A 72,089-nucleotide genomic window follows, 5' to 3' on the forward strand; every position below is an offset into this window, starting at 1 on the left:
TTGTGCTACAGTTGAGACAATTGGTTATGTAAAATACTGATCCCTTTTTCATTGCTGGCTACTCTTCTTGATTTCCCTTTAAACAAGTTTTTTTTTTGTTTTTGTTTAAAGCCACTATGTCTCAATGTCCTTGTGTTTGCTAATTTCCACTTAATGGGGCACTAGTGAGACTATACCTGGAGTACTATGTGCAGTTTTGGTCTCCATATTGCAAAAAAGACATATCAGCATTAGACGAAGTCCACAGAAGAGTGACTAGGCTGATTCTACTAAGTATGTGTTAAGAGGGATAAATGAAAGAGTTTAAGGAAATCGAGGTTAAGCAGTAGCATGATTTAAGTATTCAAAATAATGAAGACAAAGAGCAGGCTTTGACAAGAATGAAATTGACAATTGAGTATGTGTAATATTGGGTTCTCACCAGGAGCAAGGTTTTGGGAGAAGTGTGATTACTACATAAGTAAAACCCATCTTATTTTTTTACCTGATAGGGTATATGCAACAGACTAGAGAAAGCAGAACTTCTTTTTTTTAGGATTTTGCTTTCAGTTTATATTCTTTGTGTTTTTAATTTTCTTTTTTTTTGTCTATTATTGGATTTTTTTTTTTTAATTTATTTCTTTTTTTACTTTTGCCTTGTATTTTCTTCTTTTGATTATTTTTTTGTAAGATTTGTATTTTTGTATTTTGGTATTCCTTATTTAATTAATTAGAATAAATAATTAGAATTCATTGTTAATTTGGTCAAGGTTTTGATGTTTTCCCTCCCCTTTGGGTAGTGCCTTTTTTATGCCCTAAACCTAAATTACATCAGCTGAAGGTCCGCAATGTTGCTCAACAAGCCCAAAGCAAGCAGAGGTTGTATATTTAAAAAATGTGTTAGCTGGGCTCATCCACACAGAAAACCCAACACACAGCACTGAATATACTTTTATGGGCAGTAAATATCAAATAATAAAACAATTCTAAAAAATAAAGGTAGACCTAAAAACTTAAAAATTATTCTTCTACCACTTACTGTAGCTCACCATTACCGCTGACCAAGCTACTAAAAATAATATGATTGACTGACAGTTAACTAAATATTTAGCAAACAGAACACTATAGAAAAAAACAAGTTGTACTGTGGCTGATGTGTGTTACTGCTGGGGTAAAACATCCATAAGTAAAAGCAAATGTTAAACTACTGAACTCACCGTTAGAAGTTCTTGGTGGGTATAGGTGATGAATTTCCTCAAGACCCTCTCCTTCCCTTCATTCTGTTTTATTTTATACTAGCCAACCCGTGGCGTACCATACGCCGCATAATCAGGCCAGTTTTTTAAATGATTTTTAAGCACAGGGAGAAAATTAACATTTAAAAAAATCGGTAATGTAATGAATCAACAAGAAATGCAACATTATAACAATGCACGGAACGAACCAACACACAATCGTCCATGACTGAATACTGGCGGGCCAGTCTTGCTGATGTGAGCGAAGGTAATGTAGACGCGCGCCTTCTGTTCTGACAGATGCGTCGACGATGTATTGCAGGAAGAGTTTGCCACTGGAATGCAAGACACTAAATGAAGATCTCATGGCAAGCCTGAAAGCATAAAATTGGAGCTGTGTGACTCGCGTTCTTTTCACGGTTCACTTTTACTCAACATGGGTTAATTGTATGTGCTAGCCTGGATCTCCGAAAGGGAATAGCAGTGGAAAAACCATGGGGTCACAGTTCATATTGAAGAGAGATACGCTTGCAAGCATCTCCCCTTGGATATATGCAAATGTCGCGTTGTGCAGGAGGTTCCCCGTCTTCACCTACAAAGCAGCAACATCAGTTTAACAGGACGGGGCGTTATACCTTCTCATATCCAGACCTGGATTTTCCATGAACACCATTCGTACAGCAGTAACAGAGTAACCGTGAGTGATAATGTTGTCTAGTTGAAGCAACAAAAAGACACTGCAAGCGCTATTACATTCCTTTTGCAAACGTTGACTGGTAGCCTCAGCAGAATCGAAGATATATAGCTGACCGTATTGTGGTGATATGGCAGGATTGTTATATAAAGGAGAGACCTGGTGATAAATTTGACCGTGGATTCTGAAAGCATACGGTCCTTGTCCAGATGGTTGAGCGATGTGTGCGCCCATTGACGCGAAAGCTAAAGCAGAGTTGTATTCCCTGATATGATCACAGTAATTTCGGGACAGCGGGTTCTTGCCAGTCAAGAGGTCTTCAAATAAAAGAGGGGGCTTGGATAGTGGTGGCAAAGACACCTTGCCGGCATGAAAACACTTAGTGTAATGTCCGGATTTGTTGACCTCTGCTGGCCAATGAAGACCATTGCAAGAAGCACATAGTGCGGTAGGTAGGTAGGCCAATGTTATGTTCTTGGACGTGAAAGGCGGTATCTTCTTGAAAAGCTGCAGAAAAGTGAATGCGATGTTTGTGCATGAACGATTTGGTGCTGTGTTGACACTGAAGGGAATTGAAATGAGTTGTGTAGAAGCATTGCTGGCAATGTTCACATTGCATAATTCGTTCAGTGGAGTGTGTTTTTAAATGCATGTTGAGAAATCTCTGCACTCGGAATGATTTTGAACAAATTGTGCATTCAAAGATCTTTTTGGAATGCGTTCGTTCAGTGGAGTGGGTGTGTAAATGTGCTTTGAGATATTTCTGGCGTGTGAAGGTTTTGGAGCAGTGTTGACACTGAAAAGTATTCATCAGGGAATGTGTTTTGAAATGGTTAGTAAGGTATCTGCGTGCGTGAAAGTGCTTGTCACACATTTTGCATACAAATCTTTGCGTTGAATGGATTCACATATGGTTGTGGAGATCCATCTCACCTGTGAAGTCCTCATTACAAAATGTGCAATTGAAGGTGAGAATGGAATGAGTTCGTAAGTGTTTTTTGAGAGCGCGAGTTGTCTCGAAGCATTGTTGGCAATGTTCACATTGCAGCATTCGGTTAGTGTTGTGTTTTTTCAAATGTGTGTTCAGATATCTTTGCACTTTGCATTGAAAGTCCTGTGTGGAATGTGTGTGTTCAGTGGAGGGTGTCTTTAAATGTTTTTCAAGAAGAGGAGAGTGGGCAGGTGACGTCACATTAGTGTGGCGAGCAAGTGGGTGTGCACATACCGACAGAGTCAAAAGAAGTCACCAGAAGGTAATCACATGGGTACTTGAGAGGCATGAGAACCTCGTAATGCATGATCCAAAGGACCGCTAAAGAGCAGGGATATGAAGAGATGCTGGGCCAGATTGTAAACTCGAGGAGAGGCATGAGGACGTTCTTGAAAGTAAATGCTGATAGTAGCTGGAAGGATTTGAGACATTGCCACAATATCTGCCTCGCCACCATAGACTCCAGACGTATTTATGTAATCAGTGTATTGTTGAGCAGACTGTATAACAATGCCTCTGAGACTAACAACAACGGACACCACGTCACCGAAGTTATCCCAATGTTGGCAAACAAAGGTAACAGCCATGTTACGAAGTTTGAGAGCAACAGTTTTGTCAATGACATTTCTCCAAAAAAAACCGACAGACAGAAACAAACAGTTACCTGAAGCAGGAATTTCTATAACATTGAAAGAAGTGTTGTTTCCATGAAATACATTTGAAGCGGTAGCCATGGAGGGCAAAAGAATAGGCAACGTGGCTCACAGCTGGGTTTGGACCGCAGCACAGACCAAAGTGAGTGAGTATGTGTTTGATGAGCTGTTTGATTTGGCAGGCAGTGGTCTGAGGTGCGTTCCTGAACACGTGGGAGGAGGGGTAGAGCTTCTGGGCGGGGCTTCGTTGTTCCTTTCGCATGGTTTTTCATGGTGGACGCGGTCGGGTGTCGAAACCGAAAAGAATAATGAAAAGTCAACGTGGCTTAATCGTACATGTGAACTGTTAGCACAGACAAAAGGGGCTAACTGGGTGGTCGGTGAGGCAGTGTGAATGCCTAGAGAGCGAGGGTAGAAGCGGGCCAGTGAAAAACGAGTGTTAGTGGGCAGGGAAACGTCTTCCATATTTCTGCAGGAGCATCTAAGAAGACACATGTTTGTCGCGGATGCGAATTGCTGTATGTAGTGTGTAAAACAGTTTGCTATGGTGCACGCGGTCATGCGTCGTAACCGAAAACTCGGTTTTTAAAGACTGCTTACTTCATTGTGTTAACCTCAGTTGTAAAGGATTGTTTTAAAGATCCCATGGGATACCCCTCGCAAACTGTTTTACACGCTGCATATGGCGATTTACCTCCGCGAGAAACATGCCTCTATGAACAGTCAACGTGGAAGTGCATGTGGCCTCTACGACAGACGAATATAAATGACGGCGTTTCTTCTGTGTCATCGCATCCGAGTTGGTGGGCGTGGCTCTGCGAGTTATCGTCGTATCCAATGTTCTTGGAGTTCGTGGGCGTGGCTTCTTCCTGCTTGCGCTATAGGTGTCTCACTTGTCGCCGGCTTAGTGAATCCACGCCCCTTCCGGCGTGCTTTCCATGGTTGTCTTGCCTTAGTGAATTATATATATAGATTTTTCTAAATAATTTTTATTTAGCTTTTTTTGTATTATGTAAATATTAATTATTTAAAACATATGTATTAAAAGTAAATACATATATTAAAATGTATTCATTAAGAATTTATGCTAGGGGTAAACTTGTCGGATGGTCAGGCCAGACTTAACACTGATTGTGGGAACTAGTACAATTATGTTATTTGAAAATGGAAACTTGTTAAAAGTAAATTTTGCAGGAATGTTAGAAATCTTTTCTTTACACAAAGAAGTATATATACATGGAATAATTAACAAGTAGTGCAAAAGCAGGACCTCAGAGACCTTTACCTCTTGTCTGAGTTATTTTGGAAAAATACAAGAACAAGATTAAATGAGCTTTCTTGGATTATATAGCTTGTTTTCATTAAGGTTGTTCTAATGTTTCAGCTTTCTAAAAAAAATAGTGTTCTTTATTTTTATGAGCAACGCTTTCTACACTATTAGATATCATACAGCTGAACATAAAATCAGCATCTGTACATGCTCTTTCAAACACCTTGTTCCCAAACACGCTATAGATCTTGAGCATTTACTGTCTGATTTGAAATATGCCATTTTACAGGTTGTTAGCAAAGAAACACACCACCACACAGCCCCTTAATAATACATTGTATTTATAAAGGTAAGTTTAATGTCACTGTGCTCTGTGCAAGAAATTGTTTTATGGATTCATTCACATGTGCAGGCCAAGTTTGGCACACAGGGGCTAGTCAGCATTTGGAAACTGCTAGCATTTGGAGAATGAGGGGGACAATTGCGAGGGTAGGCATTGTGCTATTCCTGTATTTTGGAGATGGGGTTGAGTTCTTTCCTTTCCTTGTTTGGAGTCCGGAAAACTACTAACTTAACAAAGTTAAAAAGCTGTCTAGTTTTAAAATCATTAGGAACAGAAACATGGTATCTTTTATTTACTTTGATACAACACTTTCATTATGGATTATTTAGTAATAGGCTAATAATAATGATATGTCAGCAAGGCTTACTCAAATTGGTTTTAATTAGATTTTTTTTTGACATTTTGGTTGTAGGGTTGGATTGAACAATCCTGTCCATCCATCCATTATCCAACCCACTATTCTAACTACAGATTCACGGGGGTCTGTTGGAGCCAATCCCAGCCAACACAGGGCACAAGGCAGGAAACAAACCCCAGGCAGGGTGCCAGCCCACCGCAGAGCACGCACACACATGCATACACCCGGGGAAAGTTAGAATCACCAATGCACCTAACCTGCATGTCTTTGGACTGTGGGAGGAAACTGGAGCACCCGGGGGAAACCCACGCAGACATGGGGAGAACATGCAAACTTCATGCAGGGAGAACCCAGGAAGTGAACCCATGTCTCCTTACTGCGAGGCAGTAGCACTACCCCCTGCGCCACCATGCCGCCCAGAACAATCCTGTGTGAAAGACAATTTAACTGCTTGCAAGCTACTAAGGGTCAAATGCTGTTTTATTATAATGGCATGTTATTCATACAGGCATCTGTCATAAGACAGGTTGCAGTAAACTTTATTTAGAAGGCATCCGTTAGACACAGGAAAGATGACTTTTCCTTCTTTAGGGCCCCTTTTGCAATGTACACAAAATAGAAACGGTTAGCAGATACACGCAATGTAAGATGAAATGCTTAGATAAACATATTGTACTTCTTGATAAGTAAAGGGAAGGGGGAAGGAGGAAAATTATTAAAAGACGAATGACACAGAGGAATGTTGCTGTTCTGCCTTGCAACGTGGAAGCCACATACTCATCTGTGACTAAATAAAGACTGATTGATTGAACTATTCCTGTCTTCCTCAGGAGTTACTTCCACACCTGTTAAGCAATTCATTTGCACCACTGCATCACTGACCTTTCATTGAGAAAAACTGAGAAACCAACTGTTGTCCTCTCTTCTCTAATTCAAGATTTTCTTGCTTTTCCTTTCTAGAACCCAAAATTCAACATTTTGACACATCTAACATTTGCTAAGAAGTCTTTGGATTTTACCTCTCTATGATTCAAGTGCGTTTGGAATGTGCTGAACCATTCTGGCTAAAAGAGAGGAAGGAAATACAATATAGACACTGCCTAGATTGCTACCTTCAGCCCAAAAAGAAAAAAGTAAATTGTAAGTAAATTATTATTTTAAATGTAACTTCAATAGCTGGATAATAAAAATTATGATCTAGTATTTTCTAGGGCCCCTTATCAGCCGCGCGCATCCCCCTATTATGTTAACCCTGGCTGTAGGTGAGTGTGTGTGTGTTCAGACTTGTACTTCTCAAAAGCAATTGTTTCACAAAAAGTAAAAAAAAAAAACCATAAAATAAAATCACAGAAATTATGATTCAACACAGTTACAAATTACAGTCTTCTATTTTCAACAGTGAATCAGGATAACTGACTTTTTAATATGCTACCTTCCTTCCTGTCCCTCATTCTCTCTCAGTAGTAACTTAAGACAAAAATGCAGGCCATCAAGGCTATCTGTGTGACCTTCTAGGCATTTTGTGCAGGTAGAATAATGGCCAACGTGATGTGAGTCACACGCCAGCTCATTTAGCCATGCCCACACACCTATGATTTTGTGACATTGCAGCCCTTTAAGATCCCTCAGGAAAATGGAACATTACCAGCGATACAAAACAATATTATGGACACAGTAAAAGAAATTGCAAACTGTATAAAGTACTGCATTAATGTTCTCTATTGGCAGTAGAAATTAACACTTTGGTGGTCACTCATCAATCTATAAGTTACAGAAAAACACATATAAAACTGACTTTAATATTTCATATAATTAATTCACATGTCATGCAATTATATAATATATAAACATATTTTAAGATGACAAAATGCAACAGGAAGTAGTAATAATAACAATAATATTGTAAGCAAAAAACTTATATATAAATATTGTAATACAAAAACAGAGTACAAAATAATATGCCATATTGGTACAAACTACATAGAATATTCAAAATAAAGTTACATCAGAAATGCTCCCAGACGTATGTTACAACATATACAGTGTGTGGCTCTTTCAGCCACATTTGAATGTTATAACTGATCGACCTTATGATCATAGCTAAGGAAATAGTTGTAAAGAACATAAACTTCTGTACAAATATCAATAGATATTCACAGAATGTCTCATAGCTTTTACATAAGAAGATCTCAAGGGTCTCACCGATTTATATGGGGTAAGCAGCAAAAACAATTCTGGGATGTTTTCATTTAGCTTTGAAAGTAAGTGCGGGAGTTTCATATATGATTTAATGTTTGACAGGAACAACTGTGAAAAGAGTTAATGTCTCATTGGAGGATCACCTTTAGACTCTCATAGAAACACACATTCATTTAGCTGATGTGTGCAGGTCAAAAGCTGAGTGGATTGTTGACCTCTTGCTGCACATAAGAAATGTTAACAAAGCTTCTTAAGTCTCCTTAAAGAGCACTGACTTCAATACACATTATACACATGAGTATAATTCCACTGACTTAGTGTTTTCCCAACAATTACACAAATATCAGCTTCAGTGCTTAAAGAATAAGATTAAAAGTCACTTGACATTTTAGTTCAGTAGCCACAAATTACACACATGACACACTGATAAATTGTGAAAGCTAAAAAGAGTCAGGCCACATTTATCCTCCACTTTTCAAAGATATTACAAAAAATATGTAATTATAGCTTCCTTCCTGTTTTTTCATTGTAACAGTTATGGGGGAGCAAGAGGTCTGGATCCTGCATGTCATTGTACTTTGGTTGGAAAATGCCCAGAAGGAACCATGAGAGCATAGGGACAACATGCAAACTCAACACTGGACAGACAATTAACAGTCAAATAAAATATGGTAAAAAAGACAAATAAAATGTTACGCTATATTGTTGTATAAGCATAGTGTCTCTTGGTATACTGTATATACTCGATAATGCATTAGTAAGACTGCAACTGGTGGACTGACTGCAGTTCTGGTCAGCATACTACAAAAAAGAAATCACAGCACTTGAAGTAGAGCAGAACAACCCAAGTGTCTCCAAGCATGTCCTGTTTTGACAGGTTCAGGGAATTAAATCTCTTTAGACCTTAACTGAGAAGTCTGCATGGGGATCTCGTTCGGTCTTCACATTTCTCAGAAGTCATCAATATAGTTGACTCTAACAAAACACTTGTGGCAAATACATTTAAGACTGAAGCCAGGAGGCACTTCTCCACACATAGAATGGTGGGAATCTGGAACAAACTACAAAGATATGTAATTTAAACATAAACTGGAAAACTTTTAAAGGTATCTGGATGAGAAACTCAGGAAACTGCAATTAGCTAACCAAATGAGCTGGCCGAAATTCTTACTGTATGTTATTTCAGAGTTAAACTAAGATCTTAGTACTTTGAACAGGTAATCCAATAAATCTTCTTAATCCAATTGACTTTATGTAATTTGTGAAAGATAGGGATCTTCGTGAGCTATCACTGAACTCAAATAACGCAAGGAGGCCAAAATAACAAATAAAAGACGTATTTATAATAAATTAAGCAGGAGGAGGATAAGCATAAGGAGTAGAGAGTGTATGACAATAAATAGAAATCAAGTAACTAGCCCCCCAAAGACCTTATTAAAAAGTATTTGTGTCCTCATATGCTCCTGAATTCTGTTGTTTCTTCATTTTGTTTTGTTTTGATAGTCATTCTTTAGTGAATGTTTTGTAATTTCAGTGTTTGCTTATTATTATTATGATGATTGCATCAACCATTGCAATTTTGAAAGTACATTTGCCATTGGTGCCTGTAACGATCTTGCCTGGCATTAAACATCAAGACTTGGGCTTTAATCCAAAACTAGACCTACAAGCCCCAAATGCATCTTGAAAACAAGGAAGGGGCCCTGCAGCTAAAATCAAGAAGCAGGCTTTGCAGCCCACACAGGCCAAGACAGGGGTCAAAACTTCTGTTTCTCAAAACAACCCAGAAGGCAAAGAGGAAACCGCGAAAAAAACTCTGGTCCAAGCAACAAAAACAATTGTCTTTAATATTTGGCAATAAGCAAACCTGTCAAACTAAAACAGTCCACAATGCAGCAAATGAATGACAAAATCAGAGCAATAAATCCAGAACCAGAAAGCCAATGAAGAAAGAGCACTTATAGAAAAAGAACAATAGTAGTAGAAACACTAATGCTACACAGCACTAGTGCTGATCATTACTATGACTTATAAAGGTGTGGGGGTGGTCCAACAACTGCAACGTCCAGTGGTCCACTACATCAATGAAGAATGTCGCTCTCTATATACAGTATAAAAAGTACAAGGAACAGAGATATAATAGTAATAATAATGTAATACCATTTGACTCAGTCCATCATAATTAATAAACAAAACAATATTCTCAAAATAGGAACCACAAACATAAATAACAACATTCATAAAATAATAGAAGTTTATGATTCAGGCAAAAAACATTATTTCTGCTTTAAGTACATTTTTGTATCAGCTATACTTGATATTTTGAAAGGTCTTGGACATCAACGATTCTCCCTGCATGGTTATTTTTGTAGGTTGGTATCTCTGGACATATGTTAATAATTTTTATCAATAATTTTATTTTACTACAATACCATTTTGTTGTCCCATTGTCAGGCTGTGATTTGTTGAGGGTGTGATTCTCAAAGTCATGTGGTGTGATCTCGCTGACATCTTACAAGTCAGTGTTGTGTGTTCCTTTACATCCCATATTGGGGAATGACAAAACAGTGCATTTAAGATTTCTGAGTGATTTATAATTTAAGAAATACAGCAAGCATTATTTGACTTACATGTTATCCTAATGTTTTGGTATTGGTGTCTAATTTCCCTAATCTTTTGGTTTTTTTCACTATTTTTAAAGTACATAACATAAAATACCAAAAAGGTGAAGTTAAATAAAAATAAAAAAAGAAACACCTGAACCAGGGATGAGATCCTGGGTAAACGATTACAGCTGTAATGCCACATGTCGCAGAAGTGTAGTGGAGGCTCTGCAAAGGAGGTAAGATGGGGGACGGGTCTGGGTGAGATGCCTCTCTTCCTTGTTCCCCACCCAGTGTACAAATGAGCCAACTGAAAATAACTGACCTCACTTCTACTGTACTTTGGAAGTTCTATCGCTTCTGTTCTTGAACATATAAAAGAACAGAGCCGGGACCTGTATCTGTTGGAGCCACATTAGCCTGCAGAAGCCTCTGCAGGAAGCCTAGCACTGAATTGTGCAGTTCAAACTATTTTTGTTTTCTTATCCTCAAAATTTCCTAACTTCATTGCTATTAGACATGGTTCACTGGGAGACCAGAACACTTTCACATTGTATTGTCTCATCTTTTCCCACAGGGTGTTATGGCTGCATCCATGTTGTGAGCCCTTTGCTATGCAGGTTGCAATCATGTTATAATTGGGCAGTGGCTCTTTATGAAAGAGATGTGACAATGAAAGCATCTAATCTTCTGCATAATTCAAAAAATTATTTTTCTTTTTGATCACGATGCATTTTGGTGTTATTTACTCTGCTTACCTCTCCACTGCACAATTTCTTTTCGATGCAGTGGCAATTCTTATTCAATCAGCTTATTATTTGCCAGTGACTCACCTCCTGACTCTAAACTCAGCAGCTTTCATACAAAGGGGGACTCTACTCTGCCTTTCATAAACTTAGGTGGCTCTTGACACACTAGCAAGAGTTTTTTGGTGTCATTGCATATTTAAACCAGGAACTTTCACAGCACTGCATTGATCCATTATCACTCCCTATTGGCTATAAATGTATAGCTGTTTTACTATTTTACCATGACCAGTGCCACTGTTTATTTGGTCAATTGTTGCTCCCATTTTCCAATTAAACTTTTCACCCAGACCCAAACTAAGAAATTATAATTGGTTTAATAATTAAGGTTTTCAAACAGTTTTATTTTATTTGCACGCAACTCTTAACTGATATAAATACAAACTTTACAAATAATGAATACACATAAAGACACATTTCTTTAAAAAGATGAAAAAAATAGAGCCCAGCAATATCTGCCTGTTAATTAATTGCTGAACTTTGGCTAATAGTCATAAATATAAAGGTAATAATTGTCAATTAAGCAACACCTTTAAAAATCATGATGAGAAAGAACTCTGAAGATGTGAGTGTGAAGTAATAACAGAACAATGTACAGTAAATCCTGAGGGTATTGTTTCATCAAGCCTAAGTGCATCTGAAATAAGAAAAGAAGAAGAACAAGAAGATTCATGTGGTTATTTATTTCTTTTTTGTTATTAAATGCACAACAACATATTTCTTTTGAACAACTTACTGTTTGTCACATATTGCTTCCCAGTTATTCAAACAGACAGTGCCAGGAAAATAATATGTGAGCATATTACTAGATGGTCAATTCAGGCAAGCTCACAATTTATGAAAAGAGGAAAGGAGGGGGTGTCTGAACTTAGGTGGAAACCTCACAGCATGAGATCGGGAACCTTGCTTCCCAGGGGGGCTGCTGTTGCTGGAAGGGAGAAGAGGGAGGAGGAATTCCAGGAAATGAAGACAGACAAGGATGGCGTTTCACTGGAATAAATAGTCAAAGATAAATATATTCTCAGTTCTTACTCCTCAATCAGGCATAAAGAGATCCTAATTCACTATATATTTGGAATTTCTTGTTTTTGTTAACATTCCAGACTTGCAAACATGTAAATTATGCCTCTAAATAATTAAATGAAAGTGACATTCTTGGCTTATGTTACAACAGTCTTCAGTATTGCAATGATCTGGAAAATTGCAGCAATCTGTTTTTGACAGAAGGATGATCATGGAGCATGACTAAAGTGTACATCTATTTTAGAAATGTGACATATGTCAACTGATTGCACATAGAATTCTTTGTAGTGAATGACATATACCTTATTGCTGTCAAAGGACATTTTAAAACATTTAAATGACAGTATGACAACTAAGAGGGTACAAGGTAAGTTAAAACTATTTCCTTCCTTAAAATAATATCACTGTTAAATTACTTATGGTTCAACATTTAGGTGGTATTGTTGATCTTTCATTAAATTGCACCTCTAACTCGAAAATCCATTTTTCAAGTTCAAGTCAGTCAGACTGATAAGCTTCCTTGGCTTGTAATGGGACACAAGTCGCACCTTTCTTCCTGTCCCTTTCCTGAATGCAGACCTCTGAGCAAACAATCCATGGAGGTCAACTAAGGTTCTTAAACTACATACACACTGCTACATTTTCGTTTAAAAGCTGCATTTATAAATGATTGGTGCTAATTTTATTTGGAAAAAGAGCTTCATTTACTTCAAGATATTGTGTTCGTTTAGACCTTTATGATACTTTTCAGTATTTTTTAAAAATGATTCATTAAGGTTCTGGGAGGGCGGCATGGTGGCGCAGTGGGTAGCACTGCTGCTTCGCATTTAGGAGACCCGGGTTCACTTCCTGGGTCCTCCCTGTGTGGAGTTTGCATGTTCTTCCCGTGTCTGCGTGGCTTTCCTCCTGGTGCTCCTGTTTTCTCCCACGGTCCAAAGACATGCAGGTTAGGTGCATTGCTGATTCTAAATTGTCCCTAGTGTGTGGGTGTGTGTGTGCGCCCTGCGGTGGGCTGGCGCCCTGCCCGGGGTTTGTTTCCCACCTTGCGCCCTGCATTGGCTGGGATTGGCTCCAAGAGACCCTCATGACCCTGTAGTTAGGATATAGCGGGTTGGATAATGGATGGATGGACGGTTCTGGGAGTATGGTTGTTTTACCATAAAATTACTGCATGATTACAAAGGATAAGGCAATGGCCACTAGGGAGTGGCTGGCCTTGTTAGATATTGAGCCTTGTAAGTGACACCAGCTTGGATTGTATAATAAGAGAGCAATCATTATATGTGCCAAGCACATAAATTCTAGAACAGTATCTGTAAGTTTGTAATACCGGCCTCACATGTATGGAATCATAATGATGGTTATATTCTTTCATAATAAACTCAAGGACATGTTGCATAAATCATGTCATATGTGATGCTGTGGAGTAACTTTTTAGGGCACTGATATTTAAAAGACACCGGGGAATGATTTAGGTGCAGCATAACTACAGCAACATATCTTCCTTTTCCGTTTCTAGAACTGATAACACATAGCTAAAGCCCTAGTCCAGCGTCTGACTCTGCTCCTTCTGGCCCTCCATTATAAGAAGCTAAAGAAAAGAAGAAGAGAAGAGAATCTGAATGTCATCTAACCCAACTCTTTTTCCTGAACACTACACCCATTTCATTTTGATTGTTTAATGTTTATATTTAGGTGCTGCAACTCTCTCTTTTTGTTTCATTTCTTCACATGGAAAATGTTTTACGGTTTATTTCCCTATTGGTTTAGGTTTTCTCCACCTAAACCTGATTACACTTTACTGCAGAAATCATTGCTGCTTTTGGTGAATGACAGTGGGGACACAGCAAGGAATGCTCACATTGTAGAGAACATCCCACTGCTGTTTGCACCATTGAATCCTCTGAATATTTCCTGTGAATTGACAAAGATGTTCTCTATGGTGGATTCTAAAGTTCCCTGTTAGCAGTCAAAATTAGAATGTTAAAATAGTAACAAGCTATAGGAAATGACTTATTAAGTATAACATATTCTCATTTGGTAACTTTAATTTATACCAGTGTATGGCTTTTGTGTCATAATAAACTAATTACAATAACATGATTTGCAGATTTCTGCTCACACACTGCTTCTATGATTAAAACAGCAGAAACATGCAGTTTCGTTCTGGTTGTAAATTACTGCTACCTCAGAGCGAGCAAAGATCAATAATAATCAAACACCTACAATGTCATGTTTCCAAAGCAGCAATTAATTTCTTAATTACTCTAGTTTTATTAAGTTCTGTTTCTATGATTAATAATAGCTCCATTAACAGATAAAAAGAAAATAATACTCTATTTTAGACAATCAAGACGTTTTTTATGGGTTTAGCTCCCAACGGCAATGCCAAGATAAATAGAAACACCAATAGCAGGCATTAATTAGTTAAAAGAGCAGCATCTTGGGATCACTTGTCAAACAATGGAAATATAATAGCCATTAAGGAGTTGATGAAAAGAAAACTCCAGATAAGAAAGAATCATTAACCAATTTAGTGATGGACCACAAGGGCAAGAAGAAAAAGACTTATCAATTTAGAAGGAACAGGATTACTAAAACAGCTTCATTCATAATGACTTTTTCCCTTTTCTCCTTTTTTTAATTTTCTTTGAAAAATGGGCCAGAAAATCCCAACGAGACTATAGATTTTGTTACTGATATATTTAGGTAAGAAATGATTACATCCTTACACTTTTGTGACATTTTTCAGTTAACAAACAAGTAACATTCATTTATTTGACAAAACTCTGGCCACAGATTCTGCATTTAGGCCTCAGTAACACTTTATTTCCATGGCAGTTTAACACAGGTAATCTGTAGCACTCCAATAAAATGAATAATATTTTATGGTCCCATTCACACCACCACAGAGGAACACTGTACAGTTGTACAAGATATAACAAGCTGCATATTTTCTGAGCAAATGTGCACCAAAACATACCATTATGCAGATGGGAAGCCCACTCTCTGCCATGCAATAACAGCTAGATTTTCCTCTTTCCTGTTCCCAGTGCCATAGAGGGTTTATTCATCCAATATTGTGCCTGTCTTTGATGCATCCATTGGACTGTAATAACTATTACTGCCATCATGATTGGCAAAGTAGGCATCATACTAGCAGAACATATTCATGTCCTACTGCTCAAACAAATGTCTGCACTTGACAGGAAATGCCTCCAGTGATTTTTTTTCACTAGATAACTTTCTTTAAACACACAGTACTGGAAGGCACGTGCAGAATTAGTACATGAAATTGTGTAAGACCAGCTGCATTAAAAATACACATTAACACACAAAAACAACATGGAAAACACACCTGCACCTTAGGCCTAAGTAGTGTTCATATGCTCAGTCACTGTTACCTCTACATTAAATGTAACAGTTAGGCTACCACTTCTAATAAGTAGTGAAATATTATGGGGAAAGGATAAATACATTAATCAGAAATACAGTTCCGCCACTGCAATGATAATATTAATTAATTATATGTTAGTAAAGATATGAATAGGAAATTTCTACATTACCTCTACTGTATTTTATGCTGTACATGATCGCTATCATTATTTTATGCTAGATAATAATTAAAACAGCGACCCACTACAAGCCTGAATAGCCTAATTTTTCTTATCATCTCATGTTGATTCTCTCTAACTACAGGTGATGTCTTTTTTCCCATATAAAGTGTTTCATCTCTTGTCTGACATTGGTAGTGTCCATGCAGCAAGTCCATATTCACAGCAAAGTAATGAATAAACAGCAGCCTTGTGAATTTCGTCCTTCACCAGACATTAAATCACCACGCACTGTCGAAACTTTGACCATTTTTATGAGACAGGTGACATTATTTTTCATGTTCATTATTTTTCAAAGATACCTGTCAGGATGCGGTGCATTTCAGTATTGTCAGCCATTTCTCCATAATACCAATGTGCTCATTACTTCTAGCATAGCACTTGTAGATTGGAGCTGTGTGTAAAAATGACTGCAAAAAGTTATTGAAGTTGCTTGAAAGTTTTTCTCTCTTTGACTTTTTAAACAGTAACTTTTCTTTCCTTGCATTTTTCGGATTTGGGTCCAGCAAATATTCAGTCGACTTCTTGCTTAAACTGGGAAACTTCAGCTCCCACTCTGACCACAAGTAGCTGTTCAAAGTGGCCGATAAACACATTATTGCCATTAGTGAGCAATTGTCTTTGAAGCTTTGCTTTTTGTTTTCACTGTCAGACAGATTACTCAGCTTTGTCTAGATGCTTAGCCCCTGCTACTGCATTAAAGAAAAAGTAGAACAAAAGAAATGAACTGTAGAGATGAAGCTACATTATTGCTTACGATAACAGTATGAGTTATTTCATCTTGACATTTACCTACATTTCGCTCTGTACTAGACCAAGATAAATACCTGTTTTTATCAAAACTATAAAAGAGTTTTCAATGGGTCGGTGTAAGGAGGGTTACTTGTTACTAGCCTGCCCTCCAGCTAGGATGTTTTCACTCCCCTTATCCCTTCATCCACAAATGTTGCAATTTAATTCATATAACTCAATGATGGCTTCCTCATGTTGGTTAACCAACTCTTTATGTGCAAAACTCTGATTTTCTCTGACCCAGGGCAAGGTCACTGTCAGCTACAGTATTAACTGATTTTTTGTACTATTGGGCACAAAGCTTTTTTTAGGTTGTTTGCAAGTACCCATTTTACTATGTCCTCTTTGTGTTTACTTCTGCAGTAAATAGATGACAGCGGTAAGTTAATTGAGCATTTTACCGAACAGCTCTTTATGTTCCAGTCAGCCTTTTCAATCTTGCACTTAAATTGTAACTAATGCATCTGATTTTCTGACCTGCTGTTATGTATTTTACACGTTGATGTTTCATAGGCTCTTCCCAACGCTTATTTCCCAGGGATTTATCATGTAGCTGAATAACATTGTTTCATACTTTGTCATATTACTATTTTGCATTGCATTTTGTTTCTTTTTTCTGAGTCTGTTATTGATCCATCCATTTTCTCACCTGTTTATAGAATTCAAGTTTGTGGGGAGATGATGCCCATCACAGCAGCATTGGCTACTGAGGCAGAAACAAAACCTGTGAAGGCCACACGGCACAGTTTACATAACATGTGTGTCTTTAGGATGTGAGAGGAAATTCGACGTACTAAAACAATGTGCAAATGACACATACAGTATGAGATGTCCAGGCTTGAATCTGAGCTTCCTGTGTTTATTTTATAGTAATCTATGCAATATTATGCTATAGGCATATGTGTGTATGTGTGTTTGAAACGGAAATTATGTATGACCATGCGAAATGGAAATTACGTATGACCAGAAAACATATTATAATACAGGAACTAATCACTTCATTTGTGGATGACATTTTTATATCATCTTTACATATTGTTATTATTTGTGTGAGAGTTATTTTACTGATATTGAAAAGTAGTAAACTCAAACATGCTGATCTATCCCATAGAAGTCCGCCCAATGTCGCCCTCTCCTAGGCCTCCTCTCTGGACTCCAGCACTGAGCCGTCCGCCACCAGGCGCGTTCTGACAGAGAAGTTTCATTTATTCGTCCACGTGACTATCGCGGAAACTGCCACATTATAAGTTTTTTTTAATTGCCAGTACTTGATAGTAGAAGAGATGAGGAAAACAGCTTTGCGTCTTTCTACTTTTTAACTGCGCTGTAAACAATGTGAAGACGACACCGCCTTCAGCAGCGAGGGGTCATGAGAACAAAGTGGACGTTCAGAGGTACAGAATGTCAGGCTGCTCCGCGGGTCGAGAGCTTCACAGTTTCGGGCAGCGTCCTTTCTTCTTGCACTGTTTGTGACACTTCGAGTGCCCCGTCGGTTCCTGGGAGAGTGGAAATCTTTGCAAATGAGTGTAATCTGCGCCATCGAAGCAAAACTCTGTTTGTAAATTGCGCTGCACGACTACTTACTGCCCTTCAGGTGTGTTCAGGTCACTAAAACCCCACAACATTCAAGGTTGCTTTTGTGATTAATTCTTTTAAGAAGATGGAGGGTTTTGTGATGATGTGGGTTCGTTCCATGCTCCCAACCGTCTTCATGGGAGCCTCTGAACCCTACACCGTTGGTAATGTTACCGATGAGCTTAGCAGTGAGGCACAACAAAGCAAGGGGATGGTGAAAAAGTGTCAAGTGCTTTTATTTAATAACAACCACAAAAACAAGGTGTTCAAAATAAGTGCAGTGCATTCAAAAGTCATTAAATAAATAACCCATTAAAATGAGTGTTATTGTGGAGGTTAAAACTAAATAGAAAAATCTTCTAAAAACAACGAGGTTAAAATAATGCAGGAAGCAATCCTTTAAAACAACAAAGCCCGGATTCTTCTTTCCTGCGGCAACTCCCCTACTCCTCTCATCTGGGCTTCTCATCCCTGGATCCAGCAGGCTCTACGAACAGCGACTTGGGATTCCCCCCCAACCAAGGCTCTCATGCTGGGGACACTACGTCCCAAGTCCCGACTCCCGCTGCCTTCCGCCTTCTGGTCACTCCCGTCCTTCATAAAAACAAACTCTGTGGGAGCAACCACAACTACTACGCCCCAGGTGTCGGCCAAACACCCAGGCTGCCTGCACAGCTGCATGCGAGCCTTCACTCGCTCACTCTCCCGCACCGGCTTTCTCTCTCTCCCCACTGCTTCCTGCTTTTTCCTCCTGCAACCTCCCATCCGTTCTTTTTTCCTTTCTTTTCCTTCCCTTCTATCCGACTCGCGCTTCTATTTATCAAGACGGCATGGCAGCTTTGCCAAATCAGCGGCCCCAGGAACAATCACAGATGTGGACAGCTTCTCACCTGTGCACTTAGGTGAGAAACGCCCACACCACCAATCGCCCCGAGAACTGCTTCAGCCACACTACCACGCCCCCTCGCTAAGCTACGAGCGCGTTGATTATTTATTTAAAAATGGACCTTTTGTCGTGCGCTGTGGTACCCGCTATACCACAGGTTCACATCTAAGAAGATGTACTGACCTCTTCATGTTAAGTTTTGGACTTGGGAATTTTTGGACCTTCTGCCCGTTAAGCACGGAAGGGCAGCATCCACATTTCTCGGAATAATTTTTCTCTCAAATCACAGGTGTGTAGTACAAGGCTGTCAGCCAGAAATTTGCAGGATCGCATTGAAAATGTAATTTCTTTACCACAGCGGTCATGTAGTGCCCTTCACAAGGGATCTGCTACCGAGAGATGATTCAAATACATTTAAGCTGCTGTTAGTGCTACTTACCAGTTGTGTTATAGCGCCTTTAAAACGTACTTTACCCGAAAGCACTCCAGTACTGCTCAAGGTATCTTTACTTCTTACATGTTAATGTTTTACTGTTTAATAATTTATATACATTTTATTTTTATCCCTTGCATTCATTGAGCGAGGCCATTGGGTAATAAGCTAGTATATATATATATAAGTTTAAGTATAAAATAAAGTTTAACAGTATAATTTAATAGTATGCTTAATATTATTTTAATACTTAATAGTATGATTCTATTAGTTCCAGGCAAACAAAAATACTGTACCTCTAGCATAAAGCACACTGATTCTGGGGTCATATATTGCAAAGGAGTCAACTCCAAAGAATTACCCAGGGCAGGTGCTGTAGGTGCTGTGTTTGTTTTTTAAACAATGTCATTGTAAGGGGATTTTGTGGGCTTAAAGAATGACACATGAGCAAGAAGAACACTAGATTTTCAAAGAAGTCCTACAGATGGTAGTGTGGAATCACAAGGGCCACTTGTGGATAGAGCTTTGAGGCAGAGGAAGTTTATGATGCTCTCCACAGCCACTCAGGTGTAATCACCTAAATATTGTGGGTGGCAGAGGTTCTTGGCCCTCTGACTAAAGGGAAAATGAAGCCAGGGAAAAAATCACCTCCCAGGCACTTACCGGTGCAGATATGTTTATATTCTGTCCCTATCATGGAGCTGTCAGCTGGGTAATCTAACCTGTCGAAAATAAGGCTCAGGGTTTCAGAGAGACATGGAGCCACTAGAGAACATTCCACCATACTTTACCCTTTTTGGGTTTGGTCAGAAGTTACTAAAAGATGAAGGTCAGAGATTTATTGTGTCTGTAATCAGGAGGAAGAGGATGAGATCTGGAGAAAACAAGAGAAAGAAATAACAAGTTAGAAGGTAAGAAGACAAGTGCTTTAATATAGAACCGAAGTATCCCTGATATCCCTACCAATGAAACAGTGATTCAGTAGCCATTTAGCCAGTACCAGACAGGGAGAATGTGCTGCAATTTTATAAATATATTTGGATACCTTGAGTTCTTACTTTTGAGTATTTCTCCCTGGACTTATTTTTATTTGATATACATGTGATATACACTCTTGCATCTTTTTATCTTGGTGTGGATGGCTATTACCAAGACAAACTTGTATACGTAGGTGAAATTTGAAAAATGTGAAAAGACTCAAACAGTATATTAATATACTATAAACTTAATGGCAAAAGAAAAACATTGTTTCTTTGATCAAACATGAACGCTGAAGCTAATAAATTAACCATTGTGTTACAAAAAAACACACTGTAATCCTCAGTGTGCAATGGGACTAAGAATTCGGGATTGTTCCCAACTGGTAGGCAGTCTGAGAGTGCCAATGTGACCAGCCTGTGATCCTTTTACTTTTTAACCTCCATTGTTGAGGTTCTTTGATTACAGGGATTCAATTACTTCTTTTGTGGTAGCTGAGGGCAGTTAATTCTAATAAAAAACTATTATAATATAAACCATGCAGAACATAGGTCAGTGTGAGTGACAAACGTCATCATTTCATCAGTACATGTAGGAGTGTTAAAGAAATTAGTGGAAAGTCAGACATAAGGTTATGAACAAGCATTTTTTATTTTTATTTCAGGTATTTTTGTTTCTCTTTCATGTGATATTTTTTCTCTATACTTTATTGACTATCTGGATATGTTGTAGGAAGCACAAAGATAACACTATGATCCTCTCAATAAACAAAGACTCATTTAATCAAAGGCTATCATGTTAAGTTAATAAGCTCATGGTCAGGCTTTTCTTAATTTCAATTTATTCCCCGGTCAACTGTTGTAGCTGTTTCAGTGAGCATAAGGATGTTATTTCAGTGATGTTATTGAAAAGCTTAAAACTAAAGACCTATCATTAACAGAAGCCACCAGAGCCATTTGGTCTTATTAATATATTTTTGCTGTGACATTAAGATTTATTTTTAAATCTGAATTATCTATTCAAAAACTTCATAACTGAGAGAAAATTCCTGTAACCTGTAGGGGGCACTAGAAAGCCCCAAACCACAGACATAACTTCACAGACACAAATCCTGAGTTCAAATAAAACAAATACCTGTAATGCAACCTTCTTGTAAACTCTCTTTCTCTTGTTCTTCTCCTCCACTCCTACTAGGCAAGCTTTGTCCTTTTCCAACCGGTTCTTGTTATTGTTGGTCAGTACTGGCCTTAAATATTCACAAAAAATGATGTGTGGTAGCATTTTCGCAGAATTCTTGATGACTTTTGATCTTTTTTGCCTCAATTTTACAATTCCTAGGCAGGCAATCAAACCTCCTCTTTAGCCCAGACTTGAAACCAGCTGAGGTTGCACTTAGCAGGAGTTTAACAGTAGAATTATCAGAGCCTACGAAAAAACTCATAAATCCGTCCCACCTTAAATCCGTTCGCATCTCTATATCAGCGTCTTTTGTCCTGTAAATGTGCCAATAAAGACAAACAGCAAGCAGCCTGATATCCCATCCCCCTACCGCCGCAGAACGTGCACAAAGTTCTCCCAGCTCATGTCTTGATTGATTATCTGGGAGTGAAGTGCTGGAGTTTTAGAGTGGAAATAATAGATCATTATTTGGAACACATGCATTTCATGTGTGTTCCGTTTCGACAATAATCTGTGTAAACACATTGTTAAAACAGAAACGTTTTTCATATTTTAGAAGTAAAGAGAATAAAGTGAGAAAATGTTGACATAAACTATAGAATCTGTGAAGCCTGAAGTCCAAAGGTCAAATAAACACTTTCACAAAAGGTTCAAGGACAATACAACAGCTTGTGTGGCGTAGCAGTAAGATTTGCTGACTTGTAATCAAGAGTCCCCGGTTCGATCCTGACTGCCTCTTATATTTGCCATTTTCAGTAGTAAGCTGCTGTTATTGTTAATATTATACAGTACACACATACATTTGGTTTGCGTCTGTAACAGACGGTGTACATTTATAGGACTTGTAAAAGTTACCTTTTTGTTTCACTTTTATTCTCTCAGTCACGATCACGATACATACTGCCCACCCACCCAGGGATCTGACGCTGTTAGTTTTTATTTGAAACTGGGAATAACTGTAGATGTGAGTGGTGTTTTGAGGCAATGGAACTGGACATTCTCTGATCTAAGGGTTAAAAGCTGACACACAAACGCTGGTGAATCTGCCAAAAGACGGTGACGGAGAGGTGCGAACAGTTTTAAGGTGGGCTGGATCTACAAGTTTTTTCGTAGGCTATGGTAATTCTAGTGTTAATGATAATATTAATAATAATACAGTGGGTTGAAGGAAAAATATAAGATAAAATAACGGAAAAGCAATAAATCTACCAGATCTACAGACCTTCTGGACCTTGTCTGTGAAGTAGGGTGGCTGTCCCACTTGTCTAACAAATGGTACCTCAAATAGTTAAATCTTTTTCAAACATTCCACCTCACCCTACCCTCTCTTATTCTGATGTTTGATCCCCTGCCTTTCTTTGTATCCAAGCTCCATGCCCACTGGTCTATGAAACGAAAGGGCTTTAAGCAACAGTCAAGAATTACTTATAAAGGAAGCCCCTTTATCACTTTCAAGGTTAGCAATATGTTCCTGCATGCAGTCCTTGACCATAGCCATTTCTTAAAAGGTCTCACAAACACATCAGTTACTTACCCATTATGATGAGAAGCAGGGATCCAAATTTTAGTGCCAGCTCTCCCAGCTGACTGCTAACAGTTTGGAGAACTCTTACTTTATCTCTAGTTATCCAACATGGTTCACCATTTGCATTTAAGACCAATTAGTAACAATCTCTATTGATTATACTGGTGCAAAGCACCCTCTGCAGTTTATCGCCTGTAACTGACAATGCTGCCATTGTTAGTGTACTTGGCACTAGGGCACCTTACTGCCTGAGTCCTTTCTAGCACAATAGTACATTACTTGCAATTTTGGTCCATCCTTTGCAATGGTATTATTTGGCCAGTATGGACTCTTCTTGTTAACTGGTATTAGACTAAGTGGATTTGTAAAATCTATACTAATAAAAAGCAAAGCCCTCACTGACTGACTGACTGACTCACTGACTCATCACTAATTCTCCAAGTTCCCGTGTGGATAGAAGGCTGAAATTTGGCAGGGTCATTCCTTACAGCTTACTTACAAAAGTTGGGCAGGTTTCATTTCGAAATTCTACGCGTAATGGTCATAACTGGAAGGTATTTTTCTCCATTTGCTGTAATGGAGTTGAGCTCGAAAGCCGTGGGGGACGGAGTTTCATGTGACATCATCACGCCTCACACGTAATCACGTGAACTGACTGTCAACGTAGTGCGTACACAACCAGGAAGACCTCCAAAAAGCGCTGAAGAAAACATGCATTATATAATTGAGAAGGCAGCGAAACAATAAGAAGCGAGCAAGTGACATATACTACCATATTCATGAGTGCTGCTACTTCGGAAAGAAAGCAAGGTGTAAACCTAAACTTTAAATTAATTCATAGACAGGCTGCCACTGGCGTTTGTCATGCCCACGGGTAATGCGGGATACAAGTTTAATGAGAGGACACAGGATATAAACGAGAGTTTATAAACGAGAGTTTTGATCACTTTGTAACTAAGTTAATATTGCAGGTGAAGGGGTGTGCTTATGCAAATTCCGAGAGACTGTGTTTGTGGGGGATTGACAGTTAAGGCGGGTGGGGGAGTCACGTCATCATCTCCCCTCCCATTTACCTCATTTCGCTCTGAGCGAACACTGCCGTCACACTGCCACCAAATACTCACAGAAAAATCCACAAGTTAATACACACGCTGTCTCTACAGTTTCTCCACACTGAATCCTCCAGGCACTACTTACAAAAGGTTACATTGACAATCGTGTTACGTTATTTTTAAAATCTTTCCTTTTCTTAGCACAAGCACAGCTGAGAAGCTTCGATGCATGTGCTTCATAACGTGTTAAAAAATAATGCATTTAATCACACTTTGCATTACAAGCAAAGGGGAACTTTTGTCAATGCATGATTTCCTGGTACACCGATTACATTAATCAGCGCATCCCGATTCATTTTAACCTCGCACCAACTTGGTTTGAGAAGAAGTATGAAAAAATATGACATTAACACAGAATAACAGACCAATTCAAGCTTTATGAATAATCTATTCGCCATCAATAATTGTTTTGGTAAAGCCATACTCAGTGTAATCCTCCTTCCATTTTATAATTTTTCCGCCACTAGCCATGATTAAATGAACGGTAAAAAAGTAAGAGCGAAGCAAGGGTGACTTATTTAGGCAGGCATATATATGACAGCAGCACTCATGACAATGTCAATCATGTTACGTTACCTCCAAAGAGCGCTGAGACTTTTGATATCGTGAACGTGTCTGCAAAAACTGGGGTCTCCTGCCCAGCAAAAGTCGAGTAGCCAGCGCGCGTGCATAGCTGTGCCGGCCTTTGAGACGCTGACTGCGCTTCTGCCTTAAGTCAAAGTGAGCACTTTTAATTTTTTTCATCCTCCCCCTGAGCTATAGCCCAGACAAATGTAAACACGGGACCCCTTTTCTACACCACGGCAAAATAATATTAAGGCGATTCACACTTTCTTTTGCACGTATACGATTATGAGGTCCTCAGCACGGATTATGAAGACACGCACACGAGTGGAGGACTGACAGTGCCATCACAGCCAATTAATGGCAGGGACGTCTCACCAGTCTACACAAGCCCCACCGCGACTGTCCCCAAAAGGCGATCATATCGTCAGCAAACACATCTCTCTATACTATATAAAAGAAAAAGGCAACTTTCCTTTCTTTACACCTTTTTTCCTTTTATCCCAAACCAAAGCCTTTCTCTCTTAACACTGTAGAGGACCCAAAACTAATTTTCTTTAATTGCTGGTAATGCCGGTAAGGCACATTACCAGAGGCAGAAATTTGAACGTTCACATAGAAAATGTAATTTCTATACCACAGCCGTCAAAAGGGATCTACTACCAAGAGATGATCCATATACATTTTAGCTGCTGTTAGTACTACTTACCTATTGTGTTACACAGTCTTTAAAATGTAGTTTACCTGCAACCACTCCAGTAGTGCTCAATGTAGCTTTACTTCTTAAAACGTTAATGTTTTACTGTTTAATAACTTATAGACTATATTTTATTATTTTTCCCTTGCACTCAGTGACCAAAGCTATACACACACATATAGACACATACATATATACACACACATATATATATATATATATATATATATACACACATATATACACCTGTGTGTATGTTTGTATGTATGTGTATATATATAATGTAGATAGGTATGTGTATATATATATATATATATATATATGTGTGTGTGTGTATATGAAGATATGTATGTGTATATATATATGTATATATGTATATATATATATATATATATGTAGACTCAAACCCATTATGACAGCAGCAATCCAAGCTGTGAGAAAACAGTAAAAAGGAGGCGTGTCAGACGTCGTAGTACATTTTATGATGCAGCTACCGAAAACAATTTCGTGACGCTGCCGCCAAATACACAAAACAATTACTTTGACAATTATGTTACATTATTTTTAAAATGTTTCCTTTTCTTTTTCATAACTTCTTTAACACACGACATCGCAGCGAAGCGCGGGTATTTTGCTATATATATATATATATCACAGTGACAAAACAATTACATTGACAATCATGTTACGTTATTTTCAAAATGTTTCCTTTTGTTTCTCTTTCCTTCTTTAACACACTACTTCTCCGCTGCCAAGCTCGGGTATTTTGATATATATATATCTATATATATATATATATAGATAGATAGATATAGACAGATAGAGATATATGTATATATATATATAGATATATATATATATAGATATGAGAACAACACTCATATCAATGACAAAACAATTACATTAACAATCATGTTACATTATTTTTAAAATTTTTCCTTTTCTTTTTCATACCTTCTTTAACACACTACTTCTCCGCTGCGTATTCTGCTAGTAAATTAATATAAGGATGCTTATTTTAATAATTTCCCCTTTGTGTGATGTTTTACATATGACATATCAGAATGTGGGATGCATCAATTGGTAATCTTTTTCATTGACAGAATTAAAATTACAGCATTGAAATGCCAATGCTGTAATTTTGCAACAATACAGAAAACACCTGTGTTTTCCAGGTGTCTGCTTAGGCTTGGAGAATGCCCATGTCTTTCTGAAAGTCTTTTTCTGCCTTTTTATTAATGGCCATGCTTCCAATTTTTGTGCCATCTCAAAATCTGACATGTTAATAATTTTAAGAGAATCCATGTCATTAAGGTACAGTAAATTAAACAGGGACTCCACAAATGAACACTATCCCCATGTACATTGTTCTCTTCTTAGGTGCACTTCTTATCTTAGGCAAATAAACCATAATGTGAATTCTTATAAATAGATAGATAGATAGATAGATAGATAAGGGCAGTTTTAAAATTAACCCTAAGATGACTTTACTTAACCTGTCTTTTACTGTACAAATTCTTTCCGTGTCTCTTTCTATTAAAGAACAGAGGTTATCATTGCCTTGTCGAAATACTCAAGATGATTTGGTTGATGTGTTTGAGGGTACTTCACAGAGTAGTCCATATATTAAGGAACAATATTGAATAGATTAGGAATAGATAGCATTGAGAGGGGTGTCTAATTCAGATTTATTAGCGTCTCATTTGCGGTATTCCTCTTTTTCCTACCAGAAATAAAAATGTTAAGTGGACAATAACTCTGAACCAACCTTTTCTAATTATAGGGGACTCAAAGGGTAGCATGATCTCCCATTTCCATCATGCCCAGATAGAGATACATAGTTATTTAGGTGCTAAGATATAACATATACTTGGTGTCTTACACAAATTAAAGTCTAATCTAGATATTCGGAAGGTTTATAATGTGGCCTCATTTATCCACCATACAAGGCCATTAAACTCAACTTGTGAGGAGAGCAGATTATGTGTTCTCTATTGTGCAGGTCCATATTGTGTGAATCCCATATTCACATTTGAATTCAGAGTTCTTTAAAAAATGTGATGAAAATATGATGCGGTGGATATATTGGACCCAGAAGTGCTTCAGGTTGAACTGGATGATGAAATCCATTGGATGGCTATTGGAGCATTCAAGGTTCTTGATTTTTGGCAGGAGTGTTTAAACTTTTAGACAGGCCAAGGAATATGGTTTTGCCTCTAGAAGTAAATGTTTATTATCTTTCAAAAAAATGTAAATTAACGTTAATGTAAATCAGAAGGGTATGTCTTTTGTTCCTACACCTTTGGAGGTCGATTAGCTTAGATTAGACAGGATGTTTTTAAATACCATAGGAAACTTAAATTGCTAGATTATTTTGATCATGTCGGCAATGATTCAGGGTGTTGATTTGTGGAACTATCTACATGAATCCCAAAAACTTCAAAAATCAGTAAGCCAATCTTCGATTTGATCCAATGAGATTGAGATAAGTTAAATGATATGAGTGTTTCCAACGTAATTCAGGATAATCTTTCTCAGCAAGTAAGAGCATCCTTGAAATAACTCCGTAGTAATAAATATATAATAATAAAACCAGCAGATAAGTGTGCTATGACGTAATAATGGATAGAGCACAATATTCGTATGAAGCCCAACGGCAGTTAAGGAATTCATTACCTTTGATCAAATCGATTCAACCTCAAACTAAAAACAAAATAGCTATTATCTTGGCTCAATTGGTAGAAGGTGGGTTTATTTCATATCAGTAGAAAAAATATTTTTTGGGACAGACTCTGCCTTTAATGAAAAAATTCTATCTGCTTCCAAGGATTCATAAATCTCCGGAATCATGGATGTTACCTTTTGAAATTCCACCTTGTAGACCCATTGTTTCTGGATGTTTGTCCGAATCATATCAAATTTCAGAATATATAGATTCTTTTCTTAACCCACTTTCACAGCTACATAGGAGCTACATTAAAGTTATTTTACATTTTTTGCAGAATATTAAACAATATAAGATTTTGTCTAATGCTTTCCTTTTCACTATGGATGTAGAATCACTCTTCACTAATATTGATATCTCTTTGGACTTGCAGGTGGTGGCAGACACTTTTAAGTGATTCCAGGACCCCGAGAGAGCTGATAAATTGTTATTAGAACTTTTGGCAATTAGTTTGAGGTCGAGTTACTTTGAGTTTGATAATAAATTCTACTTGCTGATTTATGGTATTGTGATGTGTAAACGTTTTGCTCCCTTGCCCCTGCCTCCGCTTCCTGTATTTTAGATATCTTGATGATTTTTTTGGAATTTAGACACACACGAGCAGTGAATAAAATTTTTTTTGGACATTTTAAATAACCATCACCCTACAATAAAACTGCAAGCCAAATTGGACTCTCAGGTAGTGTGGTAATGTGCTTTACTATCATTACCAGCCATTAAATAAAATTAGTTTAGTGTCCTCTGCAGGGTTATGAGAGAGACATTTGGTTTGGGAAAAAAAAGTATAAAGAAATTAAAGGCCAGTCCGAGCAAAAATACAGCGCGAGGCAGGAACAATCTGTGAACAGAGTGCCAGCTCCTTGCTAGCACTGCGACACTGTGTCCTCACATGTATATTTATTAACAATATAGATTATTTACATAAAGTTTTATTTTGCTATATTTCATCTTAAAAATGATATCGTCATCATATGTAAATGAGCACTATAAAAAGTGGCTCAGGTTGTGCAATATTACAACTGTAGTGCATGTTTACACTGAGGTGATTGTACTTATAAGTACAAACAGTTCTACAAGGAGCACTTGATGGACTGATTGAGTGCATTTATAGTTCTTGGGATGAAACTGTTTTTGAACCGTGAGGTCTGTACAGGAAAGGCTCTGAAGCATTTGCCATATGAGAGCAGTTCAATAGACAGCATGGCTGATCAGCGTGTGCTAGATACTGTATACCGATAATTCTCTTTCTGATCAGCTGCTGTACAGCTGTGATTCCCAACTCAGATACACTGATATAAATACTCAGAGTGGTGCAGTGAGAGTAATATGGAAAAAGATGATCGGCTATGGCAACCCCTAATGGGAGCAGCTAAAAGAAGAAGAAGAAGGTGCAGTAAGAGTAACAGCGCTAAAGCAGCTATTGTATTTAGCATGGTTTGACCATTCTGTGGACCATTATATTGTTACAGGTTAATTACAATCAGATGCATTAAACTAATAAACAATATGCGGTTAATTTCAGTGTATTTATAAAGTCGCGTCAGGGATGTGGATCTATAAAAGAAAGGGAAACCACACTGGAACAGTAGCACTGCTTTGACGCTGGGTGCCAACAGTCTGCAAAACAGAGCGGAGAACTTGTGTATGCCAGGGTATGAGCTACCGTGGAAATGTACGTGGCTTTACGCCAAGTTTAGGTTTTATACATCACAATCTGAGCGTGGAAACGTTCATATGTAACATTTTTGTGCGTACACACCGTTTATACATGAGGCCCCTGGAGTGTAGGCTGGTGACCACAATTCCCACTACACGGGGTGTCACAGGTAGTAACATTCCTGGATGTGGAAATCTCTTTTTCTTCTATTTCACCAACTCTGAAACAATTACATTCTAACATTTACTTTAAGCCCACCGATACACATGCTTTGCTTTACAAATCCAGTTATCTCCCCAAGCGGACGTTTAGGGGGATTATAAAATCTCGATTGAATTTTATTGAATACAAATTTAGTGGATATTCAACAAGCCACTCACACCCTCTTTCAATCACTTTATAAGAGAGGTTATTCTTGGAGGATCTTAAAGGGTATTGCGGATGAGGTTTGATGAACGTATTCACACTACTTTCATGATATTAATAGGAATTACAATTGATATGTGGGAACTCCAAAATTGCCTATGAGGTATTACTTCTTGATGTCTTTTTCTTAACTTTCTGATCAACTATTCATGATTCCTTCTCACCTACAGAAATGGATGTTTCACAGGATTTGGATATTTCACAAAGGTTTGGTTTTTAAGATGTATTCCTCCTGCAATGTAGGGGCATGGACTTTTTTTCTACTTTTTTATCTTGGGGGATGAGCCTGGTGGGCTGGGGTTTCTGTCTTCTCCTATGACCTTATGGGATCAATGCAGACTAAAACCTGTAAAACAAGAAGGACATTTTTGATGACTCTTTTTCTTATATTATTTTATGCCCTAACCCAACCCAAGGCTAATCTTAAAGTCAGGGGACTGGACATTATTTATTTGAATTGGACCCTAATCTTAAACTTGAGTACTGGCAATTCAGTACTTATCTCTGATGTTAATTCAGTACTGGTCTCTGATGTTAATAGACAGGACATAATTTTAATGGTACCCTAAATTTAAAATCGACTCCCTTTCAACCTGTGCTTTCTCCTGAGGTGGTTGGATGGAATTGGCCGTAGTTTATTTGGTAGAGTTTCAGGAGCAACCTCCTGAATGGATTAATGTGATGCAACAGTTTTCTTCTGTATCTTTGGATGGGGTGGTACTGTGCAGAGCAATTTTGGACAGGATTTGATTAAACTCTCAATGGTATTCACCTTCTCAGAACCCCAGAATACTGTATTATACTTTTCAAAAAATGCAAACAAGTTTTGAACCTTTACAATCTGTTAAATTGATTCTGGCGTACTGTCAAAATAAAAATTTAAAGACATTTTGGTGCACGCTTCATGCGGTTTAAAACCTAAAATTCAATTTGCATTGGACATTCCATTTAAAATTTAAAAGGTTATAATTAACAGACTGTCTCATAAAGAGGTTGCAATTTTGCAAAAGTTAAAATTGGACACTTTAAATTGCATCTGTGGAATCCAGTGTCAAGAATGTGGAGAGATATATATTGGAGAAACAAAAAATTCTTTGAGGAGTAGATTCGTTCAACATCTCTGTCTAACAGAAAAACCAAACAAAGCCAACAGTTTTATATGAACACTTTGCTTAATCTGAACATATCCCAATTATGTTCGGTATTGAACATAATGTTGGCTGTGTGACGATGTGGGTTCAGGCTCCACACTCCCTTTGATGTTTGGGAACCCTTGAACCCAACACCGTCGATAATGAAACCGAGTGAGCCAGTCAATGGAGGCAAATTGAGCATCTGAGCAAGGGGATGGTTGAAAGTACAAAAGTGCTTTTATTAAAACAGTCAACAAAAACAGTGTTCATAAATAGTGCAGTTCTTCAAATTCATTAAATAAATAATCCATAAAACGAACGTGGGGTAAAACCAATAAATAGAAAAAAAAACAATCCTTAAAAACGAGAGGTTAAAATCTTTTTAGGAAGCTGTCTTTAAAACAAAAAAACAAATCCGGTGCTTTTCTGTATGCGTCTCACCTGCTTATCCCGTACGGGCTTAGCAGCAGGCAAGACGCTCTCTGCAGCTGCCCTCCTACATCACACGCTCGAGACTGGAGACCTCCCGATCCCTGGCTCCGGTATGGCACTCATCCCAGTCCCCGAGACTTGATTACCCCAATAGCCAGGTCGCTCATATTGGGGACTCCACCACCAAGCCTCCCGACTTCCGCTGCCTTTCCGCGGCCTTCTGCGGCTCGTCGCTTTCACCTTGTTACTCCCGCTACCAGATCGCTCAGCGGGAGCGACATCTACACAAACACCTGGGTGTCGGCCTAACACCCAGCTTCCTCGCAGCTGCCCACGGCGCCGACAGCGCTCACCACACGCTCCGCGTGTCCGTCTCTCTCCTGCACCGCTTGCTTCCACGCTCCCTGTAACCTCCGTCCTCTCCTTTCCTTTCCTTTCTCTCCGATCGATTCTCTCTCCCCGAACGTTTCTTTCTTCTTCTTCTCCTAAAACCGACTCGCGCTTCTTTTTAAAATGACGAGGGCCACAGCAGCTGCAGCATTAGCGCGGGACAATCATGAATGTGGGCAGTTCCTCACCTGTGCACTAGGTGAGAAACGCCCACACCCTACGGATCGCCCCACGGCCCACTATGGCCCAACGTCCCCTCACGCCCCTCAAGCCGAGCACATTGATTATTTATTTAAAATGGCCTTTACTCAACGAGCTGTGGACCCATAACACCACATTCCACCCCCCATAAAACTCCAGTTGCATGGGAAGGCTCCACTCCACTGCCAACCCAATGCAACTGGAGCTCAGGTCCACAGCTCGCCACTCTACACTGCACTAAAACAATAAAAGCACTAAAACAATTCCCCACAATAAAACAAACCCAAGCCCCCTTCATAAAAACAGGACATTAAAAGAATAAGAACTTTAAAAGACAAATAAAAACGACAGCAATAAATAAATGTCCTTAAAAAGCTCAGTCTCTTAAAAATGTCCTCCTCCGGCTTGGGTACGTGGGTCCTTCCATACAAAGTCAGTTACCAATCCCGCTTGCTGCTCTGTCTCCTCTTCTGGCCTCCACTGCTAGCTCATCCCACCGCTGGGGATCCCACCGCTGCCACCATATGTGACGATGTGGGTTCAGGCTCCACACTCCCTTTGATGTTTGGGAACCCTTGAACCCAACACCGTCGATAATGAAACCGAGTGAGCCAGTCAATGGAGGCAAATTGAGCATCTGAGCAAGGGGATGGTTGAAAGTACAAAAGTGCTTTTATTAAAACAGTCAACAAAAACAGTGTTCATAAATAGTGCAGTTCTTCAAATTCATTAAATAAATAATCCATAAAACGAACGTGGGTAAAACCAATAAATAGAAAAAAACAATCCTTAAAACGAGAGGTTAAAATCTTTTAGGAAGCTGTCTTTAAAACAAAAACAAATCCGGTGCTTTTCTGTATGCGTCTCACCTGCTTATCCCGTACGGGCTTAGCAGCAGGCAAGACGCTCTCTGCAGCTGCCCTCCTACATCACACGCCGAGACTGGAGACCTCCCGATCCCTGGCTCCGGTATGGCACTCATCCCAGTCCCCGAGACTTGATTACCCCAATAGCCAGGTCGCTCATATTGGGGACTCCACCACCAAGCCTCCCGACTTCCGCTGCCTTTCCGCGGCCTTCTGCGGCTCGTCGCTTTCACCTTGTTACTCCCGCTACCAGATCGCCAGCGGAGCGACATCTACACAAACACCTGGGTGTCGGCCTAACACCCAGCTTCCTCGCAGCTGCCCACGAGCCGATCGCGCTCACCACACGCTCCGCGTGTCCGTCTCTCTCCTGCACCGCTTGCTTCCACGCTCCCTGTAACCTCCGTCCTCTCCTTTCCTTTCCTTTCTCTCCGATCGATTCTCTCTCCCCGAACGTTTCTTTCTTCTTCTTCTCCTAAAACCGACCCGCGCTTCTTTTTAAAATGACGAGGGCCACAGCAGCTGCAGCATTAGCCGCGGGACAATCATGAATGTGGGCAGTTCCTCACCTGTGCACTAGGTGAGAAACGCCCACACCCTACGGATCGTCCCCCTCACTAAGCCGCGAGCACATTGATTATTTATTTAAAAATGGCCTTTACTCAACGAGCTGTGGACCCATAACACCACAGGCTGGAATAAAACTCATCTTAAAAAAGAATTAGAATTGATTAAAAATTTGGACATGGTTTACCCTAATGGATTCAATTAGAAATGACTGGGATGATCTTTTGCATTGCACCTTTTCCAATTTTTTTTTTTTTTTATAATTTTTATCTGGGGAATGTAAGATTTATTAATTAGAGACAACCTTATAACCTAATTATATTAAAATTTTTAAATGGAGTGTCAGAGTACCCAGGCTTGCCTTCGTACCCCTATCCCCTACCCTAAGCCTAACCCTTAATATCAGACTGCACCAAAGGCTTTTTAAAAGTCTAAGTAAAATGTTATAAGCTTTGATTTTGGATGGACATAATTTCTTTCTCATTAACTCATGTTAGCTATTGTTTAGTATAGATGTTTTCCTAATCATTGCTTATATTTCACAATCTTACGTGGTATGATGTCATTGTTAACATTTTTCACCCTTGTTGTAGATTGTACTTTAATTCTGCAAATTTTTACAACCTGTTGGTAAAACTTCATTAGGTCTAGGTGTTATATTAGATGTTGGCATGCCTGGTGTTTGGAGGACAGCAAATACTTATATTTTAAAATCATTCAACAGTAGTAAATTACTGGCAATTTTATTGAGTACTGTGAAGTATTTACAGCCTTTTTTACCATAAAAAGTAATCAATTTCTCTTTAAATATTAGAAAATATTTATTTTGGTTTATTATTATTACTATTATTATTATTATTATTATTGAAAACTCTAACCTTTCCCCTTCTGAATTTAATCCTTTTTCAGAGAACTTGTCCCTACCCAGGTGCCCTGAGGAAGGTGCCAACTTACTGTGCTCTTCAATTAAAATAAACTTTGGATCCTCTAGATTCTAAGAGGCTTATGAGGTGTCTTTGTCCTAATTCACTCCTTAAAATTCCAGTTATCACCTAAATCCATTTGAAGTCACTGGTGAAATGTAAAATACAATGTATACAGGTAGTCATCAAAAATCCACCTTGATTAGACCAGTTTCATTTGCTTTTACCTCACAGCAGGTAACATCTATCAAGATTTAACCATTCCTGTTACTGCTCAATGCTCCCTTCATAAAATCTCACTATTCACTATGTAGCCATATTACTGTTGTAAGACTGTTCTGCAGTACTGTACACACTTTCTGGTCTACAATTTCTGACTATACTTCTTGTATTCTCTCTATTAATATTTCTTTCTTGCATAAAATATTCTTTCTTCTGGACCTCCCAACTATTTGCCTCAATTCCATCCAGCAGAGATTATTATTTCTAGATAAGGTTACTGCTAAGTTAGCTCTGATTTTTCAGTGGAAATCCTTAAAAGTTCTCTTTTAACTTCTGAGAAACCTCTTTCTTCAAACTAATTTTTCTTGAACTTTCAGCGGCATTGATCAATGGGTTATCCAGCCCCAGTATTGAGAAGAGGCAATCCGTGGTGCTGTATGCATAGACAACAGTGAAATTCAATCGAAATTCAGTGTGTTGCTATGATCTGTGCATTTAATGAACTTTGCTCTCATATACCATAATAACCTTTTTAGTATATATTCTTCTTTTATATACAATATATATTTTCTTCATTGTTGTTTACTTTTCCTTTTTATTATACATCCTTGCCTTTGTATCATTATTATGCAGTATAAGTCTGTGAGAAATCCAAAACCATTGAACAGACAGGCTGGAGTCCCACAACTGCTGACCTGCACAACTTTGGGTGTGATAAGAGGTCCTATTCTTTAATACATAATCAGATCCCAAGGCATGCAGGCTGTAAAGGGTTGTGGGTGTGTGCATGGCAGCACTGCTTTGGGGTGGACTGGGGTGCTTAGCAAATGCAATTGGGTCAGTTGGGTAACTCATTCCCACCTCGGAGTGGGCAGAGGTTAGCACCAGCACCAGCAATCTGATAGTATAAAAGGGGCCTGCATGATAGAAAGGAGGACAAAAAGATGAAAGAATAGAAAGAGGAAGAACAAAAAAATGAAGGTTAAGGAAGGAAAGGTAGGATGGTGAGGAACCTGTGTCATGAGGACAAAGGAGGCAAAATGCCCCGGGGAAGCGAGTTGCAGACCGCGCTCGAGTGTGGTGCTGGTGACTGAGCAATGCAGAGAGGAGTAAGGACGGACCCATTGTACAGTGTCTCCTTTTTGATGCTGATGTCCTGGCTGAGGGAGACGTGAGTGAGTGGGGTTTGGCCGAGAGTCCAACAGGTGCCGACAGATTGGCAGTAGGACCCCAAACCCAGGATTTAGTAGAAAGCTACACCTGTCGGCGGGCATCTCCTCATGCTGCAAGGTCCTGTTGCTATAGGCTAAGCAGACACTAAATTTTACACAGAGGCATTGGGGTTTGTGACTCTTTTAACAGAGAAACCTGCTTGGTATTTTAACCTTGTTTAAATGGAATTATTTATTACTTGTTTTTAACCACCATCTGATTGATTTTATGGATTATTTATTTATTTATGGAAGATCCTGCACTTCATTTGTGAACAATGTTTTTGTTTGGCATGTTTGCACCATCCCTTGCTAACTCTGGATGTCCTCATTTGCTTGGCTCATCCTGGTTAACAACTATCGATGGTTTCTGAGTTCAAGCGGCTCTTGGAAGCAACCAAGAAGCTTGGAGCTGACCTGGACTGTCACACTGTGATGTTTAAACTGTGGTTCTCTGTAATTCCCTTCCCTTCAGACTCCTCTGCTCAGTTTCACAGTCTCACAGCACTTAGACAACCCAAAACTGGAGAAGGGGAGAGCACCACAGTTAAAAGAAACATAGAGTGAGACAGAGGATTAGAAAAACCATCTGAACTGCTACAGCAACTTTATCCTACTGTTTACTCAGTGGGGGTCCCCTGGCAAAGAGTGATGTTGATTATAGGATGAAGGATTCTTTAATACATGCCAAGTATAAAATTACTATTTGTGTCACAATGGGGTTTTGTTACTCTGGTAATTTTCCAAACATGTTTTGACTTCATAATGCCTCACTGTGACTGTGACAGCCAAGTCAGAAGTTTTCTTTCTTTTTAATTTTCTTCTTTGTTCGGACTAACGTGTGTATATTTATTTATTGCCTTACTTATGTACCTATTTAAGAGCTTCTGTAAAAAGTTCCCCCAAGGGACAAATAAAGTTCTATCTATCTATAGAACTACCATGCCATATTTGAAACATGGGTCTGGATATACAGTATATTGCATGTCTTATACAGAATATACTGTATTTAGAAATATATTTATTATAAAATATTAAGTGAAATATATGTCATTATGTTTCAGATACAATCTAATCTAAATTTATACATTTGAATTATACTGAAATACATGTCTACCTATTTTTCAGGTATATTTCATTGTTTAATTTTTGTAGAAAGATGATTACATTTTATTATTTAAATTTAAGTTTAGCTCTTAAAAAAATCTAATGCCTAAACACACAGGACTTGCTCTCACTATTGTTTGAAGTATTTTATTCACATGCTCTTTAATAATGATTTATCACTGTCTTTAAACAGACCTTACCTTAATGGTTAAGGAGGCTAAATGTATGCTAGGGCATTTAAATTAGCATGTCGTGCTATGCCAAGGAACATAATTAACTAGCATAACACAATTGTACTCATTGTACAGAAGGATATATTAGCACTAGAGAAGGTGCACAGAGGAGCTCTGACAAACTAATCTGTTCCTTTAAAGTAAGAAGAGAAAATAAAGAACCTGGGGCTTCATGTGTAAAATATGCTTACCTTACATTCAGAAAAGCAAATAAGCCATTACTTATGCAAAAGTTGGGATTAAAAAAAAAACACACAAACTTGGTGTGAAAATTGGTATAACATTACAGCAAATCTGGACCATCTGTCCTACACAGACTTTTTTGGTGTTGCCATTTTAGGGACTCCAGATGGTAGGAACAATTAAGTGAACAGAAAATCTTGTTTCATTGTGATTTTCTATGATACATCAGTCACATTCTGAGGTTCTTGAACTAATTATATCACAGTTAACTGACGTGTTCTCTCAGTACAGCTGTCTTCAGTGTCTGCAATAACCCCTAATGCATATTCTTAATGTTAATTGCCTGTCTGTTTTATTTATAAAAAAGGTGTGCTGTGTGTTGCATGACATAACTGGCAATGGCAGTATTAGCCATCTTTTAGAGGATATTGTCAATGCCATGCAAGGAATGAGTATTCAGTATTAGTGACGATTTTTTTAATTAGGATACTACCCAGATACATCTAATTTCCTTACTTACGGTCAGGTTGAGCAAGCAGAGATCAAAGGCAATTTGCTGCAATTGCTGATTTTCCTCATGTAATCAGCACAATTGACTGAACACCTTTTGTGATAAAGGTACCATCACAGAGTGAATTTGTTTTCGTAAGCATAAAGCACTTTCAGTCAAGTAATATACAATAAATATGTGATGCTCAAATGTGCCTAATTGATGTTGTTGTGAAGTGGCCCAGCTCAAGCCACAAATCCTTTATTTCATTAAATAGTAGTGTGATAAGCACACTTCAGGGTCTTGCCTTGTGTGATGTTTGGCTTCTTAGTAAGTAAACCTATGTGATAGGACTGCTATTAAGTTTAGTTCATTAAAACTACATATAATCCTTCTTTCAGGTGATAGAGAGTACACTGCAAGAGAGGAGAGATAATGAAAGACCCTCTTGCAGATGATCGGTAGTAGAACAGACCATTGATTAATTAAATGGTAGATGACGGTGTTTAGACTTGTTGGGCACTGCTGTACAGCCGCACAGACGTTTGCTGCAATGTAATGGCTTGAGCAGTATTGCACAACGTAGCGCAGAAACATGGGCTACCCCTGCCACCTGAGATAGGCCGAGATGAGTGCAATGATGGCCAAAACCCAGTACCTCAGGACATCAACACAATGGCAATTCGAAGGCATTCAGAATGTTTATGTTGAATGTTATGTTTGAACTGCAAAAGTCACATTTACTTGGCAAAATGATTTTTTACATGTTCAATAAAAATGTTCTTAATATATAGTTCTTGGCAAACAGCCTGTGTCATTTCACGCTGTATACTAGTGGCACTCTGGTCACAGCATGCTGGCACAGTGCTATTGCTCTCTTCACTCAGCTGCTCCCACTTGCTTCCACTCTTAGTTTTTTGGGTTTTTTAATGACCCTGGAGGATAGATCAGCAAGAAAATAATCTCTTTGCAGTTCTCCACTCCAATCTCAGAATACCTGAAGTTCATATTCACTGAAGTTTTGTTTTCCATGGTTTGTAGTAAAGATGTCAGTCAAGAACATGGCCAAATTTATATGGTAATTAGATCATGAATGTTCAAAAATGGTGTTTTTTAAGACATATATGGTTTCTGGCTGGTGGTGACAAGGTGTAGCTAAAAGCATGTGCACAAGTGTATAGTTTTAAATTGATGTTAGATTTACAAAGTCATTGTTTTTGCCTTTTTTGCCTTCTGAAGCTAAATTTTAGTATGGTATCTAAGCAATGTTTTATACATCAGTTCCCTGATGTCTAAAATTATGAAGGGAGTTAGAACAGGGGATGCCAGATGCTACCTTAGTATTTTTTTAGACTAATAAAACTTTTTAAGGGTACAGATCTCTCAAATTGACTGTTCTGAAATCTCACTGGAGTACGTCAACAGCTGGAATTGAGAGTTCATAAGGCAACTGAGACCTTGGAGACATTTGCTTCAAACATATAGTCTTTTGTGTGGCAAACGTATTCCTTTTTTTCCTGATCAATAATGGCAGAATTGGATAAAGAAGCATTTTTGCATGGTTTGAACCCACCATATCTCTGCCACTAGATTAATTTTGCTAAACGTGATGCCCCAGGGCATGTATTGTCTACAACACAGGAGGTTCAGCAGATACTTAAAGGGGGTTATTGCCAGCCACATCTTACCACAGCCTAGTCAGCTGGTAAAAAAAAGAAATCATTTACTCAGCAAACTAAGGCCACAGATACAGTATAGAGCAGGGTGACAAGGCAGGGTCTCCAGTAACTCTAGTCTGGAGTTTCCATAATCCATCCACCAAGAACACCACCTTTGCTGGTACTACAGGCAACATGGACACCTGCAGGGCTAATAAGGAAGATATCCACATAAGGGACAGGTATAGGCAGAACAGTGTTGAGACCAAAAATACTTCCTGTTGGTTGGGAGAAGGAAATTACTGCCATGTGTGGATTTTGACGGTTGGCTGTGCTTACAAGGCTTTCGTGTACATACGATTCACTATTAGTATTGTTCATCCTGATGTGTTGACTGTGGACAGCACTTCTACTGGACTGATGATAGCCACAGGTGAAACAACCCCCTTGTTAGGAAGAGCAAAAGTGAACATTCATATGTCTGGGAAGCAATGTATACTGAACATCTGGGTGTTTTTGCTAGATTATCAACAATGTTAACAATCACCTCCTATAGCACCCTAGCAGGAGAGGCCCAAACCTATCATAACTAATGCCATGCAATAAGCACCAGCTACTGAAGTCACATGTGCTGTTTGGAATGCTAACAGAAAGGGTTTGACACCCAAGGAATAGCATCAAATGTGGTAGTTGCTTTGTGACTTTGTTACATTAACAGATGATGTTGGCCAGACTTATCTTGTGAAACAAAATATTGACATTGGTCACGATTCACCCATCACACTGCATCTCCATTCTATCACAGTGTCCCTGAGTCTAGCTGGCAGTTCTTGTTCTCAAGAAACACAGCAATTGGTGCCTATGCATTGAAAAAAATGGTAAACCATTAAGGACTACTATTCATTAACTCAAATTGATGAATCTCTGGATCTTGTTGCAGGATCTGCCTGGTTTTCCTGCCTGGACCTAAAAGGTAGCTCCTGGCAGGTGTTCCTCACTCATTAAGCCTGGCAGAAGACCGTATTCTCAATTAGAACAGGTGTTTGGCATCTCCAGATAATGTCACTTGGCCTTTGCAATGCCACATTCAAAAATTTAATGAATAAGGTGTGTATGTCTGGTACCAGATGCCTTGACTATTAAGATGACCAAGTGGTGCATGGTATGATGTTCTGAAAGAGGTTCAGAATGTTTTTACAGCCAGCCTTAAACTTAACCATGATACATATCATCATCTTGGGAAAGAATTGTCATTCTTTGTCATCTTGTGAACCAGAGAAGCATCATTACCAAAAAAGATGAAATATTGAAGGTGGAATTGTCTTGCTATTTTCTCAGTGTCCCCATGACCCAGAATAATGGATTAACACCATTTTTATCTCACACAACTTATCTGCAAAATCACCTCGAAGAGTGGTTCCTGTGTGGCTTATTCAGCTTAGTTCTCATACAATTTTGTAGAAATTTATCAAGTATAACTAATTTTTATAATCTACAATTTTTTCTGTTATTTAGTTAGAAATACTTTCATTATTTAAACAGGTGGAAATGTCACTGAAACAGCTGGTGCTCATCAGCATTTGGTGTCATTTGCACCCATGTCTGCTCTCTGTTAATTGTCACAATTAAGAGAGTGAACTCTACAGAAACTTCAAATCATAAAAATAAAAATTAAATTTACATATTAAAAAAATGCTCTTTTTAAATCAATAAGAAAGAACAACAAAGTTTTTCCATGTGCAGATTGAATGAATGTATTTTAAGGCCAGCAAATTAAAAATAAATTGAACTTGATTGTTTTCCTTTTTTAATTAAACCCTAGTGAGCTCTACATTTCTACAGTTATAAATCATGTTTAGTGGTGCATGGTGTAGTGTTTCTAACTAACATTGAACGAACCCTGGTTCGATAGTAGCTGAAAGTGTATGCCAAGAAACACAAGGCATATGTTTGTTTGCAATGTTGCCTTACAGCTCTTGTGACCAACTGTAGGTTTGATTTTTTTTTCTCGTTTGCCAGAAACCTGTTAAGTTAGTGCCCTTTTTTAATTTTAAAATATAATTTGTTTATATTTGTGTTAATATCATTGTTAGTATTATATCTGTTGCACTGCTATTTTGTATGTTGTTTTTCTATTGGTGCTACCATTTTGTGAATTGGTTGCATTTTAACACATGCTAGTCATGTGGTCTGTGATGCTGTGATGTCATTGCACTGCCCCTATAAAAGATGGTGGCATCGCTATTTTGTATGTTGTTTTTCTATTGGTGCTGCCATTTTGTGAATTGGTTACATTTTAACAGGTGGCAAGACCGGTAATTTGTTAGAACTTTTGATAAAATACATGGAACTAGTTGTCGAAGACTAGCGTTTCAGCCTTTCAAAAATTCAAGAATAATTGAGAAATGTCTTAATATTGGCTTTCAGACTATAAGTTACAGCTAATATCTTGGTGTTTGCCTATTAGAAAATATTGATTTACATCTATTGACCTTCAATTATTTTCATGCAGATTGCTCAAATTATCACTTTCTCAAATATAGAAGGTTGTGTTTGTGGATTGGGTTGATACATAGAATATCTCCCCATGATATTAGAAGCCAAGTGATCAATAAAGTGCCTAAGCGTCTAATAAAAGTGAAAAGAAAGCCATGAAAGACTAACTGGAGGCCACTTGTAAATCTAAAGCCACAAAGGATGGGCTGGAGGTCCTATTCAGAAGAAGGACCATATTACTAGGTGGGGACTAGCTGGAGGTAAACCTTAAGGTTCATAGTTTAGTTATAAGCACAATAGCTCTACATAGGACAAAGTAGCCCTTGCACTGCCCAGTGTCAGGGAAAAACAACATTTATTTATATAGCACATTTTTGTACAAATGATGTAACTCAAAGTGTTTTACAAGAAGAAGAAAGAAAAGTTTATAAAAAAATAGCAATATAAAAATAAGATTAGGCAATACTAAATAATAAAGAATAAAGAAAAAAGACAAACAAAATCTTCAGGGGTTCTGTGGCCACAAGATCACCCAGCCCCCACTGGGCATTCTACCTAGAACATATGGATAAAAAGAGCTCTGATATCAAACTGTTTTTAGATTACAGCTCTGCCTTCCACACTATGATTCCATCCAGGCTGATCACCAAGCTTCTTGAGCTGGGTCTCAGTGACTCCCTGTACAATTGGATCGTGGACTTTCTGTCTGGCAGATACCAAAATATACTGATTGGTAGACACAGTGCCAGTGCTAGGTTATTTTGCGCCATAGGCCAAACTTATTAGTGCACCAACCAACTGTTCGATAGCTAACCCGTGCGGCTGGGTTCCCCTCCTTATAATCTTTGTCCTAAGTGAATGCCTAATTTGTCCTCATGTTGGCACTGGCCCTGGGTAAACACATGCTGATTCTGAACACTGGCACCCCTTAGGACAGAGTCCCCTGCTGTACTCACTGTTCACCCATGACTGTTGTCACACACGTGCAATTGGGTGTCAACCAAAGGGACCAGGAAATGACAATTCCACGCCAGGCCAGGGGTCAGTGGGGTGCACTGAACCTCTTTCTTTTCTCTCCGCAGACCAAACACTAGAAATCCTTCCTGTCGTGGCCCCAAGGATGGCACTTCCTGTCCTATTCCAGAGGATGTCATTTCCTGTGATCCAGCTATAAAAAACCCTCATCCTCCATTCTTGAACAGTTCTGTTTTGGACTCTAACCAGTACACACTGTACTCTACTTTAAAGCCTTTTGCAACTAGGGAAACTACGGATGGCTGCCCCAAACCTTTGTTGTGTGTCCGACTGTTTCTTTCACACTGCACTGTATGGCCAGAACTAGTTCCAATTCCATCATAAATTTTGATGATGATTTCTCCATCATAGGTTTAATCAATGATAATGATGAGACAGTCTATTGAGAATAGGTTGGGGTCCTGTCAGAGTGATGTCAGGACAAAAATTTCTTTTTAACAATTTTAAATTCCTGGGATGTTAACATCATCAATGACAGGTGGGCAGAACACACAACAGCAATCATCAGAAATGCCCATCAGTGGCTGCACTTTCTGAAACATCTGAGGAAGGCTGTAATGTCTCCAGCAGCACTCATCATCTTCTCTAAATGTACAGTAGAGTCCATCTTGACATGCTGCATTGTGTGCTGGTATGTTAGCAGTTATAGTGGTTGAGAAACAGCACAGATCATCACTGGCACACAGATACCATCTCTGCAGGAAACAATTGGCAAACATTGTCTAGGAAAGGCAAAGTGAACCGTAAAGGATCCCAGTCACCTTGCATGGATATTTTTCTCCCTCCTTAGATTAGGCAGGGGCTTTAGAACTATTAACATCTGAACCAGGAGATTTAAGAATAGTGTCTAGCTGCAGGTTATAAGGCTACTCCACTGTCATATTTGTCTGTAATCAACTGAGCAAATTAAGTCATCTTCTGTGATTTTGGTGCATGTAATATTTTGTTTAGCGTTATTTACTGTGAATTAACATCAAATTTAAGTTCACGATGTTTTTAGAGCCTTGTGTTTTATGTTGATTATTGTATCTGCAAAGAACATTGCACAAGAATTTTGCTGTAGATTGTTCACGTAGTAATAAAAAGAGTTTGATCTTGATGTGCCAATCTACATTTCCAAATATAGAACTGAATGACTTTTTAATGTAGACAACCAAATGATAATTGAGAGTCCTGGCTCTTAATGGACCACTGAAGGCATAAGCTTATAGGTTTACAAGAAGCTCCTCCAAAGTTTGTCATGAAGTGACCTACGGATTAATGTAACATCTTGTCAGATGGCTCAATGAACCTCTAGTTTGTTGAGCTAACCCACCAGGTAGACAGAGGTCAAACATCTGGATAGATACACTAGCCACAGCATAGCAGTCTTTTTGCTTTACTCTATTTGCTTCTTAGAGTTATCCAGATGTATGCAGATCCCTTGTGTGGTTATATAATTAACACACTATTTTTGATATGTTTTGTCCTTTCCGGGTTATTCATACTTTGGTGTGATGTTATACTGCATGTTATACTGCAAGTACCTATGTTCTTGCCCATTTGACAAAAGCAAATTTCTGAAATTAATAGATGGATAAATATATGAGAAAAATAACCAGATTTAACTTGATTTTCTTCATATCCTTTTACAACTTTTCTCAACGAAAATATTACATTGAAATAAGCATTATTTGATGTCAATCCTCTATGAGGATGGCTGAGATTTTTTCAATCATTAATTTTCTTTCCCTATACTAATTAATAATAAAAAAAGATTTAAAGTTAAGGTACCTTGAAATTCATGCCTACTCTATCCTGTCCATGCCTACTCTAATGGATGACATTTCCAATTGTCTGGCTGGCACATTTTAAGACAATTATATGATATCAGAACTGAATTAGAGACATTACATTTAATTTTTATTATAGTGAGAGGTTCTTTAAGGTCCTGTACTGTCAAAGAAACAAAATGCTTTGGCAATATGTACAACAGGAATGGTCATTTAATGACTCAATTTTTAAAGCAAGAACACTAGTTAATACTGTAGGTTTGAAATATAGTTTTTCTTCTTTGCTTTCGGCTTATTTTTGTTTCTACTTTATTTCTTGGCTATACTTATCTTAATGAGGCTTGAAATTAAGTGCAGCAATTTTGCAAAGCACACTGGGGCTGTTAGCTAACAAGAAAAAGCTCTCAGTGCACTCAAACAAGGACAGAGGAGGTCGGGGAGGAAAGTGCAGATGGGCAGAAAATCACATCCCAAAGTCTGTAGCTACACTGTGTATTTATAAAATTTTATTTTAGTGACTTGTACAAAAGGAGAAAAAGTGGTATAATTGATAATATGGGATACAAGTAAATGATTGGAATGTAAATTAGGCAGAAATGATTTTGGTTTTGCGCTGATGTTGTTCTTCATATAGATGTCACTGCTTTTAAACAGACATTTATGAAGAAGTTTGACTAAATCCTTAAAACCAGTGCCACTTAATTACCAATCTAAACTGGCCAAGGCTCTGGACATACAGAGCAAAACAAAATGAGAAAGGGCTTAAAAAACTCTGAATTGAGAAATTAGGATCCATATTCAGATATACCATCTTTGTCAATATTCTCTTCTGTATATAGTTGTACAATTCATCTACTGGAAGGCAAACCTAGTATGTAAGCAGTCATTTAACAGGACCTGCATGCAATATAATGAAAGTCAGAGGTAACAATGAGCTAAGAGGCTGGCATATATTTATAGGGAAAATGTAAGAGAATGCTGTATATTTAACAAAATTAAAGTATAACTGAGTAAAAGGTTTGTAAGCATCAAAATCAGGTGGCACCTTTTTCTTTAATATTATACAAGGGGAACCAGTGGTAACACTTATCCATGGTTTGTAAGACTACTTTCTATAGGCTGGAGAGGTGACTCAGAAGACAACAGAAGTAAATATGAAATGAAATGTAACAGTTAAGTATAAGGCAAGATAGCTCATATGATAATAATACAAATTAAGAAATCAGATACTTTAAGCAGAGAGAATAATTTAATATAAAAGGAGTTATGGTCTTCCTTTTTTTATCTTTCTTTCTTTTATCTATGATTTAGCTACCATGTTCAGAACAAATTGGACCTCTCTTTCTCTCTTTGACTGACAAGCTGTTCCATAGCCAGGAGGAAGGAGTTCCCTCATTATTTCATTAACTTTTAAGCAGGTAAAGGTCTGAAATTAATTCCAAGTGTGGAATTTGCATTTTCAAGCTGTCAGTGTGAACTCCCACTATGAGGTCCAAAGAGCTCTCCATGCAAATAAAAACAGTCCATCATTAGGCTGAGGAAATAAACCAAACCCAAAACACGAGGAACAGTCAAATCAACTATTTGGTACATTCTTAAAAAGGAGGAACACATTGGTGAACTCAACAACACCAGAAGGTCTGGACAACCACAAAAACAACTGTACTGGATGACCGCAGAATTCTGTCCTTGGTGAAGAAAAACCCCTTGAAAACATTTAGCCAATCCAAGAACACTCTCCGGGAGGTAGGCCTATCGTTGCCAAAGTCTTACAATCAAGAGAAGACTTCATTAAAGTAAATATATAGAGGGTTTACCACAAGGTGCAAACCACTGGTAAACCTCAAGCGCAGGAAGGACATAATGGACTTTGCAAGAAAACATATTTTAAAACCCTGTCCAGTTCTGGAACAATCTTTTCTGGACAAAGGAAACAGAGGTCAATAATAACTAGAAAGCTGAGAAGAAACGGCTCATGATCTGATGAGTACTGCATCATCTGTGAAACATGGTGGAGGCGGTGTTATGGCATTGGCATGTCTGAATGTTAATGGAAGTCAGTCACTAGCGTTTATTGATGATATGACTACTGGCAGAAGTAGCAGCATGAATTCTGGAGTGTATAGGGCTCTACTATCTTCTCAGATTATGCCTTAATGCTGCATGACTGATAGGACAATGCTTCACAATACAGATGAACAATGAGCCAAAACATACTGCAAAAGGAAATCAAGTATTTTTCAAAGCAAAGATGTGTAATATTCTACAATGGCCATATCAATGCCAACCAATTGACTTTAACCCAATTGGACATGCATTTCACTTGCTGAAAACAAAACTAATGGCAGAAAGTCCAATGAACAAGCAGCAACTGAAGACAGCTGCAGTAAAGGCACACAAAGCATCGCTAGAAACCCAGCACTTGGAGAAGGCCTTGGTTTCAAACTTCTGGCAGCCATTGACTGTAAAGGATTTTCAACCAAATATTGAAAATGATCATGATATTTATGATTATGTTAGTTTGCCCAAATACATTTGAGCCCCTGAAAATGGGGTGGGACATGTATAAAAATATCTATCTTTTTTAATGCAATATTTTTGTTAAACCCCTTGAATTAAAGGTGAAAATCTGTACTTCAATCACATCTTTATTGCCTTGTTTCAAATCCATTGTGGCAGTGCATAGAGCCAAAATTATGAAAATTGTGTCAAATGCTTATGGACCTGACTATAATTTTAAACATGCCTAACATAAAAAAGTCTGCAGGGTCTATTCCCCATTCAGTGAAAATATTACTTGATAGGCCTTGACCCTTGTCCATAATTCCATTTGAGTTACTTTGGGTGGTTCTGGTACCATCCTTCAGAAGTGCTACCCATCTTTGTTTATCATATAATATGGATACATAATGTAGTCTTTCTCTTTCCTATTTATTTAATAACAAAAGAATAATTTTGACAACAGCAGGCCATTTCACACAATAACTTGGTTTATTCAATTCATGTAATTTCTGGAGAATAATGTTAGGTTAGTTTTTAAAGATCCCTGAGGCACTACTGTCCACCACACTCCTTAATATCTTATTCCATGCCTATGGGCCACTGTGTAGACACAAACATTTGAACATTTGTGTAAACCCTGCTCTGGTGAAGAGGGTAACAATCAGGAGATCCACCATGTTAATTCCCTAATGGTTTTTTACATGAATTTTTAATTTTATTACACCTTTTAATTTCTGTTTGCTTAAACTACAAATGTTCAACTTCAGTTTTCTTCTCCATCCCTCCTACTCTGCAGTCCTGGAATTAGATTGGTTGTTCTTTGCTGGACTTTAGTACTACTCTGTCGTATTTGTAGTATGTAGGCCAAAACCACATATGTATTTCCAAAAGGGCTCAGTAGCGTGTAATATAACTTAATTATTGCCTCATTTGATTAGGACTCCACACATTAGGCTATTGTGTATAACCTAGAATCCTATTAGCTTTCTAGATTTGATTCTGCACACTGTCTGGATATACTTTCAAGTTTAAAACCTTCCATTTTGTATAAAAGTCTAACATTTCTACTTACTATACATATTGCCTTACATTTACAGTATTTCCATTAACTCTGCTACTGTCAAAATTTGGGTCAGGTCACTCTTTAATGATTTGTCAGAGTCCAGATTATATGTCATTCTACCTAGTTTAATGTCATTTGCAAATTTAACCAGCTTGTCATTTATATTCTATTACAGTAAATACAATCAGTAGAACAGTGGCTCACAGCATTCATCCCTGAGGCACACAATTTTCACATCACCTAATTTTGGAAAGGACACTCACACTTAAAACCTTTCATATAACCCTTAACTTCCTGTTTTTAAGCCAATTATGCACACTTCTCCCCCATTTCAGTCTGATCATAAATCTCTCATGTGACAATGTCTCTCTATTATAGAAATCTTGGGAGGGAGACTAGGGAGACAAGATGTGATCTTTTAGCAAGGCAATTTGACGTCCCGCGAGACAAGGCAGTGAGACAATATTTAAAACAAGTTCACGGACATCTAACCTAGTAGTTGTTGGAATGTTTTTGGCAGACAGACATCATGTGCTCCCAGCTCTTAAAACAATGACAAGCGACAAGCAAATCATGCAGCACGCCAGCAGCAAAAAGCCAGCAGATCCAAATGCTTCTCTTAAGCGTGTGTTCAGCACCCAGTCCCCCCCTTGAGTGACAGAGACACGAAGTGGCAAAAGGACAGCTGCTGGATAGGCTTTTAAATGATCAACATGCAGTGTGACAAACATAATACGCAGCTCACCAGCAGCAGCAGCAGCAAGACAGCAGATGATCCGACCGCTTCTCCTTAGTGTGCGTTATACGTCCTGCAAGAAACAGATTTAACCATGCCGGTGGCCGGAAATAAAGGACAACTTTTGTTTTTACAAAAGTTTTAAAGTAAAAGTGAAAATAATGCATATGTAACAATTACCATGAAAATAACAATCTCTTTAAAGTGTATATTCGGTTAACCAAACCCAGGTGAGGGCGAGCGAAGCGAGCAGGGGGCGAAGCACCCTAGTATCAAATATTTTCTGAAAAACAGTATAAATAATATCAAATGAACCTGTCTTATTCCACAGTATGCTGTTGTTACTTCTTCATATACAGTAATTCCATCATATTAGTGAAACACATTCTCCCCTATGTTAAACCCTATTTAAGCCATGTGATGCTTGATGTTCTCCTGAGCAATACTCTGAATATTCTGAACATCTATTTTTTTTAAATAAGCATCATTTCCTAGCTTCCAAATGGTGGGAATCTAAACAGTAGGCACTGAATAAAAAATCACTGATCTCAACAAGTAAATAAATCTTATCTGGTCCTGCGTATTTATTTTGTTTAAGCCATTTTAGCCTAAGCAACAATTCTCACTCTCTATAATTTACAAGTAAGAAATCTGCATATTTACAGTAGAGCTTTATTTTCACAATGTGTTTACTTTAGTTCCCTTTTACAATTCCTAATACATTTCACTTGCTTCTGGAGTTCAATGGCCTGGAGCTTGAGGTGTTAGTTTAGCTGAAATCTCCCACATATGTATGCCATTTGGAAAAAAGCCTCCCCAAAAAAAAGTCTCCTGAAAGAGTAACATAAAACAGAATGTGTATTGCACTGGCCTAATTTTTAAACTTTGGACTGTGACTGCTTAAACCTTTTTAAATTAGTAAAGAGTAATTGCAATAGTTGTTTAAGACCTGATGGCCCTCCTTAAACACCTCTAAAGCTTACTCCCACATTTTCTCTACTGGGACTCTTGCCTTTTGACCACCAGGTGTGTGTCCATATCTGTAGTAATTGAACTTTTGCTTTCTCCTAGTTGAATCCTTTGCTGACTGTTTATGTTACTGCCCAACCTCACCCTACTTATTTTCTATCAACTCCAACACAACTACATACATTTCACTTAAGTTTCCTCCTTCTTTTGAATTATGCGCTTGCTGTTACTCTCTTGATAGCACCAGGTGTAACTTGTTTATTTGTAACTTTTTTTTAAACTTTACTTTCTTTCTGCAAGGAAATGCGTTTACTTCTTTAGTAGTAAGTTCAGGTTAGACCTATCATTATTAATTTTCTCACTAAATGCTCAGAACCTTCTCTGTCTCAGCACTTTCAGCCAAACATCTCACTTCACACTGAAAAGGTGTGCAACTTGCCATAAGGAATAACTGGTTATCTATGTTTTACAACATGAATCACCTTGAGCTCTCTGTAAAATGAGTCAACATGTATTTTAGTAATTCCAAGAAGGCCTGGGATTATTATATAAGGCGCACTTATGAAATTGAGTCTTGCTGAATGCACCTCGCTTGAATAAGCCTCCTTTTCCAATGAAGGCTCAGTCCATTTACTGAATGTCAAGTGTTTTCAGTTACCTAATACAGGCTTCAGCAATCCATGATTATGTGTACACTCATGAGATTTAAACAGCCCTGGATATTGATCATTGATAGCATCTACCAGGTCTCAGTACCTGTGACTTTAAATGCGACATTGTTGCAATGTATGGTGTATTATGGGACAGCTTTGAAAAGTTAAGTTTTAGTTAATTATCATAAAATAGAAGAACATGTAACAGGGACAGGGGCAGTCTTTTCAGCATTTGATTAAGAAATAATAGTTGATCAATAATAACACAAAAAGGAAATGTGCCTGCTATTAGGAAAGCTAGAGGGCTATTTATGTACCTTTCTGAAAAATGTAAATGTATTAATTTGTGAACATCATCCTTGAAACACATAAAACAAGTAAGTAATAAGTAGCAATATGAAGCGCATTTGGCAACAGTTGAAAATTATATATAATAAAAAATACTTCCCAGTTACTGGAGTGTTCCAGCTAAAAGAAAAACTGCAGCTTCTGTTACTGCCCCATTGTCACTCCTGCTGATTATTCAACCCTCATCAGAATTTCTGACTCTATAATACGATTGTACATTCATTTCAATGTCCTTTAAAAAGACTGACCTGTGCATTAATGCAATGAATGATTTGTATTTCACATGGTCAGTTTCTGATTAGCTTGGTGGTATCGTTATTTGCACATGAGTGCAGTCTATTGCGCCTAAGACTTTGTGATACTTCTATAACATTATGATTTGCTGCAGGGGGTTGACATTGTAATGTATGGCATCAACAAATTGCATAATTGTTGGCTTTTGAAATTCAACTGCAAGTTGGTTATTGCAATTCTATAATCATCAGAAAATGTCAAAGAGTCTGTGCTGTTATTTAACCATTAGGGACAATCTGAGTTCCCTAATTCATTGAATTTTAAAGGAATATGCACACAACGTATGATCCCTCAAGGATGTGGAAAATAAACTGAAATTTTATGCATTTAATGGAACCAAAAACATCTGTGTAAAATCATCATCACATATACCAGACCATACTTAACACATTTTTATAATTAGTGCTTCTATTTTACTGAAATATCCTCAATTACAGAACATTTAGCATTTTTATTATTACTAGTAGGAACAAATAAAATATGCACTATTACAAAATAGTGAAGCAGTCAAATTTATGTAATATGTATGTATTAATGTCTGTTACTAATTATTATTTTACAATGTACATTGTGAGTGCTGCATTTGGACCCTTTCCTGTCTGGGACTCCATAATGGAAGGTCAATATGGAAGGAGGTATAACCTGGACAGGATGGGACTGAAGCAATGTCCCATACAAAGGGATAAAGTAATGGATAAAGTGGGGAGTTGTTGCTTTCAGGGCAGTTCCTCCCCCACTACAGTAGATGACAGTGCTCTGTTGGTGTGGACCCAATAAGGATGCCCATGAGGATGTATGGGAGTTGTAGTTCTGTGGAACAACCCTGTCAGACTCCCTGCTTCAGGAAGCTTCCATCAGACCCAGATGTGCTGCCATCAGGCAATGCCCTGGTACCAGAAGTTATCCTGCTTCTGACATAAAAGCGAGCCATCCAACCTCCCCTGTAAGTCAGAGTCGGGAGGCATAGGGCAAAGTTCGCCTGGATGAATAAAATGAGTATTTATTACAAGATTGTGGAATTGGCCTGTAAAACGTTATTTTGTGAAAATAAAAACCTACATTTTACACCTGGGAATGTTTAGTATCAGGGGTTTGGGGGCTCAGTGACTCCCCATGTTTTATAACATATAGTATGAATACTGTCGTGACTTATAAATTACTGTTGGCTTTTTTCTAATCCTTATTTAAACTGGTGAGCGCTTCATGGTGTATTCTGGAAAGTCCTTAAGTGCTGCATTTTTTCTTGTACTGTACATTATACATCTTCACACTACTTTAATGTTTGAGGTTTACTGATTTAGAATCAGTACTTTTTATAGCTGATGAGTCCAACATTTAGGAACACAAATTTTTAACTTTTTTTTATTATTGCTATATATTTTCCTTTTGTCTCTCACTGACAAAAATGTCAACAGGAAAAAATGGCATAATAATTTAAATGTGATATATTATTAGATCTTGGCAGCTCTTTGCAATGAAAGTTGTATTCATATAAATTATAGTGTAACCATGAATGCAGCAACATTAGATATGCTAAACAATCCTGTCACTGACAAAAAAGGTGGTAACAAATTCTATAATTTAAATGTTGTGCAGTTTTAATAGATTGTTTAGATTATAAATGTAATGTGTTACCATTTTGTAATGTACAATTATAATTTAAATGAGAAAATATTGCATTAGATAAAAAAAAAGAAACCTGTCTCTGATGGTTTGTTTCTCATCAGACGGAATTTCATGACCTCTCAGCACTCTGCTAAGCTTCAACATTACAATATGCTTAATTACCTTGGTTACCGAGCACGGCTTTCCCTAATCCTCTTTGGTGGATCCAAAACCGGCACAAATAAGCCCAGCATCTCAATTTAAGTGAGGCTTCTTGATAAGCACGTTTTTTTAGAATATCCCCCTGGACTACATCTGATTAGTACACTCATTTTTGGAGATCTGGAGTTCATTACTCTGCTCTTTCCTTCTGCAATTCTGAGCCCTCATTTCCTGTGTGTTTCCTACAACCCTGTGGTTGTGATGTGTGTACTCCCGAGTTCCCTTTTATTGGCTAGTTGTTAGTCAATCTCTGGCCTATGTTTTGCAGGACGAGGTTGGTGAGCCATAGTTTCAGAAGTGAGTGAACACTGTGAAGGTCTGCAGGGAACAAAGGCACACTGCAGGGGTGTTGCTGTGATGGTATGGGAGCTGGCTTAGACCACTCCCTGGATAAGCTACAAAGTAGCAACCCAGGCATTGGAGATCAAGTCCCAAATGAAATTGTGAAGGTGGCCAGAGGAGAATTAGAGACCACCTATTAGTCCTCCTGGCTACGAGGGAGCAGTAGTAATCTACTCCCAGACTGCAGCAAATATAGGTGCACCTGGCACTTCAAATAGACGGAAGTAAACTTTACCAAAAGGCCAGGAATGACCCTGGAAATAATGGTCAGAAGTAGTTAAGGCTAGACTTTAAAAGAAGTCAGCCATTTGAGTTCAGAGTTAGGCACAAAGTGGAGGCAAGTGTTTCTCTGATGAAGAAGTAAAGAAAGAGGAGAAAAACATCAGTATCCTTGAGGAGACCAAGATAGAGGGGGGCAAGGTAGGCCAGGGACAAATTATTGTTCTCTGAAGTGGAGAATTTGTATTGTTCTTTTTTTATGTAACTTGTATTTCTCTGGAACAATTATTTTTTGTTAAATAAAAACCCTTGTGACTGGACTGTGTGGTGTCTGCTGGTCATTTTGAGTAAGGGGTTAACTCAAGAGTGTCCCCTTCTGGTCACAACACATAAGGATACTGTAGCTGGTTGATATATACTGTAAATATTACATTGATTCTTTTATGCTCAATCTGTTTTGATCAATCAATTTTAATAAACGGTCTATCGCAACAAGCTTTAATGCTAAATATAAGCAAATTAGGCAAACAAGGCATCATTTAGAGTACTGCAGCTGTCACATCATTCTTAATATTTGCAGTGTATAAATTACCAATGCGTTGAAGTTCTTGAGGATTCTTAAGGTTTTTAGAATACTCAGACTAATTTCTGGTATATAAGCACTGATAACTTAGAAAGGCTTTGTATGTTTTAAGCTTAGGATTTTATTGCCAAATGCAATCAGTACATTAGAGTTATTCTCTGAGTAAAAATAAAAACATAAAACTGGAAATTAATGGGAAAGCAGATGAAGCTTTTCCTTGCAGCACACAAGGTAGGAACCAAATCTAGATGGTGATGCAGTCCATCATGTGGTACACTAATACTCAGGTCTATAAGTAGTTGGATATTGACACAATTTTCATAATTTATGCTCTGTACACCACCACAATGGATTTGTAACAAAGCAGTCAACATGTGATTAAGTATAGACTTTCAGCTTTAAAAAAAATATTGTTATGAGCTGTTTAGAAAAGACTGCTATTTTTATACATGATCCCCTATTTTCAGAAGTATTTGTACAAACTAGAATAATCATAAATATAATGATCATTTTCAATATTTGGTTGAAAATCCTTTACAGTAAATGACTGCCTGAAGTCTGGAAACCAGGCCATGTGCAAGTGCCTTTACTGTAGCTGTCTTCAGGTTCTGCTTGTTCGTTGGACTTTCTGCCATCAGTTTTGTCTTCAGCAAGTGAAATGCTTGTCCAATTGGGTTAAGGGCAGTTGATTGGCCTTGACTTGGCCATTTAAGAATATTCCACTTCTTTCCTTTGAAAAGCACTTGGTTTGCTTTAGCAGTATGATATGGTGCATTGTCCTTTCCGTTTTTCAGCATCTGGCTGAGTCTAAGCAGATAGTATAGCCCTATACCCTTCATTTTGCTACTTCTGCCAGAAGCCATGTCATCAATAAATACTTGTGATAGACTTCCATTCACAGACATGCACGATCATGCCATAACACTGCATCACCCATGCTTCACAGATGATGTCGTATTAATTGAATCATGAGCCATTTCTTCTCTTCTCTTTTCAACATTCTGGTATATATTGATCTTAGTTTTTAGATCTGGACAGGCTTTTAAAAAAGGTTTTCTGGCAAAGTCCAATCTGCTCCTCCTGTGCTTGAGGTTTACCAATGGTTTGCACTTTGTGGTATTTACTTTCATGAAGTCTTCTCCTGATTGTAAACTTTGGCAATGATAGGTCTACCTGCCAGAGAGTCTTCTTGGTTTGGCTAAATCTTGTGAAGGGGTTCTTCTTGAATGAAAACTCAATGAAAACTGTACAGTTCTGACAAATTTCTTTAAAGAATAAGTGTAGTAAAGTTCAACCAGTTTTAGGGCATCAAAATTTCCAGTTGGGTTAAAGTTGTTTCATGCGGACAGATAGAGAGACATAGCATTCACAGTTGCATTATCTGCAAGTACGCCTAAAGCATTATGACATAGTTTCTTGTGTATAGAAAAAAACAACAAACAAACAAACAAAAAAGCAGCAATGAGGAACAGTCCCAGCAGGCCATTTTAGTTTTCTAAAAGAGGAGATCTTGTCAAATTTTAAAGAAGGTTTGCCCCATTCTGTACCGTTTCTCATAAGAACAGTTTAACTTACTTGACTTTTATAATATAAAACATCACTTTCCCAATGAGTTGTGGAGGGTGGATTAGAATTCATCTAGTTAAGCAAGATACAGTAAGTGGACATGCGAGGTAGTGTAGTATGTGGATTTTCTATTGCATAATCTTATCCCATTTAGATCAGGAGTAATTCTTAATTCAGCATTATCTGACAACGAAGCAGATATTTTCCCCAAAATGGCCTTAATGTGCCACAATCATCTGCAGTTGTGGGGGTCCTGTCCCTAATACATTTTACATCATTTTAATCTTGAAAGCTGTATATGGTACAAAGTTTTAAGCTGAATTACATGATACTTTGCAAAGGTTGGAAAAGTGTACTTGTTAGGAATATTTGAATTCTGTTCCTTGACAAATGGATGCATAATAATATAGCGGTCTTTAAAGCTATGGATGCCTAAGGACTTCCATGATTTAATTCCTGTGTAGATTGAAGAAGGTTGACATACATGGTTATCATGCATTGAAGCAACAGAGAAGGCATTCCTCCTTTAAAGTGATTTCTACTTTATTTCCATCTTTTAATCTAGTACTTTATTTCCATCTTTTAATCTAGTATTAGTGAATTAGCAATAATTATTCATAACTTAAGTACAAAGAAAAGCATATAGAGGGGATGCAGAATCTGAATTTTTTCTCAGAGCTAACCAGGTAGGTGCTATTTTGTTATCTTCTAATTTTTCAATGTACAGATATTCATAGACCAGAAATAGATGTTTGCAGAATAGTATTTGTAAAGCATGAAATTACAATTGAATGTAGCTTTTTATGAAAATATTTATCTACAGTATTTTTGTATCTACAGTTGTGCTTGAAAGCTTGTGGACCCTTTAGAATTTTCTATATTTCTGCATAAATATGACCTAAAACATCATCAGATTTTCACTCAAGTCCTAAAAGTAGATAAAGAGAACCCAGTTAAAGAAATGAGACAAAAATATTATACTTGGTCTTTTATTTATTAAGGAAAATGATCGAATATTACATAATTGTGAGTGGCAAAAGTATGTGAACCTTTGTTTTCAGTATCTGGTGTGACCCCCCAATTGCAGCAATAACTGTAAACTAAACATTTCCGGTAACTTTTGATCATTCCTGCACACCGGCTTGGAGTAATTTTAGCCCATTCCTCCGTACAGAACAGCTTCAACTCTGGGATGTTGGTGGGTTTCCTCACATTAACTGCTCACTTCAGGTCCGTCCACAACATTTCGATTGGATTAAGGGCAGGACTTTGACTTGGCCAGTCCAAATCATTAACTTTATTCTTCTTTAACCATTCTTTGGTAGAACGACTTGTGTGCTTAGGGTCGTTGTCGTGCTGCATGACCCACCTTCTCTTGAGATTCAGTTCATGGACAGATGTCATGACATTTTCCTTTAGAATTCTCTGATATAATTCAGAATTCATTGTTCCATCAATGAAGGCAAGCCGTCCTGGCCCAGAAGCAGCAAAACAGGCCCAAACCATGATACTACCACCATCATGTTTCACAGATGGGACAAGGTTCTTATGCTAGAATGCAGTGTTTTCCTTTCTCCAAACATAACGCTTTTCATTTAAACCAAAAAGTTCTATTTTGGTCTCATCCGTCCACAAAACATTCTTCCAATAGCCTTCTGGTTTGTCCACGTGATCTTTAGCAAACTGCAGACGAGCAGCAATGTTTTTTTTGGAGAGCAGTGGCTTTCTCCTTGCAACCCTGCCATTCACACCATTGTTGTTCAGTGTTCTCCTGATGGTGGACTCATGAACATGAACATTAACCAATGTGAGAGAGGCCTTCAGTTACTTAGAAGTTACCCTGGAGTCCTTTGTGACCTCGCCAACTATTACACGCCTTACTCTTGTAATGATCTTTGTTGGTCGACCACTCCTGGGGAGGGTAACAATGGTCTTGAATTTCCTCCATTTGTACACAATCTGTCTAACTGTGGATTAGTGGAGTCCAAACTCTTTAGTGATGGTTTTGTAACCTTTTCCAGCCTGATGAGCATCAACAACTCTTTTTCTGAGGTCCTCAGAAATCTCCTTTGTTCGTGCCATGATAACTTCTACAAACATGTGTTGTGAAGAGCAGACTTTGATAGATCCCTGTTCTTTAAATAACACAGCAAGCCCACTCACACCTGATTGTCATCCCATTGATTGAAAACACCTGACTCGAATTTCACCTTCAAACTAACTGCTAATCCTAGAGGTTCACATACTTTTGTCACTCACAAATATGTAATATTCGATCATTTTCCTCAATAAATAAATGACCAAGTATAATATTTTGTCTCATTTGTTTAACTGGTTTCTCTTTATCTACTTTTAGGACTTGAGTGAAAATCTGATGATGTTTTAGGTCATATTTATGCAGAAATATAGAAAATTCTAAAGGGTTCATAAACTTTCAAGCACAACTGTAGATAGATGGATAGATAAATAGAAAAAAATAGATTTACAAGGATATTAATTTTAATTTTAACAATACCAATTCTTCCGGCTAAAGAGAGTTGAAGAGATCACTTCATATTAATGCCTTGGACTTGTTTGATGCTTTCTTTTTTATATTTCTGAAATTACATTTGAATAGACCTTTGATTTTGCTTGTGACTCTGACTCCTAGATATATGCACTGTTCTGAGACAATCAATGAAACTTCATCTAATTTAGTATGAAGTGCAAGAGAGTTGACTGAGAAAAAAGTCTTCCTTAAATTAATTTTGAACCCAGAGATCCTGTAAAATTCTTTTAATAGATTTAATATGATTATTAACGATCCATGAAGTAGACAATCATGTCTTCCGCATAGGGAAATAATTTTTGTTAAATTCCTTCCCTTATATGCTCCTTTTTCTATCAATTTATCCAAAAATGGATAGGTAGTAGTTTTATAGCGACTGCCATATGCATTGCAAATAGCAAGCAGCTCTGTCTGATTTCATGTTCTAATGTGAACTAGTAAGAATTTAGATTGTTTACGTGATTAAAGGCTTTTACGATAGAATATATTCATTTGAGTCAAGCACATATGTTAAGTTAAAACATGCTTTACACCTCTGCATTTTTGACTGCTGGAAAAAAGAAGCAATTGAAGGTTCTGAATCTTAAAAAAAGCAAGCCAATTAAAATGAAGGGGATAGAAGCCAGTTCCATTAGCAGCGGTAATTGGTTTTAATTAAGAAAATGCCTGGAACAAGAACCTGCAGAAACTACAGCTCTTTAGAAAACTAATTTGACACCCATTCTGTAGGTGTACATACTATGCCAAACAATTGCCAAAGGGTAAATAGTAGAGATTTCCCATACAAAATTTAGTTTGATATTGTAATATTATGGAAGTGACCATTTAATAAGCTCATGTATTTATTTCAAGAGGGTTATGCAATGTTTTGTGTGAAAAAGTAATAGCCTGCCTGGGCTTGAGTGTGCAGCTTTGAGCAGGTGTAACAGTAACCATAGGTGTCCTGTAATTACTGATTAGTCTCTCTGACTAGTTCTTTGCAGAACTGCTTCATTTGAGGAATTTCATGGATAAAGTGTTTCTCACTATGTCATAATATTAAATTTGTGTTTGCACTTTGATAAGCCATTGTAAAGTTGCACTTGCTTTTTTTTTTAATCAACAGTCCAATGTATGTAAACTCTTGTGCTATGTGTTTTGGACCATTATCTTGCCCTATTACCTAGTCTTGTTTCTGCTGTCTAAAACTAGACAGGTTGATACGCATCTCCTGATTAACCTCCTTGTTCACTGCAAAATTGTCTAGGTCCTGATGCAGAAACGCACTCACTAAACCATTAGATTCTCGAAAGACAATGTTACCATTTGTTTTGAAAAGAGACTTTGTCTTTGTCTGCCAGCGTTTCAACTTTCAAACTGTCTATGGAGAAAAGTTCCAGAACTTTTGAAGATCAGCAACATGCACTTTGTCACAGATAAGGTGAGCCTGTTGATATTGGTTTACGCATTGACATTCTGCTCTGGATCCTAGATTTGCCCAGCATCTTTTCAACGGTTATTGTTATTGATTGAACAATCAATAAATTGAATTGTTATTAGAGTTATTGCCACTGTTCTTACCCATAGTGACGGAAGCCTATAGGTAGCCAACTTTAAGAGTAGTTTATGATTTCACTGAAAGAGCATACTGTATTACTTTAAAGACAGATACAATTGGGAAAACGTTACTTTTGCAGCCTTCCTCTTAGTGTTGTTTGGTGGTGTACCTGAACCTTAAAAATTCCATATAATCCAAAACCGATAGATATAAACAGATTTTTTTTCACAACACATTTGGCCATTTCTATTAATACTATAGGAGTTGGCTATAGAACTTGTGCTGTAAAAACGTCACTCTTATAATAAGGTCTAAAGTAAGTTACAGTGGACAAAGGTTGCCCTTAACCAAATTATTTGAAGAGCTAACCCTGATTGTCCTTATAAATGGTCCCTAGTTTGGACAAAAACCTTTTAGCTATAAAGAGTGTTTGTTGAATTACAACAAACAAAAGAAATTCTAAACATTGCTGCCATGTTCTATAGATGCTATTTGCTACTCCGACAAACAAAAAGATCTGACCAAAATTCCAAAAAGAAGAAAGCCACAAGGAAATGAATACTTTCAGTGATACTTCTTAGTTCTTGTTATGATTCTTGTTATGATATGACTTGCTTACAAAGCATTGTAATATTTTATTCTATTATACATTAACTGATTATCTAGAATTTCCTTGATTTTGCAAGTGAAAGTGCCACGATTTTATAGACATTGTTATTAAAACAAAGGTACCTGTATTGACTTGAATCTGCAAGGCTGTTTTGGTATAAAATTAAAGATTCTCTAAAATGTATAATTGATTAGGTCTGCTGTGGTAGGGGAATTTAAAGGAGGTAGCCATACATGACATTCACAGTCGGTTTTTAGAGAAATAAATTACCACCATGTGACAACTCGATTGGTATGAATGCTCCAGCAAAGCTTTTATTATTGTGTTAAGTTTTTGTGTTTATTTCTTTCTGTTATTTACCACAGATGCACACAAAAATACTTTTATATAGAGGTTTTAAATCTCCGGTTTGTGTGGAGGGTTGGACATTTCAAGTCTTTGAAAAACTATTTTTCCCCTCTACAATTTGAAATGCGTTCCAGTAAGAAGATTGGACCCATTGTGTTTCTTGCCACATTGCTGAAAGGTTAATAGGATGCTCTAAATTTCCCAGACATACATGTTTGTGAGTGTCTGTTTGCTTTGTTATAGCCTTACGATTGTTTCAGCTAGTGCAGTAGACCACCTGCACTCCCAAAGTGTCTTGGGAAAAGAAAGTATGACTGTTAGAAAATAACATTGATGTTCCATATTAAATATGCAATTTAGAATGAGAACAAAACACTTCATTTTGTTGAATGGTTAAGGAGTGGGGAAAATAAACAAAAGCTGGATAATAATATCTCAGGTTGGCAGTACAGTCTGTTCTTGTTAACAAAAAGAAAATATTAAAAGCATCAGAACGTGAAAACTTCTAAGGAAGTATTAAAAGGAAGTCTTATACAAAGCCACAGGGTTCAGTTCATTGCCCCAGACTACAGGGTGTAGTAGTAGAGAGATAAAACTTGCCATCAACAAGTAGTTTCAGTTTTCTGAACACTTTGCCTTTGAGTCAAGAGCATTTGAAGGTGCTAAGCATAGTACCAAATTATGCAAACAATGGCTCTTTGTTATCTTAACAATGTCCCAATTCTTGTGGGTATATTGAAAAACAGGTGCTATCCATCCCTTTCAGATGTGACTGATTATGTTTTTTGTGATTAAGGGGCCTCTTAATCAAACTCATTGCATTGCCGCATCTCCACTTCCACTTACTAATGAGATAATTTTCAGTAGTCCCTTTTTAAATAACTCTACTGTCACCTGCTTCTCCATCATGCATTCATCATTCTTGAACCTTTTAGAATTACAGTAACCTCTGGGAATTTGTGATTTTCTAAAGTCAGTAGCTCAACTTCTTTCCTACATGATTATGCTTTGCTTTAGCAAAAGAGCATATTGTAATATGAGAGTAATTTGACATCTCATCAGTGGTGATTATGCTGTGTTGTATCAAACCCCAAAGGCAGCGATGTCTTTTCCAGAAAGTACAAAGAAATGTATTAAAAATACCTCAGGTGACATTCCAATGAAACTGGTGAAAAAATAATAATTTTAAACTGACAAAAGAAGAATATTTCAGGATTTTAAACTACCCATTGTGGATTGAATTGATGCATAATTACCAACCTCTGTCTTTAATCACCCCAACATATTTTAGAGTTCTCACATTTGCTCACCCCTCCCAAATGGTCCCAAACTTTTTATAGCTAATAGCAAAACATTACAAAAGAATGTGTAAAAATTACATCTTGTTTTAAGATTAGATGCTCAGTATTGTTGCCCACAGTTACACCAGACTGAATTCTAATCAAGGAGTCATCTATATTTTCTTATCCTGTTGGCATGAGTGCGCCAATTTCCTCCCACATTCTAAAGATTAATGGTTTTGTTCTATGTAGGGTTCAGAACGGGTGTTTTTGTTGGTACACCTCTGTCTGACTTTGTCTTTAACCTTTTCTCTTAGAACTAACTGTGGACTCTACTGAGGTTTATTTTCTCAAGGGATGCTGCCCACTGGGGTTATTGTTTTCCTCTGCTCCATTGTTAGCTGGCTACAGTTAATTTATGGACAGGTATTGATAGGCTTAATTTACATTAATCAGCTTCAAACCACTTTGTTTTTCTCATTTTTGAAACAAATCTGTGCCTTTATGTGTACTCATCATGTAATTAGTAATTTGTAAAATTTGTAATTGCATTTTACCTGAAAACTTGTCACAGTGCTCTTTGCTTGTGTAATGGGCTAGAGATTAGAGTTTTAAAGAAAAGAACATTTCTGTGCGCTGCTCTTAGGCAAATAAAACATGTAAATAGCAAATGTAAAAGCTAATAGATTAAGGGGTGATAGGTGCCCTTTGTTTGAGACTGGGATGATAAGTAAAAAGGCAAACTTGCCGAATAGTTATGCAACAGGTTATTGTTGACGGCTGTCCACAACATGTAGATATTTACGCAAAATAGGCACCAGCTTTGATTGGTATAACATATACTACTGTGATAAGAGACATGTGCCATGGACAGCAACATCTTCTTCTTAGCAAAATGCAAAAAGGAAAATCTTATCCCAAAAGGCTTCTTGATAAGGAAGCCAACTATACACATTTATAATACTCGGTTTACAGAGCAAATTTGTTCTAGGACATCTGCAAGGACAAGAAACCACTTAATCAAAATTTTCTACAACATTAAGAAGAACATACAAGGAGAGATCCAAGACCTCATTCTGCTCAAAAGACTCCTGAAACTCGTTATTGTCAAAAAAAAAGAAAAAGCCGCATAGACTGCGAGAGAAAGCTGGACATTTCATAGCAAAAAACAAAGTGCAACAGACCTGCATTGTTAATCTCTGCTCATACACACCAAATGCAGCTGAGATGTCAATACTTACAAAGGGACTCTCATATTGTCCAGCAAAGCCCATTGACAACATCAGAGTCTGCAGTGATATGCAAGCATTCTTCAAAAAACTCAGAATTAAAGAATTTTTCTACAAGAAAGAAAACAATGACACACAGGAACCAACAATAAGCAGTTACAACAACCCCACTAATAAATCCACATGGACACCAAAAACTGGCAGAAACTCCACCTTGGACAATTATATAGACTGCTTCCGACAGAGAGTGAAAACAGGGATCTTAAACAGGCGGCAAAATTGGATAGAAAGCTTTACTTTTGATGAGCAGAGAGCCATACGTTCACTAAGGGAAAATACAGAGATCATTATCAAACCAGAAGACTGAGGGGGAGCCTTAGTTATCATAAACACATCAGACTATATACAGGAAGCACTAAGACAATTGTCCAGTACTATGCATTATTACAAACTACAGGAAGACCCCACAGATCTCTACAAGAAGGAACTAAAAAAGATAGTAAATAGCTTTCCTCTTGACCTCAGGGATCATGTAAACAGTTTAATTCCTGAGAACCCCAAAATGGGTTACTTCTACATGCTTCCTAAAATCCACAAAGAAGCGGAACCTCTCAGGAATTGGCTTCCTTACAGAAAATGTTTCAGGTTTGGTGAATGAACCACCCCTCACCCTCAATATAACCAGCTACATCCAGGACACCACTGATTTCTTAAAAAAAGTGTCTGCTGTAGTCCCCTTACCTGAGGGAACTTTATTGGCCACAATGGATGTTGAGGTACTTTACACAAACTTTCCCCATGATGATGGCATATTGGCATGTGAAACATGCCTCAAACAACATGATTTACCCACTGAGTCAGTTATACAAATGATTAAATTCACTGACACATAATTTATTCTCATTTGTAGAAGACTTCTACTTGCAACAAATGGAGACTGCAATGGGCTGTCAGTTTGCACCGCACTATGCAAACCTATTTATGGCCAAATTGGAGTAAGTTTTTATGTCAACGTGCACTGTAAAACTAATGTTGTATCTCCGTTACATAGATGACATCTTCATAATCTGGACTGCCTGTGAGAAGGACCTCATCCATTTTCATAAGGGATATAATTCTTTTCACCCCAACATAAAGCTGAAGCTGAATTATTCAAAAACAGAAGTTAGCTTCCTTGACACCACCATTCAACTGAAAGACAACACCCTTGTAACTTCTGTTTTTCACAAACCGACAGACAGAAGGACCTACCTGAGAAGTGACAGCTTCCACTCCAGGCATATAAGGTGCTCCATTATTTTCAGCCAAGCAATACGATACAACAATTTGCTCAGACCTGACTGACCGGAATAAACAACTGCAGGAGCTCTGACAAGATTTCATCAGACAAAGTTATACCCCCAAAAAGAACAGACACTCAAATAAGAAGAGCTACTGCCATACCCAGAGACAACCTTCTGGAATATAAAAACAAAGGAAACAAGAACTACATTCCCCTTGTTGTCACCTATAACCCACATCTTGAAGCACTTTGAAAAACGATAAAAGAACTTCAGCCAATGCTACACAATGACAAAACACTGAAAAATGCTTTTCCAGAACCTCCCCTCCTGGCATACAGACAACCGTCAAACCTGCAGCAACTAATTGTCCGAAGCTACACCCAGAAAAGATGTAAAACATGTGCTCACATTTATAAAACAGACTGTGCAGTTAACACACTGCCAACTAGAACATCGCAGATCATCTAATTTGGTCTACCTCATTCTCTGTATGAAATGTCCTGACACTGCACTTTATGTGGGAGAAACTGGGCAAACACTCCGCCAAAGAATAAATTTACACAGGTTCCACATCAAACATGGCAACACAGATGTTCCTGTAGCAGCCCACTTCAACAGCCATGGACACTGTGAGAGGGACTTTAAAGTCCCAGTGCTTATGGGCAATTTCAGAACGCAGCAAGAGAGAAAAGAATAGGAAGTTAAACTCATGCTAAAATTTAACACATTACAACATGGTTTAAATAGAAACAAGAGTTTTATGGCCAGATATGAGGATTGTTTGCATCTGTCAGGCTGACACAGACAACCTGTCCACAGACCCACGTTGTATTGAAAAACTCATCAGAAACTTCAAAAGACTTTGTTGGACAGTTATCTTATCCAAAGATCTTGCCTATGCATTTTTCTCCTCTCTTGCTAATTGAATCTTAGCCTGAAGAGGTCTATTCATTTTTTATATTTAAGATGTCTCACTTAAAGGTTTTCCAATGTTGTATCTGTCCAAGTGTCCTTAGAAACACAGAGAACTCCAGTTTCTGTATTACAGCTTGCCTGAAGAAGGGGCCTGAGTTGCCTCAAAAGCTTGCATATTATAATCTTTTTAGTTATTCAATAAAAGGTGTCATTTTACTTGACTTCTCACTACTGTGATAACAGAAATGCCTGCTTCCTTAGAAAATGTATTTACTTAGTTTGAGAATTAACATGTTCTGGAGACATTGTTCTCTTATCAGCATACAGTGATATATGTGCTTCTTGATAGTTAGAAACAATACACTGTTTAACAAATGAAAATGCTGTGGAGACTGGCCCAGACACACACAGGCGGACACATTCATGTCACCCACAAACACGTTTATTTACAAAAAGAAAGTCACACAAGTGCACCACAAAACCCCCAAAGTCCCCAAAAGTCCTGGCCACACAATGCCTTCTTCTTCAGACCGCCTCCTTCTCTCTTCTCCAACTCAGTCCACTCCACTCCTGACTCTTGCCCTGAATGAAGGGAGGCGGCCCCTTTTATAATAACCCGGATGTGCTCCAGGTGGGTTCCGGCAATCACCCGCCGACACGCCCCTGTGTGGCGGAAGTGCCAGCTGCATCCCCGGCAGCACTCCGGGTGTCCCTGCTCATCTTCCCCTCAGCACTTCCTGGTGTGGCGGAAGTGCTGAGGTCCAGGGCTCCCAAGGCACGGGAACACCCCTGTAGCCACCAAAGCAACCAGGATGGCGGCCCCCACGTGATCCAGGGTGCACGTAGACCCTCCTCCGGTCCCTCAAGGCGTCCCAGCCGGGTCATTGCCCCTGGCATCCCTGACAATGTGTATACACTGTTGTTAAGCAAAGGAAATTGGTATGTACCATTGTTTAACCAATCGTCATGTTGAACTTGCAGACTGAAGCAGTTATATTACCTTTGAGCAAATCAGAATAAATAAAGGATGTTCAGATATTCCTAACTGCTGCCTACTTCTTTTATGCTTTTGACACCATACTGCTGTGGCTACACCCTGTAACCACAGAGGGTTGTACCTGTTCCAGATTCCCCTAGGCCTGAGGCCAGTAACAATTGTGGGTTCATCTGGGATCAGCTACTTATTTGAAGAAATTGTCACTACACCTGGGAAATTCTGTTGTGGAATGGGTCCATGACTCCTGTAAATGTTTCCGCAAGAAAGCCTAGCTTTAGGTACAGAAGGGAAGTGGCATCATTCGGACCACACAAGATGCTGATCTGGGATATCCATTAATATTGCTGGATTACAACCAGCCTTCTAACTGCAAGAACAGAATATGCAGAAGGAGGTGAAAATTCAGAAGTCTCACAACTAGGTGAACAAGAATTTTATTATTACCCTTTTGATTATGTTATGGGTGACAGGTTGAGAAATTTGGAGGACAAAGGCATGTCACATCTACTTCACCACCAGGATATGATATCACAACTCCTAACTGGAAAAGGATATCACCCCAGCTTGAAGTGAATATTGCACAGATGACAACACTACAAGACTGAATCAAGATACTCAGTCGAACAAAACTAAACACCTTGGCACAAATCTGAGGAGGACCTCTGGGGATATTGGAAAATGATTCCTTTCTCATATGACTTCATATCAGGTTGTAAGACTCACTGATGTTGCTGCTTTTCTGCCTCACAGAGAGTTAAAAGTCTATGCTGAGGGAATCTAAGATAGGGGGTCTGAAATTTTATACAGTAACCTTAGCAAATAAATATGCAGGATTACATTAAAGATTTACCAAGTTAAAAGTTATAAAGTTAAACCTGGCATCTTCAAAGATTTTATCATTAGTAGAGATGATCTCACATTAGATGATCTCATACAGTTTCTTAGGTTACACATTAGGGATAAATGCATCACAGAACTGTTTCAGGAGCACAGCAATACAAAACAACAAGATAGGGAAGCGTTTGAAACATGTATATATCGAATAATTAATCTTCGACAACTTATGCTGTTGGCATTAGAGTAGCATGGAGCTGAATTCAGCTATGATAAAATATTAGTTCAGGGCATATTCCCCCATATTCTTTATCAAGGGTTGAATGAAACAAACAATATGAGACAAGACATGAAACCATTTCTCACTGACTCGAAGGTTGCTGATGTTGTTATTCTAGGAAGATAACTAAATCTACCACTGAAGAAGCAGAGACAGTAAAGCGTCTCAACCCTCTGAGTAAACATACAGTAGATCAGTCACAGTAGAGGAAAAAGACAGTACACAGGCTGATCAGACTAAGGTGAGTCAGGGAAATGATAGGTTGCAAGCACACAGCTCAGGTTTATGAACTTGACAAAATATTTGAAAAGATGGTGAAACATAATTATAATGATAATCTGACAGCTATCCATGCACCTCACACTCATAGAACAACTATCGTGAAGCTGACAGCTCAAATGTCTGTGCTAGAAAATTTTTTTATAACATTGTGAAGAAGTTAATAGCTCATGTCAGAACTACAAAAAAATTTTGAAAACATTGTGAAAAATACTAATAACAATAGTGAGCAAAAGGAATAACAAGTAACCCCAGATCGAGGTTCCCACAATGTGACTCACCTCTCTACAATCTGTAAATGACTTACCTCTTGAAAAAGACAATAAATAAAAACCTGTGAGAAGGAAAATACAGAGAACAGCAATAATAAATAATGAACTATCAGACTAAGGATCCGATCACTCCCATGAGAAAGCTGAAATCTCATATGGCCTCCACTGTCTGCCACACATTCCTGCACATGTCAGATCTCAGGTCACAATGAGAAACACGGGCACTTGACAGAAACCCACGAAACAAGAAGCATTATAAGGTAACACCAACCTGTGGTTCAGGGTGGAATTACAAGTCGACAAGCCCTGATATTGTCTCTAAGAGGTGTGCATTTTTTGACAAAGACTAAATAAAACCACTTTGGGATGCTTATCTACAGGCCTACTAAAGCTGCAGCATGATCTAACTGCTTGTAAAAGAGATGACCATCTGTCTCAGCATTTAAGCATAAGATTGAAAAAAAATACTGTTTTAGTCTGGTATACCTTGATTAGAGCTCCTGGTTAGCTGTTTACATTGCAGTTCTGCGTGTTAACCTTTTGCTCAATAAACAAAAGCTTATTAATTATGAATGGTTCCTCTATTCAGTTTCTTTTCCCATTATGCTAATATTACACTTGGTACTAGTGCTACCTTGGACACTAGACGGCATGTTTGTTGTTTCTCTTTGCTCAGATATTATATCTTGGATGTTTAGAGCCATTCTGTAGCAAACTTATATGGCTGCAGCTGATATGCCAAATGCTAGTTATATGACAAATAGTGCCACTTTATCTTGCCTATAAAAGATGGTCATGGACACCTTTGAACAACTATGTATTGTATCACTATTCAAAAAACATTATCATGCCATTTAATGCAAGAGGCAATGCACTGTTATTTAATTTACTTTGGAAATATATGCATCACCATAAAAAGGTTATAACCAAGAAATCAGAATGATTTCTATACATTTAATAGTGAATCGCCTTACCCAGTTCTCAGAGCAATAAAAAAATAACATTAAAACATTTTCAAAAATTCTGAAACAACTCTTTACTGTAAGGCATCACTGTTAAGTTATGGAGGTTTCATTATTTTTCGTTCCTGTTAAACAACTTGAACCAGGGGCAAATATTGGGTCCAAATCCAAATTTGTTCAGTAAAATAAACAGATATCCATATTCCAATCCTTCAAATGCTTTTCTACACCCAAAATAGCAAAACCTTAGAAAGTTTAGATGCTAAGGGGTATTTAGAACATCAAACAATAATCAAAGGGTTGACAGTAGATTTTTGCTTCTAACAAATACAGTTTGCTCCTGTGATATTATTGAAGGAAGAAATTTTTCAGTTATGTTCAATAAAACTGTTGCAAGTACCTTGACATCATTTTTTTTAAATGAAATTGATATATAAGATCCGCATTTAATGGGATTTTCATTTTTCTTTGGAAAGATAGCAATTGATGCCTGGAGCATAGGGTAGAAAATGATGTTTTCTAGCTTCCACAAACATAGCTAGCATTACTAGTGCTAATTTAACAGAATGCTTTTTATAAAATTCCACTAGATAACCTTGTAAATTCAAAGCTTTTCTGCTTTGTAGAGATTTTACAATATCTTGAATTTTTACAAGCTTCAGTGGTTTGTTCTGTTTCTCTAGAGGCAGTGTATTTAGCTGCAGTATTTCTAATATACTGAGGAAGTAACTGGCAGGACCATCTTTTTTATTATACTCTAGTCTGTATATATCTGTAATATTATATATATTAGTTTTTCCTTTATTCTCAGTAACTTTGATTCCAACTGCATTGTTAATCTCTGTAATTGCATTCTGGACTATCCTTTAATGTATTTGTTGAGCTAGAATCCTATTAGCCTTTTTGCCATGTTCATAAGAGTGGAGTGAGTTAAAATCAGTTGATTTGTTTCTCTTGTAGTCAGATTACATTCTGTGTGCAGTGGCAACCTTTTTTATAGCATATAATTGCATATCCTTCACAAATCTTAGACATCTCAGCAAGTAGCTCTAATGTCCCTCTAGTCTGCAAATTATTTTAATGAGAAACATATTGTAACAGTGCTGACAAGTTGCATCAGTCAGGAACGAGTCACCTATAGTATGAGCTGACATTCCATCATACAAATGAGCAACTTAAAGCCAGCAGCAGGTGTGCATATAAAAATGGCAAAACTGCAATGAAGCAAACAGAATTCCATCTAGTGAGGCAAAGGCGAGCACTCCTTTTAAGGATAGCAAGCCACCGAACAGAGCCATGTAGTAGAACAAGAAGATACATTTATGCACTCGGCTCCAGTGCAACAATATCAAAGCTGCTAAGATACAGTATGCTTTGGCTGTTTCCTGGAGTATTCCAACAGATATTTTTGGGATTGCTTTATGTTGTACAAAACAGAAAATAACTGTAAAAACTGTAAAAATCTGAAATAACTAATTTAATAAAGTCATCCTCAAACAAACTAATGGATTTAACAGTCAATGATGAGATGAATTAGTAAGTAATAGCAGTATAAGATCCAAAATAAGAATAGATGACAATAATGTAAAACTTATAAAATTTAAGAGTAAATGTATTTAATCAAAAATGTTCATCAATAAATACATCATCTTAGTGGATAGTTATGGCTTTAATAAATCTAGTGTTTGGCATCCTGGAATTCTGGAAGTTGACTAATTACACTGTTTTGGATGGTCTTTGTGTGGCTTCCCACCCTCCACGTGACATGGAAGTCAAATGACATACTGCATCATAACACACTTTAAGATGGAGGTGCACAGATACTTGCACACAAGCTTTCTGATTTTTTTAACCACTGTTTGTTAGTATTAGTGTTAGTTTGTGGAAATTACACAAGTTAGGTGAGGACATTTACTTTGATAATTTGACTACAATCTCTGGTTTGGTATTCTAACCACAGACCTTTTAAAATGCCATTTTTTTCACAGACTCCTTTTCTGTTTTCCATATCCTAGTCAGTTTCTTTATCTCTTTATTTCATCTGAACAGCTCATCTTCTTAATATCTTTATTACACTAATTTGCAGTTGAAAAAAAAGAAAAATGTTATAAATATGGGTAAGGAAGTCAGTTTGTGTCCAAAAGGTTAGTAAAATGCAAAACTGTTGTAGGTGCCTGAGATTTTGCAATAAAATCTTTTCATGATCTATCAGAATGTAATACACTATTAAAATCTTCAGCTAATATAAACTTGTGAGAACTCATATTAGAAATCAATGCAAAAACATCAGTTATTATTTGCATATCATCTGAACTTGGTGCATATATATATCGACTAGATGGCAAGACTGTGTCACATGCAGATGCAATGCTGTTTT

This window comes from Polypterus senegalus, chromosome 3, assembly GCF_016835505.1.
Source record: "Polypterus senegalus isolate Bchr_013 chromosome 3, ASM1683550v1, whole genome shotgun sequence".
Taxonomy (NCBI): Eukaryota; Metazoa; Chordata; class Cladistia; order Polypteriformes; family Polypteridae; genus Polypterus; species Polypterus senegalus.